At 37.9% G+C, this 72,089-nt stretch overlaps 1 protein-coding gene, 2 long non-coding RNA genes and 1 pseudogene across 3 annotated transcripts; all 4 read right to left on the bottom strand.

Annotated features, from left to right (window-relative positions):
• Window positions 1–28,728: 28,728 nt before the first annotated feature.
• LOC114274557 (KH domain-containing protein At5g56140-like) lies at window positions 28,729–31,794 on the bottom strand (annotated as a pseudogene).
• Window positions 31,795–35,412: 3,618 nt separating this feature from the next.
• On the bottom strand, window positions 35,413–40,856 carry LOC114274551 (GABA transporter 1). Its single transcript, XM_082883167.1, is given in 8 exon segments — window positions 35,413–35,883; window positions 36,875–37,108; window positions 37,197–37,222; window positions 37,225–37,323; window positions 37,421–37,607; window positions 38,079–38,175; window positions 38,818–39,052; window positions 40,626–40,856. Coding segments are annotated over 8 exon segments (1,371 nt in total). The 5' UTR covers window positions 40,738–40,856; the 3' UTR covers window positions 35,413–35,502.
• A 15,673-nt stretch (window positions 40,857–56,529) lies between these two features.
• On the bottom strand, window positions 56,530–64,368 carry LOC114274552 (uncharacterized). Its single transcript, XR_014338004.1, has 2 exons — window positions 64,212–64,368; window positions 56,530–56,843 (listed from the first exon to the last, which is right to left on the bottom strand). It is a non-coding gene; the product is annotated as an uncharacterized LOC114274552 (long non-coding RNA).
• Window positions 57,559–64,198, bottom strand: LOC145797045 (uncharacterized). Its single transcript, XR_014338005.1, has 2 exons — window positions 63,131–64,198; window positions 57,559–57,893 (listed from the first exon to the last, which is right to left on the bottom strand). It is a non-coding gene; the product is annotated as an uncharacterized LOC145797045 (long non-coding RNA).
• Window positions 64,369–72,089: the final 7,721 nt, after the last annotated feature.

Genomic DNA, 72,089 nt, shown 5'->3' with positions numbered 1-72,089 from the left:
CTCTTTGGTTCAGATTAAGAACCGTGACAACTTGAGAGTCCTGAACTGTAGTAGACCCACAAATGAACAGAACGGGACCCATCCTCCCGGGGCGTTCGGGGACGTCTACAATTACCCTAGCTAATTAATTATTACAAAACTCTTAACTAATTAAGCAAATTAAGTTACAAAAACAGTTAAATCTTCCTCGAGAAGGGGGACATATGCATACTCAGTCGGCTTCGCTCGGAAATCCGTTGCCATGCCTCATGTTGCCTCTGTTTACACTATTTTGCACCTCTGAAAACTGTGAAAATCTCTGTGATGCTTCTGGACCACTTCGTGAACACTGTGAGAGGCCATCGGCCAAAGTATAAGGGCCATCGACCACTTATGAGGCTATCGCCCAAGCAATGTTAGCCGATCGGCCATCTCTTCCTGCAGACTGCTCCTGTTGCTGCAGCAGAGGGCAAACAAGGGCATGACAATACATTTGCAAGAAAATGTTGTGCAACTACACCCCATATCATGTTTGGGACTCCAAGGAGAGTAGTGTTCGACTCTCGAGCCATCAATCACGCATTTCGATGCATGATGGCCAAAGAGGCCGAGTCGCACAATTCAATGTGAATGAAATGCACAAAACACATGAATGCCTCACACTTTATCATGTTGGATCAAGAGTGTCGGCGACCGAGGATTAAGGCACGTTTCGTCACTTCAAGTACGAAACGTCCCTCGGTCCTCGTGTTTGGTTTGACACCCCAAACCAAACACAATGCAATGCATGCAACATGGAAAAGCTATGCAATGCAACATAAGCATGCCAAATGCAATACGACTCAAACATGTACACAAGGCTAAGGTAACAAGCATGCTAAATGCAATGCAACCTAAACAAGCATGTGACAAAATGCAAACTAGCAAGCATGCAAAATGCATCCTAGACATACAAACATGCATGGCATGCAAAGATGGACAAGCATGCAACAACACGCAAGCTAGCAAGCATGCAACAACATGCAAAGATGGACTTAAACCAAAATGGGCAGACCTCAACCATGCCTAAATCAGTGGCCAAAATGCCAAAACCCAAGCACTAAAAGGCAAGACATGCATGCACACACATTGGTCCATAAGCTAGGCAAGAAGAATACAAATCTCAAACATGAGCAATGAGTGAATAATCATGAGAGCATGGCAGTAAAGTAAGCTCTGCAATCATGTGAGGAATGATGCCAAACCACCCAAACAAGACAAGCATAGCATATTAAGAGGCTCAAAGCTCAAGGTTAGCAAAGGGACTTAAACCATGACCATGCAAAGCAAGCCTCAAAGGGCCAAGGGCAACCAAAACAGTCTCAAGGCAGGTCAATACAAGACCAAAAGCAAGCTTGAACCTAGCCAACACAAGCTAGAACCAAGTACCAAAGGCATGAAGCATGCAAGGCTAACAAAGGGGTGTTACACTACACCTATTACAACCAAACATGGCATGACTTAATCAATAAAAATCAGAGTTATGGCATGTCAAAATAAGCCCAAAAACCCACTGAGATGGCATCCTAAAGACCTAAACATAGAGGCATGTACAATGATCCATTCAAGAGGCATAAAACATCAACTCTTCAAAACATCAAAAGGGTGAAAAATGCAAGTGTCTGACTACACTACATGGACTGAATCACATATGGAATGATGTCAAATCATGAAAATGGTCTAAGCAATGCATGCTAATGACTTGGACACTCAAAGCCAGCAAGCTAGATTGAACTAAGGCTACACAAAACAATGCATGCATGACTAAAACAACACCAAATAGAGCTTAGACATGGTAAAACATGACTAAAAGTTCTTTTGAGTTAAGCCAAAATATGCAAGCATGATGGTCCAAATGCATGATGCATGTTAAGGCAAATAAGAGGATTGCAAGACAAGTGCATGATGCATGTAAGAGGCTATCAAACCAACTTAAAATAGAGGTATAGCATGGCCAAATAACACCAAATACTTGCTGAAATGAAGTCCAACATGCTAAGCAAACATGCTACCAATATAAGTCATATATACAAGCAAATAAGACACAAGGAGAGAGGGGTGTCCCTCTCCTATACAAGACTCCAAAACCACTTCTCCACCACTGAAAATCCTCTGGATTTTAGTGGTGAGAAGGTCAAAACAAGATGGTTCCAAAGCTCAAAAGGGAAGGCACAAAACAAGGCCAAACAAGGCCTAAGAGGGGGTAGACTACCCCCAACCAAAAAGTTACCTTAAACAAACTTCACAAGCATGCAAAATCAGAACTTTTTACAGTTTAGAGTTAAGCTTAAAACAATATGCAAGTAGGTCTAAAAGCTTAAGAAAAAATGGGGGATTAAAAGGTAGTTTACTCACCCTTGAAGAACACCTTCAAGAACACAACTCCAGCAACTTTCTCTGACCAAAACCACTCCAAGAACTCTAAAACCAACTCCTAAGGACCTCAGCAACCAAAGGATGGTGTATTGCTAGGTGCTCTAGTGCAAAAGTGTGAAGAAAACACACTTTAAGGCACAAACACACACACAAAATATATATAGAGAGAGAGAGGGAGATATAGAGAGAGAGAGATATATATATATATAACTTGTGTATGAAATTTTCAGAACCTCCGGAAAGGGAGAGATGGGTCCCTTCTTATAGAATTTCAATTCTCAAGCCTGTTCAACAAGCTTGAGTCTTGAAACAAATCCCTTCATACACGTGTATGGAGGATCAGAATTGTGAATACCAGCTATCACAGCTGGCAGAAAATATCTATAAAAAGCAGATGGAAAGGTCTCGGCTCAAAAATATGGCCGATCGACCAAACAAAGTGTCGATCGACCAAAAAAAGTGCCGATCGGCCACCATTTTTGGCTGATGGAAAGAAAACATGGCCGTTGGCACAATACCTTAGCCGATGGGTTGAGGGGATGGCCAACAAGCCACCTTTTTTCCCTCAGAAGCAAAACCACAAGTCCTTGGTCCACAACCAAGCACAAAACAGACAAGTTGAGAAATCCTAAGGCAAGGCACGCAGTCGAGACCTTCAGAAACTCAAAACGAACACGAGCGTGGATGATCATCGAGTGTTCAAACGATGACGTCCAAGTCTTGAGGACGTTCAAAAAATGGGGTGTCTACAGTTGCCTCTCTTTAACAGAACTCGAAAGTTATAAGATGACGGGAGTGAATGTCAAAGCCCAGAGACAACCCCTTTTTGACAAGGCCGAAGACTCAGACAAACATACAAGATAACAAAGATATGCGCCCGCAGGCAGGGGCAAGATGCAAATGACATGCACGATGCCGAACATAACTTATGATCATGCAAAGAGAGCTATAATGAAGCATAACATGCAACAATTTAAGCAAGTGAATAAGAATCAAACTACATTATATGCAGAAAGGATGTAAGAGAATTATACAATTCTCGCTACGTCTCACACGGAGTACATACAATACCGTCTGGTTCGTCTGGTCACGCCAGCTTCAAATGAACCGTACATACAATATCGTGCCTATGAAAGAAAGGAACTTAACAGGTACAATATCGTTAGAAATATGCATAGCAATGCAAGTGAAAAGTGCGTGGCAACGCAAGTGAAGGGGTGCATGACAATGCAATAATTGTGCGCGACAACGCAAGCAAAGGGTGCATGACAATGAAACAATTATGCACAACAACGCAAGCAAGGGGTGCATAACAATGCAACCTAAGTGTACACATAACAATACAATTTTGAAACAAGTATAATAACGCAAGGAGGGCATGCCCAACAACGCAAAGAGGGCATGCGCGACAACGCAAGCCGAGTGGGATGCATAACAATGCAATTTGAAACAAGCATAACAATGCGAAGAGGGCATGCGCGACAACGTAAGCTGAGTGGGATGCATAACAATGCAATTTGGAACAAGCATAATAATGCGAGGAGGGCATGCACGATAACGCAAGCCGAGTGGGATGCATAACAATGCAATTTGAAGCAAGCATAACAATGCGAGGAGGGCATGCGCGACAACGCAAGCCGAGTGAGATGCATAACAATGCAATTAAAGGGTGCAAAAACATATGTAAGTAAAGCATACGTGACAACGCATACAATGTGTGTAACAATGCAAGAAGGGTGCATAAACACATGTAAGTAAAGCATACGTGACAACATATACAATGTGTGTAAGAATGCAAGAAGGGTGCATAAACACATGTAAGTAAAGCATACGCGACAATGCATACAATGTGTGTAACAATGCGAGGAAAAGCATAAACACATGTAAGTAAAGCATACGTGACAACGCATACAATGTGTGTAACAATACGAGGAAAAGCATAAACACATGTAAGTAAAGCATACGCAACAACGCATACAATGTGTGTAACAATGCGAGAATAGTGCATAAACACATGTAAGTAAAGCATACGCAACAACGCATACAATGTGTGTAATAATGCGGGAAAAGGTGCATAAACACATGTAAGTAAAGCATACGCGACAACGCATACAATGTGTGTAACAATGTGGGAAAAGGTGCATAAACACATGTAAGTAAAGCATGCGCGACGACGCATACAACATATGTAACAATACAACAACAAAGAGAGGCACATATTCAACGGAAGCATGGTAAAGGCATGTTATTCGTGATGTTGAGATGCAACTCGAAAGCAAGACGAAGCATGCTCGATGCAAGAGTGAAAAGACGCATAACAAGCACGCTTATGACAAAACATTGTAATGCAACATGCTCAAAAGCAGTCCTCGAGTTTTGCAATACAAAAGGATACGAAAAAGGATACACCTCGCGCATATCGAATGCCGCACACGGAAGACATGGTTCAAGGTCAACACGAAGACCGGTTAAGCTTCAAAAGTGTATTTTCTTGCACTTCCTTGAGAGATAAGGGTACCAATCAACAGAACTGACCCAAACAAGAACATTGGAGGTGCATCAACCACAAGGGGAGGCCATTAGCCATCCATCGGCCACAAAAAGATCTTATCAGCCAAATATTTAGCCGATCGGCTAATAATTTGGCCGATCGGCCAAAAATGGCAATTTTGGGGCAGTTTTGTCCATTCACCTCGAGTCTTTAAATATTGGGCCTAAAACCCTATTTCCTCACTTCCTCAAGCTTGAAAATCATTTCCCTTCCTCTCTAGGTCATTTTCCTCGCTTCGATCCTTGTTTTTCTCCTGTTTTCGAGCCTTTTACATCGTTTGATTCGCGAAACCCTCTTCGTTTTACACACTTTGAATCGAACAAAACTTGATTTTGGTGCCACATTCTTGATTTCCATTTCTTGGGATTTGTTTCCCTCGAGTTTACCTCGATCTTCATGCCTTTTCCCGCACCCCGACCTTTTCTCTCATTTTTCACCCCTCGGGGTTGACTTTTGGCATTCTTGCCCATTTTGCACACCCTCGACCGTTTTTGCACCTTTCTCGAGATGGCAGACGACATTCCATGGGTGGGACTCCCCTAGAGATGGACATGGACCCTGAGGATGAGCTCCTGCCACTCAGTGTTCGACCGTTCGATTCGGCGACCTACAGACCCGCGATACACATACTGCCTCCTGACAGCATTCGTCAGTTTAGGAGCTACGCGCGAGGCGCGCCATTGGAGCTCTTGCTACACGAGCCAGAGTCACACCTATCCTTCGGCGCCGTTGAGGTATATTCTTCTTCTCTTTCATTTTTCGCAATGTAGATCAGATATCTTCGATAGCCGATGCTGCTCCAGAACTGAATAACCCAAACACACTGATACATCATATGCGCAGTTCACCGTGAGCACACCTACACGCGATATCTGTTTAAACTTGAACACATGCACACACACTGCATATTCATCAATTCTGAATGCATTCAACATACTGTATTTCTGACACTGCTTCGCATCTGTCTGTTTTGAACACAGGAAGATTCCCATGCCTTCCGGGGATATGGGAACACCATCGCCTGAGATTGGTACATGGAGCTGCCCGATACGGTTTGCCACATCATTGATCAGGCTAGCTTCGGCGTTTTCTGCATGGGACTCTCGCGCTTCACCGCGAGTAGGCCCCTTCTCGGTGCCCTGGTGGAGAGGTGGTGGGACACCACCGATTCCTTCCACCTTTCTGCTGCATGGGAGATGACAATGACTCCCTTTGACTTCTCGATGCTCACCGGCATCGGAGTAGAGGGTGATCCGATTTCCTTTGACACTAATATAGATGAGTGGGACGCCGTCCAGATGTTTTTGCTCGACGCTCGGCCACCTCTCTCCCGGCCAGGGTTCGTGAGGCACTCTTGGTTCAAGGACCATTTTAGAGTGCAGGCGCCTACGACCCATGAAGAGGTGGAGTAGTACGCTCAAGGCTTCATCATGTTCTTGCTAGGGACCACCTCTTCGCCGATCGAGCGAACACTGTCGCCGTTTATCTACTGAGCGCCCTGGTGGACGTGACCAGGATTTGGCGCTACGACTGGGGTGATGCAGGCTTGGCCACACTCTACGGATATATGAGCTCATCCTCCCGCTGCAGCGGACACTTGCTCGGAGGCTATTGGCGAGCTGGGAGGTGCATTTTCCCTTTCTATTTTTGCAGTTTTACTTTACATTATCTGTACACCACACACACTGTGCACACGCAATCTGCTTTACACTGGCTGTACACTGCACACACTGCACAATACATTTCACATGCTACACAAAACACTACACACCATTCTCTGATTTATGCTTTATCTACATTCTGCTTTATCTGATAAGCATACTCATATTTGCCCTGTTACACTCTGTAGTTGTGGGTGTATGCCTACTTTCTGAGGCTTGCCCCAATGCCGGATGTGGAGAACCCCCTCGACATTCTATATTCTCATCGCTATGACATGAGATGCGAGTGGAGGCCACGGGAGTCCTTCTTGTTTTTCCGTAGATACTTTGACACCATCACCGCCGCAGAGGTATTTCAAACTTTACAGTTCATTTAAGCTTCGCTTTACATTGTACTTTCAACAGTAGATAACAAACTGTATATCCCATTATTTGCAGATCACTTGGCAACCCTAGGCTCCGTTGCCTGACGTAGTGAGGGAGCAGTATGTGGGTGCTCGGTAGACTGCCCGGTATAGGATTTTATTGGAGGGTCAGGTCTGCCGAGTTTGGTACCTGGGTGAGGGCTTCCTGCACCAGACCCTCGGCTTACCAGAGCAGATAGTTCCGAGTCCACCTCCTACCCATATCAGGCATACCGAGAGGTACACCTTGGAGGAGATGATGGATTTCACGATAGGCTGGGATTCTGACCCCTTCAGAGGCGAGGGCGACTACACTGAGTTCATTCAGGCTTATCTGATGCAGCCTCTGACCGGTGCTCGCCGAGTCGAGAAAGAGAGGCCTGCAGCGCCAGCAGCAGAAGCGGGAGCATTGAGGGCCGCTCAGGCCCGTAGCAGGAGTGGGTCCTGGAGGGGACAGGGAGTAGAGTGGCTAGCCCTGTCCACTACCATGACATGCCGAGGACAGGGTGGGGAGACTTATCAGATACCCATCACTCCTCCTCCAGTTGATCATGAGCTTGTCGGAGTTCGCAGCTCGACCCCGGTATGTGCTTTATTTTTCATTTTGTACAGTCATTTCATTTCATTTAACATCCCGCAGAATACTAATGATTTCAACACTTTTGCAGGCTTCCATCGAGTACACTAGTTAGTCTCTGGAGCTGATGGCCTCGGTGATAGGGATGCTGCAGAGGAGCATTGACCTGTTGACCATTTACAGCATCCCGGTGAGTTCTTTCAACCTTGGTCTCAAGACTCTGCACATTCTGTTCCATACTGATCTGATACATCAAATTATTGATACGGCACTTGACACACAGCACTCACATACCACTCACGGCACTGATACACTGTACTCACATACTGTTCACAACACTGATGCACTGTACTCATAGCATTCATATACTGCTCACAACATTGCCCACGACATTCATACACTTTACTCATACACTGTATTCGGTATTCATACTCGACTTTGCATAGCATAACTGATGCGTTTGCCAATTGTTCTTTTCAGGACCTTTCCAGATACCGGCCACAGGGGGTGCTCCAGCAGGACCTTCAGCGCCTGCCAGAGCAGCTGGAGAAGCCAAGCAGGAGATGACTATCCACAACCGAGGCAGGCACAGGCGAGCTCGTGCTGCGAGTAGTTCACGGGAGCCTTTCCCTGATGATGATGAGTCCGATGCGGAGGCAGAGTCGTCCCAGGGTGAGGCTGGAGATGACTCAGACAACGGAGGTGACGGCGGCGATCCTGGACCTTTATCCAGGAAGAGGACGAGGACAGACTCCCGTATTTGAGGCGACCAGCACCCATCCAGACATTTTGCTGCTTTTCTTCTTCTTTTTTGCTTTATTTTTCTTTTTACTGGTAGTATAAGCACATTGTACTGCCTCAGGCAAGTTTTGCTTTCTTCAAAACTATGTAATTTTGCAAAAGAAAATGATGGAATGAAACAGCTATTTTGTTGAAAAAGTGTTGTATTTGTACATTCTGAGCATCGCATCGCATTACATAACAATGTAAATGAGATTGAACTTTGTTTTGAAAACTAAACACTCGAATTGCAATTAATCAGGTAGTGAACCAACTAATGACAAAACAACTCGATAAGCAAAACAAAGAACTTGACAAGCTAACCCAATGTAAATACAACTCGATAAGCAAAACAAAGACTTAAAGAAAACACAATACAACTCGATAAACAAAAGTACAACAACTCGATAAACAAATTGCAGTAACATAGGCACGACTTGGCAAAATCATCACCGGAAGGCATTTGAAGTGGAACCAGTCACAAGTTCTCAACATATTCAACACATATACAGCTCAGAGAACAAGGGGAGAGGCCATCGGCCAAATTGAGAGGCCATCGGCCACAAGAAATGGCCATCGGCCAACATTACTAACCGATCGGCCAAAAATGATGGTTGGTCAGCACTCTTTTTAGCTGATCGGCCAAAAATGGTAAGCACCTCCAGAATGCTGACACCTGTCTTCCATTCAACACCTTATCCTCTACAAAAGCCTCAGCTTCGTAGTTTTCTCCATTTCAGCTCAGTTTTTGCACCAAATGGAAGCATTTCTTGTCTAGAATCTCACAAGTTGGATTGCCAATTTGGATGGCTAGTAAAAGCTGAATTTCCGGGGCTTCAGCATAAATACACTATTCACGTTGAGTCGCACCCCGCTACGTTTTCCGTTCCTCCATGTCGCGGCAAGGTTTTGGAATCCGGTGACACACGTCTTTAGCTTTGGCAAACAAGAGATGTGTCCCACTTTCGAGGATTTCCAAGCTTTAATGGAATCCGAGCGCGATGAAGAAATCTTGCCTCAGCTCCGATTCGACCACGTCCAAGCCTTAGGACGGATGTGCGGCCTTACTATGCATGACACTCGGTCATTGATTCACGACAGAGAGCTGGACATTCTAAGCTTGATTTGTCGATTTTCTGATGCTGGTGATCGCGGCGACCATCATTAGCAGGGTTACCGGCGACATGCGCTTTGCTTGTGCATGTTGTCTCATTTCTTGTTTGCCCCAAGCTCCGATGGGCTTAGTACTCGTTTGATTGAAGTCGCCGAGGGCTTAAAAGAGGGCAAGAGCTGCATCGTCATGACGCTAGACGTTGATGGGATTGGACGCTTTTCATCGCTGAGAGACGACTAGATTCGCGGGGAGTCCACTACTATTGTAGGTGATGTTTCCCACCCCATCTCACATATATTCCTCACATCATTCAGCCCTCAGGCTCGGTTTTTCTCTTAAAACCTTTTTCTTACTTTTCTCTCAACGTACACCTCTCTATTCTTTAATCTCTCATTTTTCATCCCTCCCCAGGTGTGGTTGATGGATAAATTAAGAGTGGTGGACTCATGCCTGGCATATTCAGCTCGCAGCTATTTCTTCCAACGACGTCTAGTCGATGCCTCTAATGAGGGATGGTGGTACAACTGGGTGTGCAGTTTGTCCGCGGACCACATTGCTTGGCGCTGACCTTGGCTCAATCTGCCGGCGATGAGCTATAACATGACCCGCTAGCCCGGGATTCAGTTGATTGGCCTAACACACCGTGTCTTTTACTTTTCGTTCCGGATCTGACGCTAGTTCGAACATGATCAGACTTGTCCGGAGAAGGGGATAGAGTACCCTACTACATTTCCGATCCGAGGTGCACAGCTAGCTCGGTATGCCGCAGTATGGAGGACGAGAGAGCTTCTGGCCCCCATTCCCACTTTCAGTTGCACCTTCTTCGATGAGTGCATAGATTGGCTCAATGAAGAGGCACAGGTAGGGCCCACTTTGGCATCAGAGGCTTCTACCAGCTCGGGGAGGGGACGCCAGAACACCTAACTATGCCCCGGATTTATTTGCTTTTAATCAAAACTTTCAAGTTTTCTTTATGAATGTAATGAAAAGCAACTTCAATTTGTATTCAAGAGTAGGAGAACTTTGTATTGAAATCAATATAATTGAAGGTTGTGGGTACTGAAAATTTTTCGTTTGGTCCAAAAAAATGGTCTAAGTTGTGAAAAGATTAATTTGAGCAAAATCAACTTTTATTAAAACTTTTCAAAGCCATTTTTTATATGGATCAGAACTGGACACGCCTGAGATCTATCATTGAGATGTACAACCCTAGATCCCAGCAACTGGAAAGTTGCCCCTAGTCTGAATAGCACTGTACCGGAGATCACAACCGAGCTCCTGAATGCAAAAGAGACAAAGATGACCGAACATGATCACATGGACAAAGTTGATTGGGGAGTGTTTATGGCTAGACTTCAGGATGAAGTTGCCTACGTATCCCAAATATGGGAATCAAGCCTTACGTAGTTCGGCTCTAGTTCACTCATGTATTAACACTCTCCTTTTGCGCTCTAACCTTTGTCAAGGCCGCCATTTCTGGGTTTTCAACCTTGCGAGCTCAGTTTTTATTATTTTAAATTTTTTATGCTCTAACTTTTGACTAGGTCGCCCTTTTGAGTTTTCGGCCTAGCGAGCCACTCAGGAAAAATATTTCTTCAACTTGTCCATGTTGATCGGTTGGGAGAACTCTAGGCCATCTAGGTCCATTAGAACGACAGCTCCACCCGACCAGATAGACTTGATGATGTAAGGACCAGTCCAATTGGGTCTGAACTTGCCCCTAGGGTCGTGGATGGGAGCATGGTTGTCTTTGAGCATCAAATCTCCTTCTTTCAAATTTCGGGACTTAACCTTCTTGTTGAAAGCCTTGGCAATTCATCGTTGATAACCCTGAACATGATACAGTGCTTTCAGCCTTCTTTCATCAAAGAGCATGAGTTCTTCGAACCTGCTTTGCTACCAATCTGCCTCGACTATCTGACACTCAACCAGTACTTGTAATGACGGAACCTTAATTTCGATAGGTAGAACGACCTCCATCCCATAGACCAAGGAATACGGAGTCGCCCCAGTAGAAGTTTGAATTGAAGTCCGGTAGCCCCACAGAGCAAATGGCAGCTTATCTGGCCAGTCTCGGTAGGTTTCAACCATCTTCTGCAAAATGTGCTTGATATTCTTGTTGGCGGCCTCAACTGCTCCGTTGGTTTGTGGCCGATATATAGATGACTTGTGAAAAGCCACATTGTATATCTCCAACAAGTTGATCACTTCCTTCTTAAAGTGGGCACCATTATCTGAAATAATCTCGTTTGGGACCCCGTAGTGACAAATGATGTTGTTCCTAATGAACTTTACAACGTGCGATGTCTTCAACACCGCATAAGTTTGGGCCTCAACCCACTTTGTAAAATAGTCTATCGCGACCAGAATGAACTCATGCCATTGGACCCCTTTGGAGTGACAGCCCTAATCACATTAATCCCCCAGACTGAAAACAGCCACGACAAGGTCATGTTGTACAGCTTCGACGGCGGACTGTTCATGCGGTTTGCATGGATCTGACATTTGTGGCATCGCCGGACAAAGCCAATACAATCCTCCTCCATGGTGGACCAATAGTAACCTTGTCTAAGGATCTTCCGGGCTAGTATCACCCCGTTCATGTACGCTCCGCACTCTTCTCCATGGATGGCCTCCATCAGGCGCTTCGATTCTTCGACATCAACACATAGCTTATGCATCTCGAGATGACCTCTCTTATACAGTTTTCCTCCGCAAACGATGAACTGAGCAGCCATTCTTCAAATTGCCCTTTTATCTTTGGCATTTGCCCCTGGTGGATACACCTCTTTTTCCAAGAAATTCCAGACATCGTAATACCAGGGGTTCTCATCTGGTACCTCATCTATGGCAGCAATCAGCTCGTAGGCCGGCGCAAATTTCTGTTCGATGATGATCGGATGCATCCGAACTCCGAAAGAGATGTCTATCATAGAAGATAGAGTTGCTAGTGAATCAGCAAACATGTTGTTCTCTCTTAACAGATGAGCGAAATTCAATTTCTCAAATCGAGGAATCAGCAAGTCCAAGGTCTGGTGGTAGATTCTCATCTTTTCTTCTTTGACTTTCCAATCTCCTTTAGCTTGAGATACAACAAGGTTCGAGTCCCCGATGACGTCCAACCGTTTTGCCCCTAGTTCCAGAGCTGCTTCTAGTCTAGCAATACACGCCTCATACTCTGCTTCATTGTTCGATACTTTGAACCAGAGTTTGACTGTTAGAGGTATACGAAAATTGTCGGGTGCTATCAGCAACACCCCTATCTCGTACCCGTATTGGTTTGATGCTCCGTCAAAGTACATCGTCTAAAATTCTTCTTCGATATACAGAATGGCCTCATCTGGGAACAAGTACTCAACTGCTTCATCCCCTTCCACTAGGTAATCGGCTAGGAACTCCGCTACTGCTCTCCCTTTTACTAACTTGCGCGTCACATACTTCAAATCAAATTTGGAAAGCAGAAGCAACCAACGAGCTAGCCTACCCGTAAGTGCCGGTTTCTCGAAGAGATATTTGATGGGATCTAATCTCGAAACCAGTATTATAGAGTGAGCTAACAGGTAGTGCCGCAGCTTCCCGGTAGCCCATACCAAGGCCAAGCAAGCCTTCTCCAGCGGAGTGCAGCGGGTCTCATAATCCAGTATCTTCTTGCTCATGTAGTAGATAGCTCTCTCCACCTTGTCCTCAGACTCCTGTGCAAGCATGCGGCCCATTGTAGTTTCAGTCACTAAAAGATACAGAATCAACGATTTTCCCAGCTCAGGCGGTGACAACACGGGTGGGTTCTGTAAATATTGCTTGATCTGTTCAAAAGCAGCTTGGCATCGGCCATCCCATTGGAACTTCTTTCCTTTCTTCAGAAAACCAAGCAGTGGTTCACAAGTGAAGGTTAATTTTGCAATAAATCGTCTTATGAATTACACTTTACCAGAAAGCCTCGCACCTCCTTTTCAGTCCTTGGTGGTAGCATTTCTAAGATGGCCTTGATTTTGGAAGGGTCGACTTCGATACCTCTCTGTGTAATCAAGAACCCCAGCATTTTCCCTGCTGTAACACCAAACGTACACTTCTAAGGATTCAGCCACAACCGAAATTCTCTGATCCTTTGGAAGAACTTTTGCAAGGCGGTGTAGTGGCCCTCTCTTTCCTTGGACTTAATAATCATGTCGTCCACGTACACCTCAACCTCTTTGTGGATCATGTCATGCAAAATTTTGGTCGCAGCCCATTGATATGTAGCCTCAGCATTCTTCAGCCCAAACGACATCACCCTATAATAATAGGTTCCCCACGGGGTGGTAAAAACAGTCTTCTCCCGGTCTTCGAGTGCCATCAATATCTAATTGTAGCCTGAAAAGCCATCCATGAATGAGAGCAATGTGTGCCCAGCAGTAAAATCCACTAATTCGTCGATATGCGGCAAAGGAAAGTCGTCCTTCGGACTGGCTTTGTTCAAATCCCTGAAGTCCACACATACCCGAATTTTGCCGTCCTTCTTCGGCACTGGAACTATGTTGGCTAATCAAGTTGGGTATTCAAATACCAGCAGGAACCCTACTTCAATTTGCTTGGTGACCTCTTCTTTGATCTTGATAGCCCAGTCCGGGAAAATCCTTCTGAGCTTCTGCTTAATAGGTCAGGCCTCTGGGTCAAGAGAGATCCAGTGCTGTACAATCTCAGGATCGATTCCAGGCATGTCTTTGTAGGACCACACGAAAACATCTTTGAAATCTTTTAATAAAGCAACTAAGCGCTCGTGCTCCTCCGAAGACAACGTGGACCCAATCTGGACCAGCCACGGGTCCTTCTCAGTACCAACATTAATTTGGATGATTTCATCAACTAGCGGTTTAACAAACCTCTCCTGCTCTTGATCTAGCAAATATTCAAAACCGAAGGAATTTCTTCCTCGTCGTTTTCATTGAAATTTTAAAAGTCTGAATTAATGCAATAAATCAAAGGCACAAAAAAATACTCAAAGGCCACAGCCATTCCATTCTCATTAATCACTTCCAAGTTGCCTGATTCCTCTGTTACAACAGACTCAAAGGAAAAAGAAAAAGACGACCTAGACAGGACTGTGGCATCCGGGTTGTCACCCCCAGTAATACCAGACTCAGACTTAGACTCAGACGAGCTGGAACCTGATTCCGACTCAACAGACTCGATGGAATCAGATTCCGGCTCACTACCTGACCCGGTGTTGCTCGATAAGAATCCCTCCTTGTACTGCCAGACGAGAGACGGTGCGATGGACGCATCCAGAATGTTTGAAAGTGGGCTCGCAGCCGTTTCATTCCCGATCATAGACACTGAGAGGTCATCACTCATGTACAATCGGAGGATCTGAAAGTAGACAAGCCAATGCTACCCCCATTTCAATCTCGGTGCTCTCAGAATCCACTTCCTTACACTACTCAACCTCAGCTGATGGGTCTGTCTGCTCTTCGGTAACAATATCCCCGGACAACTGCAAGTCAAAGAATATTTCAAATCCCGGCAGGCGCCTCTTCTCTGCATTTAGCCATGGCTCTAGGAAGCCGTAGAATAGAAAGTCTTCCCCCTCCCGGACAAAGCATCCGTTCAGGGTGCCCTGGATAGGCCGATGAATCAACTCAAAATGCCTCTCGGTCTGCTTGGCTCTGGCTCTCCCAGCCATTTCTTTGCCCTTTCTCACCCAGTCCTCTTTGGTGGGCAGATAACCCAAGCCAAAGGTATGCGAGTTGTGCGGCACTTCGGCCGATGTTGTAATGCCCTTTCGGCCACTTCTTCCTAGTCCCATCCCAGGGACGTGCTGGAGCTCGTTCATGAGGTACACTGACTGTGCGCTGACATACAATCCCTCATCAACAGCCAAGATATTCTGAACAACCCGGGCCTCAGCTAGGGTGAATCCTGACAAGAACACATCCCCCGTGCCATGCTCGATTTCCAAAATCGGTGTAGACACCTCTGGCGGCGGATGGATTGACGAATTTCCAAAAACAATAGCCACCTCCTTCCCATGGGGGTATTTCAATATCTGATGTAGGGTGGAAGAGACCGCCTTCACCTGGTGCAACCACGGCCGCCCTAAGAGTAGATTAAAGGTTGCAGAAACATCCAAGACATGAAAGTCAATCTCGTGTTGTCCTGGACCAACCTGTTTCGGGATCTGCACAGTCCCCATCATCTCTCTGCTAGTATTGTCGTAGGCCCTTATCACCTGGGCAGTTGGCACAAAGTCCGCAGGTTTCAACCTGATTGCATATGCCGTCCTCGACGGGCACACATTAATGGCAGATCCCGTATCGACAAGAACTACCGGTATCCATTTTTCTCTACACTCGACAGAGATGTAGAGAGGTTTGTTATGGTTTATGCCCTCAGGCGGTAGCTCCTTGTCAATGAAGGTCAACGTCGAGGAAGCTCCTTTCAAAAAAACCAGTCCTACTAGCTGCTCAGGCGTGGTATCTATTGAAAGTTTGGCCTTGTCCATTGCAGAAATGACGACTTGTCTATGTACTCTTGAGGCTATAAGCAATCCCCAGATGGAGATGTCTACTTGTATCTTCTTCAGCTGTCTCAGTATAGCCTCTTCTTCGAGCAGCTTTTCTTTCTGCATGTCTACCTCCTTGTCCTTTCCGGACGCCTCTGGTTGATCTAAGTGCGGGGGCTTGAAACAACGCCCGCTCTTAATCATGTGGTCTACTTCGCTAATGTACCAGGTATCATCCGGTTGGCTTCGTCCCCAGTCTTCATCTTTGTGGGAAAGACATAGGTCGTCATCTTCTCACCACATGCCATCGGCAGCCGATAGACACCTGTCTGGCTCCGTTACGACTATTCCTGTGCCCACAGCACCCTGTGTTCTTGTGCTCGCAGCATGCTCCGTTCCTGTGCACACAGCACGTTCTGTCCCCTCAGGGGCTTTGGCCTTTCTGACCCTCTCAGAATCTTCAATCCTTTCCCGTTCAAACTGCTTCAGCGCAACCTGCTTCTCAGTATCTTCCGTACCCAAACTGTTCGTGTTCTGAGCAAAATTCTCAACACCGGTGCTCTCCGGCGGTGCATCCTGATTCCCGACCCTTCCAGCCACTGTCGATGTCCCTGTCCCTGACAGACTCTACTCTAGCTGAGGTTGTTCAACAACATCCGGCTGGTCGTCAAGCCACCTTGTAGACTCTGCTAACCCATCCAAATCAAACCAGTTGACTGTCACATCTCCCAGGTCTTGTTCATTGAAAAACTGAAGGTTAGCAATGTCCTCTTCCAGATCCGCTAGGTCATCTAGCCCTTGATTAGGTCCATCCTCCCGTACTACACAAATCTCTGCCCCCACTGGCAATTCCACATTCGGCCTAGCCTGGCCTGCTGATGTAATGTAACCGCTTGGGTTATACATGAAGCTCATAGACCTCTCAGGCTCTGTATAATCATTCTCATCTGCCTCCACAGCCGACCCACTTCTATCTTCGATAGCAACCACCACCATTTCAGGTTGGGTTTGGGAGATGTCCAACATGCACAAGTCAGTGCTGTTAGGAATGAACACCTCCGGCTTAGGTAGGTGAGAATGGGTTATATATATGCTAGGGTCGTATGACACAACCTCAGTTTGGATCATATTGATGCGTTTGGGAGGTGGAGCTTGGTTATGTGGTGGGAGAGGATTGGTTATGACATTCGGTTTCTCCGGAGGCACGAACACTCTATTGTCAACGAGATCCTGAATCTCGTGACGCAATCTATAGCACTGGTCGGTGTCATGACTGTGCTGTTGGTGAAACGCGCAGTATTTAGCTGGGTTGTGGGAGGGGGGAAGTTTTTCTGGCAACGGCCGCGGCTCTAGGGGCTTCAAGTGCCCTTTCTTGATCAAAACCCCCCAAGCCTTGGACAAAAACATGTATAGTGGGGTGAAGGTTCTTTGGCCTCGGGGTGGAAACTTGGTTGTTTGTGAGCTACTTCCGGACGCACCGGTGAATGGTGTAGCTGAAAGGGTTCTTGGGGTAGTGGTGGTGGTGACCATACTCACATCTGAAGCTCTGGTAGCTGTAGCACTGCTTGTGCCTACATTCGTACTACGGTTAAATGCCCTCTTGGGCTGCTCTCTCTCATGATCAATGAGCCCCTGTTTCATAACGTCCTCGATCTGCACCCCTATCTCATGTAGATCTACAAAGGTGGGGAGGAGGAGAACGATCATTTTCTGCATAAGCTTGGGAAGGAGGTTGCGTACAACCATCCGAATCTGATCTTTGTCAACAGGCCTGATGGTCATCATCGAGGCCTTGGCCCTCCACCGGGTCACAAAATCGGAGAAGCTCTCATTCGGCTCTTGTCTAGTTGTCTCAAGATCACGAGTTGTGACCTCGATCTGTGTATTATAAAAGTATTGGGCTACAAAGGCCTCAGCCATCTCCTCCGAGTTCCTCTTAACAGAGTCCTCCAGTTTTGCATACCAAATAGCCGCTACACCCGACAGGGTCCGGCCAAACAAGGAAAGCTTCTGCAATCTGGAGAGGCCCATTGGCCTTAGTATGTCCGAAAACAGCCGCAAATGCACCATAGGATCTCCAGACCCGTCGAAACGGTCTATGTACGGCATTTTAAACTGATCTGGCAGAGTCACGGCCGAGTCGGTATACCCGCCCTCCATGTCTGGGATGGATTTCACGCCCTGAGACTTCTTGAACAGCTTTTCAAGCTTGCTCACTTTTAGTGCTGTGGGGTCCACCTCAAACTCAAAGGGAGAATTCGGTAGGTTGATAGGTGCTTTGGATAGCTGGGGTAGGATCGGGAGCAGAACTGGCCCCGTTGGATCGTCTGTATTGTCCTGGACGTTAGCGGTCTCCCCGAGTATTGGAACTCTTGGTGGGAGAGGAGCTGGGTGTGAAGTAGATGCTCCGGCTTGCTGTGGTGGTTGTTATTGCTGTAATCTAACAATCAACTTTGCCTGTTAGGCCATAACCTCGGCCTGGCGTGCAGAAAATTTTGCTTGACGGGCAGCATCCTGCTGCATGGTTTTCATACTCTCCTGGAGCTGACGCATCAGCTCCTCTATACCTGTCATGTTGTGCTGATCTAGCTAAATAACCGGTATATCTGTCCCTGCAGCAGAAACTGAGACCTCATCCTAACTGTTCACTGGTGGGGTAGACCACTGATCTGGCGACCGCTATATCAATACACTGCGCCTTTTTGACCTCCGTCTGGTAACCGGGGGTAAAGAAAGGAACACCGCTTGTCCGTCTATCAGATCCCTAGATCGATTAAGTCTACGACCTCTAACCCAGAATGCTCGGGGAATATTTGCCTAGTCAGATACAATGATGCTAAACTACCTTGCAAAAAGATAAATAAAGCATAATAAGGAAATAATGAACAGAAAAATGGACAGCATAACAACTTAAATAAAGACAACACACAGTTGGCAAACACAAGCTGAAAGAACTGTTCTCAACCACTGATCACTGTTCCCAAATCACTACCCCAAATCTAAATCTGATACCCGTAGGTAAAACAGATTCCCCAAATATTGATGCCCGCAGGCCTGATACCCAGACTTGCAAACTGATACGTGCATTCATGTAGACGCCAACTCTAAAGCACATAACAAGCAAGTGAGAGCCAAAACACTCCTATGTTGGGGTAGGGTTTCCCTGTCCTATTGTCAGGAGCTAGGGTTTCACTACGCACACAGCGGTTTCAAATAACTTACAATCGGGTAAGCAACCTGTCCTAGTTTGGAATGGCCACTACAGTTTCCGATATGCACTAGGTCAAATGGTCAAAAAGGGTGCCTCGGTAAAAACTGAAGTTTGTGTTCCCGTCGTGGCAGAGCCCGTAACCGGTCAGCCTTATGGCACATTTCTCGAAGCGAGTCTCCGGCAAACTATTCAGGAATAGCATACGGCAAACACGGTATCCTAGGTACACCCATGCAAATGCAATGCAAAGAGACACATAAGTGTAATCAAAACAAGATATCATGAGTTCGAGTCAAGTTCTCTAAATCCCCAGCAGAGTCACCAGAAACTGTAGACGTGCCCGAACGTCCCGGGCTCTGCGTACGAGATGGCGCGAAAATTCGCTTTCGTTCATTAGCTACTACAATTCAGACTCAATATCACGGTTCTGAATCTAATCTCGCAAAGTGCAATGTGAGACCGATAAATCACCAAAGAGTCCAAATCTGGCAAATCGTTTTGGAAAATTGATTTTTATAAAGAAGTGCCAAACATGGACTGCTTTGCCAGATACAGAGTTGCCACCTAAATATTTTGTTTTGAGGGAAAATTTAGGAAACCCTGACTCGTGCCAAAGGCCACGTGTCTGTCATCACCAAAGTTGCCTCGGCTCGGGAACTTGGGTACGAGAGGGGAAGGTCATGCAATGAGCACCCCCGCTCGCCCGATCAAAAAGATTAGCCTTTACTAAGCATGATATTTTGTTTTGAAAACATATGTGTTCTTATTCCGGTTATTAACTAATCTTTACTACGTGATGCGCACAACACACAAGTATAGACTAGATTGCCTAAATTGGAACAAAACATCTCATGTTTGTTTGAAAATGGTTTGAAGGTGCTACTCGCAAGTAGGCTAAGACGTGGATTTGCCACCCTTAAGTGGGATTAGAAAATATGATTTTGTCACTCTCAAGTGGGCTTAAAACTCGCATTTCGATGAATTATTCCAATTCAAGCAATCCAACCTTCACCCACAGGCATTCAGGCAGTTTAACACATAAGTAGTTAGCCTCATGGCAAGCATGCTGTCATGTTAACACTCACACTCATGCAAGATGCTAAAGCATAAAAGCTTACCTAGTATTCTGAGCCAAAACAATAGCTAGTTAGTAATCAATGCATGATCCTAGCTATGTTAAGATGCCTAATGCAACACATGCAAAAATGCAACTAAAATAGGCTCGGCTTATTCTAAAATGGCATATGAAATGCAACACTTGATAACATGTATTCAAGTAGGAATTGAAATACGACACAGTTAGTATGATACGCCGAGCCCGGTGCATGCAATACAGATGAATGATGCAAACATGCATAGCATAAGTATGCTAATTGAAACGTGACCTAGAACTAACCATCGTAAGCGGTTAAGTAAAAGGGAGAAAGACGTGGGGTTAGAAGACTTTCACACACTCATGCACACTTATTACACAATTGTGCCCTCTCGACGGAGGGTCCGAATAAATAATACAAATCAACTAATTAATTAATTACCCTAGCTAATTAATTATTACAAAACTCTTAACTAATTAAGCAAATTAATTAAGTTACAAAAACAGTTAAATCTGCCTCGAGAAGAGGGACATATATATATGCTCGGTCGGCTTCGCTCGGAAATCCGTTGCCATGCCTCATGTTGCCTCTGTTTACACTGTTTTGCACCTCTGAAAACTGTGAAAATCTCTGTGATGCTTCTGGACCACTTCATGAACACTATGAGAGGCCATCGGCCAAAGTATAAGGGCCATCGACCACTTATGAGGCTATCGCCCAAGCAATGTTAGCCGATCGGCACTAAAGATAGCCGATCGGCCATCTCTTCCCGCAGACTGCTCTTGTTGCTGCAGCAGAGGGCAAACAAGGGCATGGCAATAGGGATGGCAATTTGAAACCGGCCCGACGGGGACCCGACCCCCCGACCCCGATCAGAATGGTTTTTCCCCGAAAAATATCCCCGTGGGGACGGGGATGGTATTTGAAATTAAATCCCCGATTAGTTTCGGGCCGGGGCCGGGGATGGGGATAGCTTTCACAGCCCCGTCCCCGGCCCGTCCCCGTCCCCGTCCCCGTCCCCATCCCCGATTTTCTCCCCGAAATGAAATTACTATAATACCCCTATATATATATACACTGCCCCACTCACACTGTGTGTTAAAAAAACACACGGCCCCAGCGTTACTCACTCACATAGCCTCATCTCTCTCTCTCTAAAGGCCTCCCTCCTCACACAGACCCATTCACTCACACAGCCTCTCATCTCCCCCCCCCCCTCTCTCTCTCTCTCTAAAAGCCTCCCTTCTCCGACGCTGACACCGCCGGCGCCGTTCTCCGCCTCTGCTGTCCCATTCACTCACGGATCCATTCACTCACAGATCTGCAAACTCACACAGACCCATTCACTCCTCACAGATCTGCAAACTCACACAAGCTCAAAGGCCTCCCTTCTCACACAAACCCATTCACTCACAGATCTGCAAACCCAGATCTCGACCGTCAACGGCAGATCCTCTCATTCGGCGATCTCTCTCTCTCTCTCTCTCTATACTTAGATATGTCTCTCAGATCTCTCTCTCTCCCGTTGTAATGTTGATGTTGATGTTGTTCTATGATGATGTTGTTTGATGATGTTTGAATTTTTGGATTTTTTTTTTTCGATGATGTCTCTCAAATCTGCAAACTTGTTGCTGTTTCAAATTTTTTTTTTTTTTGGTCCGGTGAACTTTCGGGGTCGGGGAAACCCGATCCCCGTTGGAGGCGGGGACGGAGACTCTGATAAGTTCCCCATCGGGGATCGGGGCCGGGGACGGGGAAGTTTTTATCATCGGGGATCGGGGACGGGGAGTGTGGTCCCCGGCCCCGCCCTGGCCCGTTGCCATTTCTACATGGCAATACATTTGCAAGAAAATATTGTGCAACTACACCCCTTATCATGTTTGGGACTCCAAGGAGTGTAGTGTTCAACTCTCGAGCCATCAATCACGCATTTCGATGCATGATGGCCAAAGAGGCCGAGTCGCACAATTCAATGTGAATGAAATGCTCAAAACACATGAATGCCTCACACTCTATCATGTTGGATCAAGACTGTCGGCGACCGAGGATTGAGACACGTTTCATCACTTCAAGTACGAAATGTCCCTCGGTCCTCGTGTTTGGTTTGACACCCCAAACCAAACACAATGCAATGCATGCAACATGGAAAAGCAATGCAATGCAACATAAGCATGCCAAATGCAATACGACTCAAACATGTACACAAGGCTAAGGTAACAAGCATGCTAAATGCAATGCAACCTAAACAAGCATGTGACAAAATGCAAACTAGCAAGCATGCAAAATGCAACCTAGACATACAAACATGCATGGCATGCAAAAATGGACAAGCATGTAACAACACGCAAGCTAGCAAGCATGCAACAACATGCAACATATCAAGCATGCAACAACATGCAAAGATGGACTTAAACCAAAATGGACAGACCTCAGCCATGCCTAAATCAGTGGCCAAAATGCCAAAACCCAAGCACCAAAAGGCAAGACATGCATGCACATACATTGGTCCATAAGCTAGGCAAGACGAATACAAATCTCAAACATGAGCAATGAGTGAATAATCATGAGAGCATGGCAATAAAGTAAGCTTTGAAATCATGTGAGGAATGATGCCAAACCACCCAAACAAGACAAGCATAGCATATTAAGAGGCTCAAAGCTCAAGGTTAGCAAAGGGACTTAAACCATGACCAATCAAAGCAAGCCTCAAAAGGCCAAGGGCAACAAAAATAGTCCCAAGGCAGGTCAATACAAGACCAAAAGCAAGCTTGAACCTAGCCAACACAAGCCAGAACAAAGCGCCAAAGGCATGAAGCATGCAAGGCTAACAAAGGGGTGTTACACTAAACCTATTACAACCAAACATGGCATGACTTAATCAATAAAAATCAGAGTTATGGCATGCCAAAATAAGCCCAAAAACCCACTGAGATAGCATCCTAAAGACCTAAACATAGAGGCATGTACAATGATCCATTCAAGAGGCATAAAACATCGACTCTTCAAAGCATCAAAAGGGTGAAAAATGCAAGTGTATGACTACACTACATGGACTGAAATCACATATGCAATGATGCCAAATCATGAAAATGGTCGAAACAATGCATGCTAATGACTTGGACACTCAAAGCCAACATGCTAGATTGAACCAAGGCTACACAAAAAAATGCATGCATGACTAAAAGAACACCAAACAGAGCTTAAACATGGTAAAGCATGACTAAAAGTTCCTTTGAGTTGAGCCAAAATATGCAAGCATGATGGTCCAAATGCATGATGCATGTTAAGGCAAATGAGAGGATTGCAAGACAAGTGCATGATGCATGTAAGAGGCTATCAAACCAACTTAAAAAAGAGGTATAGCATGGCCAAATAACACCAAATACTTGTTGAAATGAAGCTAAAACATGCTAAGCAAATATGCTACCAATATAAGCCATATATACAAGCAAATGAGACACAAGGAGAGAGGGGTCTCCCTCTCCTATACAAGACTCCAAAACCACTTCTCCACCACTGAAAATCCTCTGGATTTCAGTGGTGAGAAGGTCAAAACAAGATGGTTCCAAAGCTCAAAAGGGAAGGCACAAAACAAGGCCAAACAAGGCCTAAGAGGGGGTAGACTACCCCCAACGAAAAAGTGACCTTAAACAAACTTCACAAGCATGCAAAACCAGAACTTTTTACAGTTTAGAGTTAAGCTTAAAACAATATGCAAGTAGGTCTAAAAGCTTAAGAAAAAATGGGAAATTAAAAGATAGTTTACTCACCCTTGAAGAACATCTTCAAGAACACAACTCCAGCAACTTTCTCTGACCAAAACCACTCCAAGAACTCTAAAACCAACTCCTAAGGACCTCAGCAACCAAAGGATGGTGTATTGCTAGGTGCTCTAGTGCAAAAGTGTGAAGAAAACAGACTTTAAGGCACAAACACACACACAAAATATAGAGAGAGGGGGAGATAAAGAGAGAGAGAGATATATATAACTTGTGTATGCAATTTTCAGAACCTCCGGAAAGGGAGAGGAGGCTCCCTTCTTATAGAATTTCAATTCTCAAGCCTGCTCAACAAGCTTGAGTCTTGAAACAAATCCCTCCATGGAGGATCAAAATTGTGCATACCAGCTGTCATAGCTGGCAGAAAATATCTGCAAAAAGCAGATGGAATGGTCTCGGCTCAAAAATATGGCCAATCGACCAAACAAAGTGTCGATCGACCAAAAAAAGTGCCGATTGGCCACCACTTTTGGCCGATGGAAAGAAAACATGGTCGTTGGCACAATGCCTTAGCCGATGGGTTAAGGGGATGGCCAACAAGCCACCCTCTTCCCTCAGAAGCAAAACCACAAGTCCTTGGTCCACAACCAAGCACAAAATAGACAAGTTGAGAGATCCTAAGGCAAGGCACGCAGCCAAGACCTTCGGAAACTCAAAACGAACACGAGCGTAGATGATCATCGAGTGTTCAAACGATGACGTCCAAGTCTTGAGGACGGTCAAAAATAGGGTGTCTATAGATATGTAGATTTGGCATAGATAACAACGACGATTGTATCAATGGTGGTGGCATTAGAGATTGCGACCCAAGTGACCTTCGGTAACCAGATCGCAACTTCTGATGACCAAATTGCAACCCTAACAACTTTCACAATCAGATTTTTTTTCTCTCTCTCTCTCTCTCTCTCTCTCTCTCTCTCTTTTATAGGGGAGTTCGATTTTAGGTTTTGATTTTGAGATAGGTTGCGACGGTACTTTATAATGAGTATTGGACTGTTGAAGCATTTGTACTTTATAATGGTTTAATCATAATATTATGGTCATTTTTTTATTTATTTATTTTTTTTTTGGATTTTCATTAAAATATGAAAATTTTTTTGTTAAATATTAACAATATATACTCTTAAATTATATTGAAGCTAAACTATAACCAATCTTATTCATTTATTTCATTCAAAACCCTGTAATATTTTTCAATTACGAAAGGTAACTAAACAAGTATAAATCAATTTAGTTATTTAAAATTGAGATGGAGATTTATGACCTGGTATGGGCCGAGCTAGTTTGGCCCCAATTAAAGTCTTTGCCCAGACAAAGCGAGCCCTATGATCGACCGAGGTCTGAGCCCGATTAAATTAGGGACAAGTCGCTAGCCCGGTCAAGAAATGTGTGTTTCACTAAGCTGGATGGAATTTGTCCTCAGAAGACAGCTCCGGCCGAGCAAAAGCTCGTGGTGGATTACGGAGCTCAATTGAGCCCACACTTGGGTTTGTTCAACGAGACCGAGCAGTTGGCGCGGTCCCGGGAGAAAGTTGTGGCGCCGTGCTAGGTGTAGCTCCGTGAGAAGAGCTATGTAGCATGATCGGATTGCATGAAGGAGATTCCGCCGTCCGTACACGTCAATACCGTTAGGTAGTTTCGCCATTTGGTGTTTGGTAGTATTTATGCTTACATGTGGAAGATGGTAAGAGGGGAACGTATCCACGCATCAGGAGGAGGATAGATAGAGGGGAGCGCATAGAAACTATATAAATGGTGTTGCGCCTCCATGCACAGGTCTAGAATATCTAGTTATCAGAGCTAATTACCCCTTTGTCTCTCTTTCTCTTTTTCTCTCTAAGTGTGCTAACTTGACCGTCAGAGGGATTTTCTGGCTGCACACCGCCGAGTAGCTCACCATCTGTGTGTTCTCAGATCACTTGAAAAGAAGCGAAGCTTAGACACAAGGAGTACGGAAAGTAACAAATATTTGCTCCCTGTACAAAAATACAAATGAAATTTAAATTATCTTGCACATACTTATGTATCAATTGTGATTTTTTTGAAACTCCTTGAAAAGAAGTAAGCATTAACTCATAGAACATGTACGGTATGATTCGATTGGAATGCCATTCAAACACAAGACTTTTCTTTTGGGGTCGTGTGAATGTTTAATTAAGGGTCAGGCTAATAATCTGTCCAAACTTGATATTTTTCTACAAAAAAATCCTAAACCCAGTCCAATCTGAGTTCAATTTATAGAGTTATAGAATTTTGAGTTGAGTTGAGTTGTTTTTAAACAAAGTTGGTTGGGTGCAACAAGTTGGGTCTTGAATGATGAATTTTTTTTGTCTCCAAAGAGCTAATTTCGTCACTATAAATATTTGTGAAAAAATATTTTCCTCACCAGTTTCGTTATTGAATGTTTGTCACTAAAAAGCACCATGAGAAAAAATAATTTCGTCACCAATGAAATTGCTTTAGCGATGAAATTTTTTGTCACCAACAAAATAACATTTTGTTGCCAAAAATCCTCATTTTCGTCACCAAATAGTTATTCAGTACCATATTTATAACTTTAATTGACGAATAAATTTGTTACACATGTTGATCATTAATGAGGAAATAATTTTGTCACAGTAAAATGCAAAGTTGACGAAATTTTTTGTCTCCAAAAGTCATACATGGGTAACGAAATATATTTCGTGACAAAATATGTATACGTGATGAAATTTTTAGTCACCAAACAACAAAATCAATGAAAGCATTCATAAATAAACTGCGATAAATTTTGTCACAAAACATATTCATTAGCAACAAATTATCAATTTGTCAAAATAACAAGTACAGATGACGAAAACATTTGCCACTAAACTTGTTGTTCCATATTTTATATTTCAATTAAAATTATTATTTTGCAAATATCTCTGCTCATATCCCAATAGTCTTTTAAATATACTATGAAATCCACAAGCTATTATACACCACTCCACAAGAACGAAAAAAAAATTCACTAAATAATTTATATTACAAGTCAAAATATATTCATCTAACAAATTTAATAATAATCCATTAAGTATAACAAAAAAACCATCATAGCAAATCTCAAAATAAACTAACGTAGAATCCACAAAAATCAACACTTGATCTTGATTTGCAATGATGCTTCCAAACGTCATCAAAAATCAATCTGCAAAGAAAATAAACAAGGAAAACATTAATATATTATCAATTATATCTAAACTCATATTTAAATAATTTTATTTTATAAACCAATTTAGTAAAAATGCATATAACAATCCAAAATTTCAAAGAGTTGAGGTGAGCCTTGATGATAAGCAACATGCATAACAGAAGATGACAAAAGATTGTAGGAATACCATATATCACTAACACTAATGCCAACAAGAACCAGAAAGAATCACAGGACGTGTTTGATACAAACTAATTAGCCCATGGTTTTTACAGGAGTTACCATTTTCATTTAAATCTAAATAATTTTTCTGTTTTATTTTTAACCTCAAAGAGGTAAAAAGGTCAAAACACATACATGCAAGCAAACATAAAAACAAAAACAAACACACATGAATAGATATTGAAATAAAAACACAATTAGACCTGCAAACAGTTTGGGTTAATTACATTTTATATGGTTTTGTCCAAATACACTTTACCTCCTTCATGTTTAAAAATATACACATAACCCTCTTGAAATTTGGAGTGAAGTGCAAAAGTTGCAAATTTTGGTTAAGTTAATTGTGCATGTACAATACACACTAAATTGAGCGTGTGTGAATCTAAGAAATATATATAATGACACTTTTTGCCCCTTTGTTAATTTGTCTTTTTCTATTCTTTTCCTCTTCATTCCCTCTCCCTCCTCATCCTTTCTACAGCCGCAAACCCACTCTCTCTTTCCCTTATTCTCACTTCCTACTATACCTCACATGTCACCACCGACCAATAGCCTCATGGGCTACCATGGCTATCAACCACCTCTAAAACAAAACACAACAACCCCTTCCCCAAACACCCAGGCTGTATTGGTGTTATATGAGAGGAAGGAGATGAATGATGTAAGACAGACCATAGGACAAGAAAGGGAAGAAGAAGTGAAAGAAAACAAAAGAAAAGAGTCACATCCAACACTCTATTGTTGACCTTGAACTATGTTTTCTGAAGAATTAAACAAAAATCAAGTTGGGTTTTCTTTAGTCAGAGTTTGCAAGTCAACAGTTAACATTCAAAAACTGATATTACACAGATTAGCTTGTTAGTGATATTGCAAAGTCTGCAAAACAGTTGACATTCAGACCATGGGAGAAGAAAGGGAAGAAGAAGTGGAATGATGTTATAGGCTCAAACATTAGCTTGTTACTGCTAATTCCAACTGAATCTACAGCATTTGACATGATTACAACTATAAGTGGATATGAAAGGTTGGTAACTTTCTTAAACTGTTATGCTTTAACTAGTGTATACTAACCAACATTAGAAAAACGAAAAGATAAAACAAGCGAGACTCACCAAAAAGGAGCAAGTTTGACCCACATATGCTTCGTCTTCAGTTGTTTTCTATTGTCAATGTTAGCTATTGATTGCTTCTACAAAGAGCAAGTTCCAATAGATATATATATATATATATGTATATGTATATATTAGGAAGACACAAGGTAATTGTCAACAATAAATAAACATAAGAAAAGTTTACCAGCCAATTGCTATCATTCCACTTCCTGTCAATCAAGTTTTTCCATTTCTCGAGGTCACATTCAGGCGGTGGGTGGCTTCTAGCATACTCCTCTCCCTTAGCACTCTTAAGGTTCAGGTGCGGAAGAATAAGTTACCATAGGCTTGAGTAGATCTTCAAGTATTTCACGTGCTTGCATTAAATGAGCATCAACTATCTCTGGTGGCAATTCTGCCTCAACAAGTCTGTAGAGAGGTTCATTCAGATGCTCATACCCAGGTTTCCCCTGCATCATCTCTTCCTTCAAGTCATAATTAACAAACAAAACTAATTACATTTTCATAACAAGGAAACATAAGTAAACACAAATGTACAAAATGATTCGAAACTTAATAATAAACTGGGTTCTTGATTGAGTTAAACAATGTACACAGAGTGAGGTATGTATCAGTAGAAAGTGGAATAGCAAGAATTCATTGTACATATTTGCCATCAATATTACTATACAATTTGATTTCAGCTGCTGAAATTGGCTACTATATAAAAAATCAAAATTCCTAAAAATACAACTGCTAGAGCATCTCACTGTTCTCTCGATTAAAGACCCATGGGGAAGAAATTATAAAAGTTAATTCAGAGTAAAATAGAACATTTAGAGAGAGGAAAAAAATACAACACCCATCAATATGAATAGACAAACCATGTTAACTTCATGACCAGACAAGGTATTAAGAACTATAATGTAATGGTTAATTGCAGTATATAATGAATGTTCACAGTTTCTACAAGTAAAATTGACAGCATGTATAGTTGTTGTGATCCCAGAAAAAAAAATCTTTACTTTTTGGTTGAGGTCAGAAGAAATTGGAAAATCTGATCAATATTGTAGACTATTATACAAACAAAACTCTTTGGAAATGATATCAGGAAATGAATACCCTAAGAAGCACGGACACTTCTAGGAAGGTGACGTATCCGTGTCGGGTACGTGTCGGACACCGACACTCTTTGGACACTCTCAGGACACGTGTCCGACACTCTTCAAAACGTGTCCTATTGTTTAAAGACTTGGACACTTGAAGGACACACATGTCAATCGTTTAAACACACGTGTCTAACGATTAGACATACGTAAAACTAATTTTATGTTTGAACAAAATAACTTAAGATACAATAATAAAATAAAAACCATATAAATTTATAAGAATTAGTGTCATATTGCATTTTTTATTATCTTTGAATGATATATTCATATATATATAACATATAATAAATATATAAAATTATATATTTCATGCGTGTCCTCCTCGTGTCGTGTCCTGCATTTTTTTAAAATTAACGTGTCGGCGTGTCCGTGTCGTACTCGTCTCGTGTCACGTGTCCGTGTCCATGCTTCTTAGTGAATACCACTAAAAAGAAATAAATAATTGAATTGAAAATGAGATGAAGCTGACATAAGTTAAGAACATGAGCATAGCCCATGTTACACCTATAGCTTTCGTTTAGAAAGAGAGATTAAAAGTGTGGCATTGCTCTATTCAGTATCCAAAATATTATGGTTTCAGCATTTCATGTATTAACACATCAAACCATAAAACACTTCAGAAAGTATCCAAGACATAAAACACTTCAGAAAGTATCCAAGAAACACAAGCGTTCTGGTTGAAAAGACAATCAAAATTACCTGAACAGGATCCTTGATGCTACCACGTCCTTTGATTAGAACATGACACTCAATACTTGCCTTTACTCTCTTGAGTGAGTTCCCTCTAGGACCAAAGAGGTGGCCAACAAAATTGAACCGCAACAGCAAGTGAGTAATAGGAAGTTAAACATGAAATGCAGTAAACTACACCATGAAAAAGATGCAATGGAATAAGAGAATAACTCATACATTAGGATATTGATCAACTGGGATATCCACACTCGTTGTTCTCTTCACTATAAAACCAAATGAGCTGCCTTGGGAACCAAGCCAGTATTATGTAGATGAGGGCTGCAACAAACGTGACATCTGTGTAATAAAAAACACAGCCAAAGTTAAAAGAACGCAAAAGATAGACAGCTGTAATACTGTTTTGTAAAGCAAGATCTACCAAACTTCCAAAAAACTATCACAAAGCAATTGAAACTAAGATAACCCACAGAAATAAATAGGTGCACCTCAACATATATATGAATGGAACACCAAAAACATATGCTCGTGTTTGAGCACAAATCATAGAAGAGCTCGAACTTATTCCTATAAATCTGAAAACAGACTCTAGAGTATTGAAACCAAGATGTATACATCATTTTGCAAATACTACCAGGTCTCATGAGTTTTGTTTTGTTTTGTTTTTTGTTTTTTTGTTTTGTTAATTCTTTCTTTGCATTCAGATGATAGCATATTTAACTACTGTATCAGTAACATAATAAATTAGTCGCTTCTTAGAACCCAAAACCAATGAATTAGTCTCTGCCAATAAGTCTCCCCTTGTAATGTACACCACTAAATACCATGTTAATTGAGAAGTCAGCAGTAAGAACAAAAGTCATCCAACTGTCTCAGCCCTTATAGGTAAATGTCCTTTCCAACGTCGTGTTAACTATCTAGTTATGCTGGATTAGGACGCTGGATTAGGACACTTGATTAAATCTATGTGTTATTCTTAATGATGTTAGCCTCAAACTAACTGTCATCACAGACACGGAATTTCAGTACAAGCACTCAAATAGACTAATTAGAATGAAATGTTTAAAAAATGAGTCAGGAATGCTTCTGAAAAACAGTAAAATTAGATGGAACAAAAGGTTATGTTAATAGTTAGTATCCGTACTTCTGATTGAAACAGTGATGCCCATCTGTTCACGTTGGCTCCTTCATTTGAAAATATTCCTCCTGAAGCCAGGGGCTAGCATGTTCAAGCTCACTTTGATCTAAAACTGACGCATTCTCCAACAGTGTGGTTACACGCAATATTTCTCCTCCACAAATGTCAATTTTCAAGAATAAAATGTACCAGTTAGCATTTGTTAACAAATTAGTCAGCAGACACCACAAAATCGACAGACTACACTGATTGTTTACTGGGTTAGTCATAATCAATGCTTCCCCCTATGTGACAAACTCAAATCTTTCAAAAAGAATGTACCCGGGTAGAAAATGAGAAAAAAGCATGTAGTTAAGCTCTATTCTATTATAACTGAATGGTCAATACTCATTCACAAAAGATTTGACAAACTTAACATAATTATTGATATGTGGAGAAGGGTGCATAAGAAAATACATCTCCAATAAATCAGCTGCTTATTTAAAAATTACACAATCTTAAACATCTTAGAACAAAGTTTGACGCCTTTAAATAAAATATTATTCATGACATATCACTATTCAAATATAAAATGAATGAGCAAAAGGTTTCAACAGCAAAAGATGAAGATTAGGAAAAAGAACCAAAAAAGAAAAAAAAAAGAACAAAGAAAAGAAAAAGAATTAACTATTTAACAATACAAAGTAATTCCAATCCAAATAATACTACTTCACTTGAAGTACCTCTTTTTGCTAAGATAAAAGCATCCAGACATACAAAACTCGAAACCCACAAAACTAAAGGCCAAAGATCCAGAAATGCAAACAATTTTCTCAACCAGAAAACAAGTTCTAAGAGACCACCAAAACCCCCTCAATTCTACTTTGTAACAAGAAAAATCCTATCATGTAAAGAGGTTAAATAGATAATCAAGTCGCGCCAGCTAATAAACCTTTGCTCGAAATCTATTGACAATCCTTTTTTTTTTCCCCTTTCTATCTACAATAAATAATTAGTTAACTTCCTTGAGGGTTAACCCCCCCCTTCCCTCCCCGAGTAATTATTTCGTCAATATGTTATTCAGAAACCTATTCAATAAGGGAAAACTGTGAAGGCAACGGAAGTCAATCAATGTTGTGAAAACAACCAAACAAATAAGTAATTGTCTACCTGCCTACCTGGGAGAAACATTAGCAATCAAATCAACCATGTCTCTACTATTCAATCCAAAGAAATCATAACATTTAAATGCAAAATGCAGTCCGAAAAAATCACATATGGGACACTGCATGTCTCATTAGTTTCGAAAATCAGGGAAAACATTCACTGTGAGTTTGGTTTGAGTTTTTTGGATTAAGTTTTTTAAAAATTGACTTTTTTGGTTTTTGTGTTTTTTTGTTTTTAGTGAATATTTTTTAAATTTTAAACATTTTTTTTATTTTTTTAGATGCACCTTACTTAGATGTATCTAAAAAGTAAAAAATTTATGAAAAAATATTTTAAAAAATTAATAAATACATAAAAATATAAAAAAAAATTACTGAATTTTTGTATTTTTTTATATTTTTGGTATTTAGTGAATTTTTAAAAGATTTTTTTTACAATTTTTTTACTTTTTAAGTGTATTTATGTTAGGTGTGTCTAAAAAATTTAAAAAAAAATTGCTTAAAATATTAAAAAAATTAAGTAAAAACAAAAAAATACGGAAAATAAGAAAGTAGAATTTTTTGAAAAGTGTTTTGAAAAACTGGAAACCAAGCAAGGTGATTAATTCTGAAAATTAGGGAAAACAAAGATAGAAAAATAGAGAAATTGAGAGAGAGAAAGAGAGGACCCATACCTGAAAATACAAAACAGAGAAATCGAATGATAAGAGGCGCTGATGGAAGAGAACACACGGCACTAAAGGAGACGGGTGGATGGGCTCGGAGATGCGACCTCTTGGCGCCACTGAAAGAGGAGAACGGGCAACGTTGGTGGCGGCGCTGAAGAAGAACATGCTGAAGGAGGGCAAGGGGTGCTAAAGGACGACAGCTAACCTTTTTTTTTTTTTTTTTGAGAGAGAGAGAGAGAGAGAGGGGGAGAGAGATGAGAGGAAAACTAACAAACACAAAAAGGGAGGAATAGTGGTCTATTTTTTTTCACTACGGCTCAATATGTCAAAATTCTACTTTCAAAATTAGTGACAAAATAATTTTCTCATCAAAAGGTCTCAAAATATTAAAAATTATTACCGACAAAATGGTCTTAAACTATTTAAAATTATTGGTGACGAAAATATATTCTTCACTAATAATTTTATAATTGGTGGCAAATTCTTTTCTGACCAAAAGTCTCAAAATTTTGGTGCCACCCAAAAAAATAAGAGGCAAAATATTTGGTGACGAAATTTAATTTTCCTCACCTAAAAAAAAGTATTTATTGATGAAAATAAATTTCGTCACTTATTATTTTTACTTTTTTATTATATATGACAAAATTTTATAATTTGTCACGGATTATTTTTATTTAGTGACAAAATTTATTTTCTTCACTACTTTTCATCACCATAAGTTACTTAGAGAGCTAATTAACTTGTGTTTTGTTTTGAGAGAGAGGGAGAGAGAGAGGGGAGAGAAAAACTGATAAACAAAAAAAAAAAAGAGGAGAAAAGAGGGGAGGGGGAAGTTAATAGTCTTTTTTTTTTTTTCATTACCGCCTAATATGTCAAAATTTTCCCTCCAAAATTAGTGACAATAATTTCCTCGCTAAAAAGTTTCAAAATATTAAAAATTATTAATAACAAAAGTATATTTCTCACCAAATGGTCTTAAAATATTTAAAATCAAGTTTCTCAATATATATATATATATATATATAAATTATCGGTAACGAAAATATATTCTTCACTAATAATTTTATAATTTGTGACAAATTTTTTTCTCTCAAAATTTTGGCGCTACCAAAAAAAAATTAGCCAGAAAACCTTTAGTGACAAAACTTAATTTTTCCTCACCTAAAAAGAAGTTGACGAAAATAAATTTTGTCACCTATTATTTTTATTTTTTTATTATATGTAACAAAATTTTATAATTCGTCACGGATTATTTTTATTTAGTGACGAAATTTATTTTCTTCACTACTTTTCGTCACCATAAATTACTTTTGTTGTAATTATTAATCGCTTAAGTAAATTTAACATTGGACATAAAGGGAGTGCTCTTTAACATCATTCATAATTTCACATATCCATTAGCAAAAATTTTGTTAAGGTCAATTGACAGACAAAACTTAGTTTTTACAAAATAATAATAGATTAAGCTTGTGGTTGAGTTTTATGTCTTAAACAGATTAATGACTTCTTTGGAGGAAAATAAATGAAGAAAAATATAGAAAAAGAGAACTAAATTGGTATTAAATTGATAAAATTATGACTTGTTATAAGTTACATAAACTTAAAAAAAAATAAAAAAAAAATAGTAAAATAACCAATCGACAGAGAGTTGTAGTAATAAGATATAGCTGGACTACTTCTAGATGCTAAGTGACTACCCCTAGATAGAAACTACTTCTAGAATTCACGTTTGTATGAGTTGGGTTGTGTGTCTTACTTGTATCTCCCTTGACATATTTATAAGCTCTGCCGCATGAGAGAGAGAGAGAAAGAGAGAGGTGATCTAAACCCATAATTGCAGATTTTGTACTTTGACCTGGTCTTGATTCTAGAACCTGACTTTCAAATGGCTATAGCCGCTAACTCTTTTAACTCTACATTTAACATGTTATCATGTCACGTCATTAACATACCTGTCATGCCGCGTCAGCATGTCTGTTGACATGGATAATAATAATAGCAAATGTAGCCAACGTTATTTTTAAAAAATAGTCTATGGTCTCATTCAACAGACTATAATTAAATTTGGCCATAATTAACAAACCACAATCGATGAAAAAGTAAATTATGATGTCAACAATATCATATTGTCCATTTCTTATGCTGCTCTCAACATTACATATATTTACATGTTAGCAAACAAACGATAGGTTTTTGCATCAAGAACAATTTGTCGCACTGATGCCACTGCTCCGACCAACGATAACACTATGGAGATCGTTGCGATGAATGTGTTTCCCCAAAATATTATGCTTTTCTTGGAGGGTTTGAATGTCACATTGTAAAAAATCATAGGGAGAATGAAATCCAAAGGAATGCATCCAAACGCCCCGAATAACGCCATGATGTCACCGAAGAAAGGTAACATGGCAGCCAAAAGTGTGGCAATGACAATGGACAATGACCTAAAAATCAACCGTGGCATGACATTGCGAATGGAGAATTGACCCTTCTTTGGATCTGCAAACTTGCGCTCGATCACTACGTTTGTTGGTTGCAAGTACGTCTGTATTTTTGTTTATTGGCAAAAAAAAAAAAAAAAATTATTAACTCAAAACTATGAAGTATATTGAGATAATAAAGATGAAGGGAAAAAAAAAATCAAAGGCAGAAGGAATATCCCAACTAATATAGTTTGTATTGACCATGCACTTTGGTGGAAACAACATGCATATATATATATATATGGGAAATTTTATTATGCATATTCTATGACAGGGATGTAACATATGCACCCCTAGCTATGTTATTTTATTTTTTAGCTATGATATTATTTAAGTTTTGACTCATAAAATTTTTTGTTATGCCTCATGTATTGTATAGTTATGACTTCTCTTTTTTTTTTAGTTATGATTTAGAAAATATGGAGTTATGTTATTTCACTGTTTAGTTATAATGTGTATATGATACACACATTTTGAGAAGTGTGTATCATAGTCTTTATCTATATATACATAGTGAGAGACTGTGCCGTAGCTTGTCAATTTTTGGATGAAATTTAGTGATTTATCTTTCTAAGTAGTGACAAATTATCTTGCTAGTTTTTATATTTTGATTTTTACTTTCAATTAACTTGATTTTGATTCTGAATTTTAAATTTCATATCAAATTAATTCAATTGATAACCTTTGTTAGGATTTTGGACAAAAAATAGGCATGTGGACAACATATATTGTGTTTTAAGAACAAGATGGTCAATTTACTAATATCTCATCTAACTTGGTGAGTTACTCATAGGTCACATGTGTCATCCATGTATGTTTCTTTTTTTTTCTTTTTTGTCAAAAATGCTGTCGACTGTTTTCGATTTGACCAAATTAACACAAAATTCAAAGTTAATTTTGATTGAGTCAATTAAACCCGCATAAACCTAAATGATACAAAAATAAATAAATAAATAAGGAGCAGAGACTATTAATGTATTTTGCCCAATACTTTAATTAAACTCACCATTAGATAGGTTTTATATATCAGTAATAATTAGAGTAGAGTATTACCAGAACAACAGCTATCACTTGCAAGAGAGTGAATACATTGGTCATCAAAAGAAACCCCCTAGGCACCAAAGGCTTCCCATCAACCATAAAATTTTGAAGAATTGATCCTTTAGACTGATTTCCAAATGCCCAATAACCGGATATGGCGACGCTAAAAAATGTAAAGACCACAACAGCGTAACATACCAAAAGTCCTTTGAACATTTTCCCGGTCACCGGGGCTGCTATCGTCGCCTGCAAAATTTCATATCCACATTTGAATGCAAAATGTAAAATTCATAGGTTATTTTTTATTTTATTTTTTAAAAAAAACTTGGAAAACCTGTATTTCGGGAATAATTCCATTGCTGTGGTCGCAATGATTGAAATAGCATTAAAAACACCAAAAATGCGATTAATGCCAACTCTAGTTATAGAATAGTCCTTTACAGGTGCTTTTTTGGAATATCCTGCAAAATAGTGACTCTATATAAAGTAAGAAAAACGGATTAATTGTGAAGAAAATTCTCATGCTTGATGGTAATTGTGATTTAATTAATTAATTACCAATGTATATAGCACCAGCTGTGGTACAAGCACAGTAAGCAAGACACAGTACTAAGGAGATGAGGTTGATGTGCCTTAAGGAGTGGAAAGATGGCATTTGTGCCAATACAAGCATCAGGGCTCCAAAAATTACCACAAAGTGGTAGAGTTGTAAATTCCCATTTGGCTTGGAGAGCAAGTAAATAAACTGCAAACAAGACCAAAATGAATTATAAACAACTGTTTCACATCAATGTTAAAAGAATCGATTTTACACCTAAAAACATAATACATGCTACTTATATTCATATTTTTCATTAAAAAATCTTAACAATTGCAATCAATTAGATTAAATTGAGATAAAATCATAAATTTAGAATCAAAATAGAGCCAATTAAATTATAAAGACTAAGATGGTTAAAAAAACCAAAATACAAACATAACTGACGTAATTTGCCCAAAAATTTTCTATTTTGTTTTTGTATTTCAGCAACAACGAGGTGATTATATTTTTTTAGTATAATTTTGGAATCCAATGAAGTGATTACCAATAATCTATCAATTTAAATTTTTGTAAGAAATAATCTTCCTGATGAGGTTTACAAGTTAGGTGATTTGAATTACCGAGATCAACCAAACTCAAAAAAAATTGAATGGTCCAAACTGGTAACTAACTAACCTTGAGGCTCTGGCCTCCAAGAAGTATACAAGCAATAACTGCACCATAGCATATTCCCAATTGAAGTGGTCCCACAAAATACTTGCCCATCCAGGTCCTGTCCAATTCAAACATTCAAAGTTTTGGAGAAACATACAGTACTAAAGTTAAATATATGATTGGTACAAAAAAATATAAATCTGATTTGGTTAAACCAATTTAAAGGTGGCACATCCCATACGTAAAAATATTTATAGATGCAACATAAAAATATTGGAGGAGGCTTCCCTCTATTGAATTAAAGGGTGTAGTTTAGTGTTTTGCGGGCTCATACGTATATATATATGATTCAAACATGTTACTAATATGTGATCAATTTGAGTTTTATATGGATAATTTATACAAGAAGTACTAAACACTAGTATGTTTGGCAACAGGTTAATTTAGTAATTTTTTAGCTATTTGGTTAAAATATGAGCTAAAAAAAACTAGAATGTTTAGGATGACTCTTTGGCTTTTTACGAAAAAATGTGCAAAAAGTAGAGAGAAAAAAGAATCTTTGACTTTTTTGTATGGGTTGTTGGTTTTTTGGCTAATTTAGTAACTTTTTGACTTTTTGACTAAAAATGAGGGTTCCCAAACGAGGCCTAAAATTTGAACGGTTTGAATTACTAAATTGAACCCTAAAAGTACAAATTGGATCTTCCAATTCAAATTAGAAAACTGAAAGGAAGTCTTCTTATGCAATGTCTCAAGCAACATACCTAAAATGTCATGGGCCATGTCCCGGAAACGTAACTGACGTTTCCCAAGCTGAGCGTGATGGTCCAGAACCAAAGAGAGAAGATTGTAAGAGTAGAAGGTGACAAGAGCTGCCATGGTCAAGCACACAACTCCACCAACCCAACCCAACAACCCAAATGCAAAAGGAAGGCTCAGCAGTGCCGGCGCAACTATCGCTGTCGTCAAGTGGTAACCACAGTGCAACCACGACCCTACAGATGGAACATGGAATATTGTTGCTAGGTAAATTTACTTAGGTACCCACATTAAAAATATTCACTTAAAAATATGCATATTTGTAAGTGCATCTTAATTAAGGCCATATATGTGCATATATTTTCCTCAATTCGTTTATAAATTAACTTAAATAATAGGAAAATTTGTGGATAAGTCCATTTGTAGGAGGGTGTATGGCATTAGGTCTATGAATTGTTTTATTTTGATTATAAGAAATATAAATTATTGTTTTGAAAGATAATTCTTTTCATTTTTACCCATTGTCGCCGGTCGTCGAAAAATTGATTAGAAAAGTAATGGGACGTGGGTTGTGGTAATATAGACAGATAAATAGTTAGATGGATAAATAGGTGACACTAGATAAATAAGTGAATAGATAAATGTATATAGACAAATAAGTGACATTGGACAAATAAGTGAAATATTAAGCAAATAGACAAATAAGTAAAAGTAATATCATCTTTCAAATTATTGTTGCATAAAAAAAAATTCAAAATTGAATTTATAGCTTGCGTATCCTAAATAGTATGGATACAAATATATATAGATATTCAAAATATCAAAATATCAAAATCCTTTTACATAAATCTCATCATTTGATGAATTTGATATTCTCCATCTTCACAATCTTTTGCTCAAAAATTGGGTTAGACTCCCATTCATAATTACCATTATTATTATTTTTTTTTTATCAGTAAAAAAAAGAGACTTATTAATGAAAACAACATATTTACATATGCAAAATACATCAATAAAAATGTATTAGAGCTTCCAATCCCAACTAGGTTAGCACAAAATAGCCTACATAATCATGTGTTAGCACTGGCCTCAAGTTGGTGAGAAACCAACAAGGATCAAAGAAAACACGAACTCCAAACCACTCCTACTACAGGACACACCACTCACCAGCCCAACCAGAACTCTATTGTGTTATGTTCCTTAGTCGCTGTGAATTGTCCACCAAATCTTGTATTGAGTACAAACACTCACTTGAATGAGCTTTAAACCATAAGGCAACCCTTATCTTTATCAGTTCACACAATTCCTCCATCATAGGTTGTTTTCCATTAAAAACACAGTCATTCCTCATCCTCCAAATGGACCAAAAAGTAGCCATTGGAATAGCATCCCAGACTTTGTTGTCAAATTTCCTCCATATGAAACATCTCCACCAGTCCAACAATAACATTATGAGGGGTTGCCATTGCAGTCTCCACCAACTCAGTAGATTTGTCCAAATTTTCCAAATAACATGGTTTAAGGTTTCCATCTCACCATTACAGAACACACGATTAGACCTAGCATCATGACTTAAAATCCCAATTCTTTGGCTCCCATTCATACTCTAATCTAATCCTCTATACTTCTTCATAGTAATACTATCACTTTCAAAAGTCACATGTATTAAAGTAGATTCAAAGACTCCACAATTATTCACCTCAACTAAAAAGCATTCAAAGGATACATAAAAAAATTAGAAAATAAAAAATGCAGAGTTTCACTCCAATCCTTCCTCATCTTATCTTATTCTATACAAGTCAAACATACCTCGGGATTTAAGGACAAACAGAACTCCAGCATCGAGTTCTTTGGGCAGGTTGATGCCATTTTCTCCATATGTTTCCGGTACATTCCCAGAGTTCGGTGCCACACTCACCATCTCTCTCTCTTTCACTCTATTTTCTCTCTCACACACACAAAGAGTGATGAGTGTAAGATACTGGTTTGGTTTGGTTTGGTTTAGTTTGGATGCAAAAGGAAAGGTTGAAATTAAGTAGGGTGGGGGATAGTATCCTCAGTAGCAAAGTCATCTACGGCATCCGTAGTCAAGTCAAACATACCTCGTTGTTCAACTGGGAGCTAAACATTTTCATATGCTGGGGTATATAACAAAGAAACCCATGTCAAGACAAAAAGCAAAAGCATTTTTTAATGTTTAGTTGAAAACTCTTTTGACTTCTATTGAGAAAATCAATGAAAAAATTTGAAAAATATTTATAAATTAGTGATAAATTTTATTAATATTAATAATTAAAGTCATAAATTTAAAATTATTTTTTTGAAAGTGCACCGAATTATAATTTTTTCAAAATAAATTATTCTGCTAACATTTTTTTATTTCTGTTTTTTAACATACTGATGTGAGAAATAATAATGTTTCAATTTTTAAAAAATTGAGTTTTTTGTTTTTCGTATTTTTTTTGTTTTTAATAAATTTTTTTAAATATTTTAAGTATTTTTTTTACTTTTTATTAAATGCACCTAATCTAGATGTACTTAAAAAGTAAAATATTATAAAAATTAATAAATATACAAGAATACAAAAATGTATTGAATTTTTTTTTTTTTGTATTTTTGATATTTATTAAAAATTGAAAGTTTTTTTTCACAGATATTATACTTTTTAAGTGTATTTAGAAGGTAAAAAATTTGCTTAAAATATTTTTTTTTAAAATCACTAAAAAGAAGGAAAACAAAAAATTCAATTTTCAGAAAATTGAATTCAAAAAATTGGAACTAAACAAGCTGTGATAAAATGTTGAAATGTGAAATGGTTTTTGATTTACTAATATAGGGGTGAGAAAAAATAGAAAATATCACAAATCAATTCGATTCATATTAAATCACGCAATTTGATTTGATTTTTTCAATGAATGATTGGATTCTTGATTTTATAGTTAGAGCTAATTATAAATAGTTTGGGCACTTACAAAATAATTGTACTATATATGAGAATTTTTTCTGGTGCAACATTGACACACATGAAGGACTTACATGAAGCACGTGAATAAACTCGCACCATGCACAGAGAAGACTTGCACCATCATAAAATGAATAAATAATTTGAAATCGAGCCAAACTATTTAAATATATATATACGTATATAATTTGTTACTTATTGTAAATACTCAAATATCTTATTAATATATGTATATATATATATAAGTTGTAATCCTCTATTTGGATAGTGGTCGAGCTAATTTTAGACAATCATATAAACAATTCTTAAATTGTGAATTATATTTTGTGATTATGTTGCTAATGATAACAAGATTTTTAAAAATCGGAATTCCAAACTAAATCCAACAGCGTGTTATTAATAAAATCTAGTTTGATTCCAAGATTTTTATGATTTGATTTGGTCTTATATTTTATGGAACCATAATTAATGATTCAGTCATTGGTTTAGTCCTATATTGAATCAATCCAGACCATGCTCACACCTAATATAATAGGTGCACATCAATTCAAAAAAAAAATTTTGTAAAATATATCTGTTTATATTACACTATTTATTGAGAAAATGCTTCGAGCAAAATACATGTAATAAATGTGTAAATCCCATTTGAATAATGATATTCATGAAAAAATTTATATAAAATCCTTTACCAAATAATGTGTGTTGGTGTTGTTGAAATTAAAAGGCTTTGGGTGTGAAACATGACACATATGTCAAATTAATAGGGTTAATTATAAAAAAAAAAAAAAAAAAAAAAAAACTTAAGGTTTTGTGCATTTTTTATTTTAAATTTTAGTATTTCAATTTTGACAAATTAAAGTTTAGAGTTTCATCTGTGTTTTTATTTGGTCCCTCCGTCCATCTTTGTCCGTGTAAGATAACAGAGGGGGTTTAAAATGAAAAATATTGGGATTTAAAGTGAAAAACATGTGAAATCTTGAAGATTATTTTGTAATTAACCATTTTTTGTTTTTAGTTATTTTAATTTTTAAAAAATGGTTAATTACACACACACAAAAAAAAACTCCAACATTTTCACGCAATTTTTACTTTAAACCCTATTATTTTTCACTTTAAACCCCTTTCGTTACTTTACATAGATTGAGATAAACGGAGGAGGAGATAAATTGAAACATGGATATGGAACTTCAAGGTTTATTTTATCGAAATTGAAACATTAGAGTTTAAAGTGAAAAAAGCGTAAAACTTTGGGATTTTTTTTTTTTTAATTTTGTAATTAACCAAATAATATTTATACAAAAATATTTTAGGGTAAATTACAAATACACCCACTGAGATTTGATTAAAATACGAATCGCCCCCTGTGATTTTGAAAATTACAATCCACCCCCTGAACTTTCTAATTTCATAACAAATCGCCCATTTTATTAATCAATTATCAAGTCAATTAATAGTTTTTAATGATATTAAAAATGTGTTTCAATTAATAATTTAGGTAATTTTATTATTGTATCGGAGAACAATTATGAATTTCATTTGTTTAGTTAATTCTGTTAAATAAAAAATTCTAATAAGAGGATATTTGTAATTTTTCAAATCACAGGAGACAATCTGTATTTTAAGCAAATCTCAAGGAGTGCATTTATAATTTATTCAAAATTTTGTATAGAAACTTTTTCGAAATGATACGATATCAAGCCATTGTTTGGAAATTTTGATTTTTAATTAAAAAATCACTACAAGTTATCAAATTATTTTTTATATTTTTTACATATTTCATAAAAAATAACAAAAAAATCAATTCTCAAACACCACCGCTAAAAGTCATGTTTTTGGGTTGTAAGATCATGAGAAGATAGTCGACATTTTTATTTCTTTAATTTAAATTTTTTTTAAAAGAAAATAAACTGATTTAATTAATGATGTTACATTATGGATTACAAATGTTCTCATATTTTCTTATCTAAATGGCGTAATCAGAAGGCTTCTAGTTGCTCTTTATTATTATTATTTTGCTCTGCTGAATTCGACTATGTTAGATGAATATCTGTACTCCTAGGAAAATTTGACAACATACCAGCTAAAAACAAAAATAGAATAAAACATACCACAGGAATCAAAATTATTATTGTTATTATTATTTGAAAAAGTCCATAAGACTATTATAAGCTCAATATATATAGATAGATAGATAGATAATATAAACTTAATAAAAGTCATTATAAAAGCATGACTACAGCTTATCACAATCAGATGTTAAGATTTCTTGCATGCTGTTAGATTTATTAAAGCCCAATTATAAAAGGTTCCGTTTGGGAAGAAAAAAGTCAGGTTTTTTTGGTTAAAATAGCCACAAAAAATAAAATAGGCTATTTTAGCCACAAAAAATAAAACATCAAATCCAACCAATAATCATTACAATCATCTCTCACAAAAAAAAACAAAAAAACCAAAAAATCAAAAAGTCCTTCCCAAACCAAGCTAAAATAGCCAAAAAGCCAACCCACTTCCCAACGGAGGCAAAGTGATATCATTAACACCTACCTTTTCACTTTGGCTCCCTCATTTCTTTGAATTCCCACCTAACAAAATGAGTCTCCTTCATTTTCTCTTTAAACCCCCGTCTTAATACTAACTATACTCCAAAACCCAAACCCAAACCCAAACCCAAACCCAAACCTAGCCCCCATTCCCAACCTCCACCTCTATTGTTGCCTTCGACAGCCAATTTGCAACCCACTCACCGGCGACTTCCTCCCCTCCACCTTCGACTGACGCAACACCCTTCTTCTTTTTCTTCTTCTTCTACCATCGAGCCCTCTCCTATATCTGCCCTTAACCACCACTGCAAACCATAGAGAGATATCTAGATCTGACATAGCTGGCAACGACGATTGTATCAATGGTGGTGGCATTACAGATCACTACCCAAGTGCCCTCCAACAAATAGATTGCAACTTTTGATGACCAAATTGCAACTCCAACAACTTTCGCAATCAGATCATTTCTCTCTCTCTCTCTCTCTCTCTCTCTCTCTCTCTCTCTCTCTCTCTCTTATGGGGGAGTTCGATTTTAGGTTTTGATTTTGAGATGGGTTGCAATAGTGAAGGAGAGGCTGGGACTGTTTATCGGTGGAGGTGGTGGAGGTAGGTTATGGTAGAAAAGATAGATTGTGGCAGTATAGGGTTGGGAGATGGGCTGCGTTGGTGGAGGAGAGGCCAAAGATGCTTGTCGGTGGAGTTAGTGGCTAGTCGGGACAGAAAAAGTGGGGGTTGAGGCAGTGAAGAGCTATGAAGGTGATGGTCAGAGATGGTGGTGACTGCTTGATAGGTGACAGACAATAACAGGGAGGGTGGGCTGTGGCGGCCGGAGGTGATGGAATGGCTAGGGTAAGCGTTTGGAAAATTAAGGTTAGAAGGTTATAGATGACGGTAAAAATGAAACTTCATGTTTGGACAAAATTGACATTAAAAAAAATAAAAGATTATCTCAATCAATTGATCCAATTCGTGTTTAAAGAGATAGGTTCTACAATTTAAACGGATTGAATTAGTTTCAATTTTTTAAAAACTGTAAATAATAAATTGATTTTAATTTTATCTCAATCCAAACTAATCTAGATTATGTTCACCAGTATTAAAATGGGCTGAAAATTTATAGCAATAATTGAGGAGACAAGTCATATGCTATAGCGATAATTTATAGCTTTAAAGATTTTTCATTCCACTTGATTTGATATCAAGAGGTTCCTTGACCACTAACTAATGAGTGGGTAATATAGACCGGTATTATTATTATAATAATTGACACATTCCTTTAAATTTTGAGTTCTAATTAGAGTTAGAAAATCAAATGATAAATAAATAAATAAATAAATAAGATGAAAACATCATGAGACTCACACACACATAGATCTCTTAATTTAAAATTCTTAATCATTTCTCTTATTATTATCACTTCGAAGGAGAATTACATGTCAGTGATTTGACAAAAGATATTTATTAAAGTTGATGGGTAAGTTTTCAATATATAGAAAGGGTATGGCTTCAGTCCGTGCTGTTGGACCCGTGGGAACCCACCACGAGTCCCGTTTTAATAATTTGAACCGTCAATGTGTAGAACTCGTCGAGTACTATATACCTGTAAAAAATCACGTTGATTGGATATCGATAGCTATATGATCAAATCAGTTTCGTATTAAAAAAATTGGACGGTAAACAAATTAACAGTTGACAAAAAACTGTTTTGATTACATAACTATCGATATCCGGTCAATGTGATTTTTTACAAGTATATAGTACTCGACGATTTCTACACATTGAACGGTTCAGATTACCAAAACGAGACCTGTGGTGGGCCCCCACAAATTCAACAACACGGTTCAGTTCGATCCCGAACTGGACAAAAGCCATATCCATATAGAAAAACACGTTAAAAATATGTACATAATACGATTCTTACAATTTTAAAATCTTGTATCCTGTTTTCGTTGATTTGTAATTATGTGTTAATAATTCCATCTTGCGTGGTCAAAGCTTAAGATGGTGTGATGGACCTCAGTATACTTTACAGGCTATTAGGGATAAGTAGCGGATATATCGATCCGTTAAAATTGATCGAACTGAATCAATTCGCTGCATTTTGGACGGATGCGTGATGATAAGCGGACGGTTGCGGATTAATTTTTCCTAATCTGCCAATTTGGCGGACGGATGGCGGATTTGAGGTTCCTTTGGCCGCAACCGAACTGTCAAACCTCGAGCATCCTTAGTAATTTATAAGACTTTGTGTTTTCAATTTGTTTAAATATTTTGTTGGTGTTTTCAATTGAAAAAGAGTTCAAATATTCTGTTGAAAAAAAGTTTTCAACATGAATATATTTTTTGAATTGAAAAAAATTAACGTATTATTTATCTATATTTTTTAGTTTTTAAATCTAACTCTAAAAGCAATAAATAAAAAATATGATATATACTGGTTGGTTTTTGTTTTCAAAAACATATATAAATGTAACAATACAGGCACATACAATCTCTACTATTGCTCTGTTCATGGTTTTAGTGGTTTGAATTGTTTTTATATTTTAAGAATCACAGATTGTAATACTTTATGTGGATAAGGCATGCTGTGATTGTAACATGTAGATGAGACATGCAGTGATTGTGATATTCTAAAGTTTCAAACTTTCTTTCTTTGAATGAGACATGTAGTAATTGTAATACTTTTTAAAGTCATTGACTATAATATTTTCTTCCTTTTTTTTTTTTTTTTTGGAAATGCACAAGTTGAACTATGTTTAAAATTTATAAAATTTCAAGCCACCAAACTGATTTGCATCCATCCGCCAAACCGCCAATCCGCTCAATCCACATCTGTCGGATTGGCGGACGAATGCGGATTGATTTTCTCTAATCCGCCAATCTGACGGACGGATTGCGAATTGGAGATTCTGTGGCCGCAACCGACCCGCGCCCACCCCTAGGCTATACCATTAGGCTTTTCATATTTGAATCTTGAATTTGTAAAAAATAATTATTAAAAAAGTATTAATTTTTATTTCATTAAATTTTCTCTATTCTTTCTATTTTTCTTGACAAAATTTATAATTTTTAACCACTAAATCATCTAAATGTTTAGATTGTTAAAAAGGGATAAATTTATTAATTGTAATCTCAACTCTCATTTATAAGAGAGGCAACTATCAAGTAAATAGTGAAATACAAACACAAAATTTATTATCAATTATAATATCATAGTAAATTGTTAACTTTTGTGTGCTGATAAAGATAGATTTCAATATTCTAGTAACAACAATACGGCTAGAAAAAAGAAATACTTTATTAATAAGTTTAGGAACACATGTATTTCACATAATAGACTAAATTCGGAATAAGAGTATGCTGTACATAATATAGAGTTCACATGTATAACTTACCATTTTATCATCAATCTGTATTTCATTATGTAAAACAGACAAACCGGCCCTGAGGGCAGACAAGAGAGGCCTACGTCTTGAGCCCCTAAATTTTGGCTAAAAATAAAGGTCTCAAAATATAATTTTGTATTTTAGATATAAAAAAAAAGGCCCAAATATAATAGGCTCAATTGAACACGAGGCCCAAAAAAAAGCAATAAAACTAGATTTTTATTTTTTTAAAGTATTTGTAATGATTATTTCTTATCTTAATATATGAAAATGAATTTTTATTTATAATTTTAATGATTATATATGCAAGTAAATTTTTTTATAGTTACAAACAAATAAAAAAATTATAACTTATTATTTTATTTATAAATTATTTTTTTTAATGCAAGAAAGCCCCATTTTTCAAAATGACGCCTTGAACACCTAAACGTTAAGGCCGGCCAGGAGAACAGATCAACATTCTCATTTAGGTGAAAACTGTTTTATGGTTAGTTGAAAACTGTCTTGGACTTTTGCCAGGAAGGTGTGTGCGCGCGACATAAAAGTTTTCTTTTTGTACATCTTCCCATTTGGAGGCTTGTGCATACACACCGCTTCAAATTTATAGCCTTATTTTTTTTTTTTTTTTTTTCTAATTGCTTTATGCTCTGATCAAACGGCAAGAATATACAAGAAGATACAAAAAGAAAGAAAAGGAAGGAAAAGAAAAGAATAAAATAAATTATTTACTTTCTCATTCAATATTCAAAAAAATTTATATAGAAATAATAATTTAAAATTTTTTCCATGCATAATTTTATATTTTGTTTTAAGAAAATAGATATGATGGGACCTATATTTTTTTAACAAGTAAATACATATATATATATATATAAATTAGTAAAACATCTCTTTCTAACTTTGAGTGGTAGAAGAAGTCCAATATATATTTTTTTTATTAGCTAAGGTCCCTCAATAAAATTTTTCTGTGATTATACTAGAGAAATTCTCTGTGTCGAGATAAAAATTCTCTATGATGGATTTTCTCTATAAAAATGTTAAGGGGCCTCAACTAGTATGAAAATATTATATGTGGTTTATCTTATAAAATCTTAATATCGAGAACTTTCTAATTTGAAGAATTCTATGTAGCCTCATTTATTCAGAATTTATCTCGAATGAGATTATGTGGTTGTGATTGAGTTTATGTGTGTAATGTGCAATTTATATATAGAATAAATTTAAATCACAAAATAATAATTTTAAATAATTTTTGAATAATTAAGTATTATTGTTCCAATTTTTCTTTGCCCTTGCTTTTCTGTCAATTGAAGGCAGATAGAGAGTGACAAAGGGTTTATTTAGTTAGGGTGTTTTAAGAAGATAGTTAAAAGTTGACTTTTTATTTTTTTTAATTTTTAAAAAAATATATATATAAAAAATATATAAAATAATATAATCTAAAATAAATTAAAAATTAATAAATAACTTTTAATCCACTTTTAAAAAGAGACTTTCATCACTGCACATCAAGTCACTGTTTTTCCCTACCTCCACGAGGTCTATGTATTTCTCTGACTTACGCACATAGGAATTGTCTAGTGTACTATTTGAATTATTAGTTCTCTGTTATATATATATATATATATATAAAATCAAAAAATATATTAAATAAACAAACTCCAAATAATCTCATAAAATCCTATAAAAATTAAACTTTTAATTATTATAATTAAATTCTAATTAATTTTAAATAATTATAATAAAACTCTAAATTCTTCAGTTTCTTCAGTTTAGATTTTCGTCCGCTATTTTTCTATACAATTGATCTTGCTTATTTGCGTATACTGATTTTTAAGCCAACTTGAGACCCGAGACCTTCCAACCTAGTAGATGATGCTTAAATAATAATAGAATGCACGCTAATGAATTTGAATTCCCTTACCTGTTTGAGAATTACAAAGCATCAATTGTCTTGATTTGTGTGTATTTAGGCCTAATTTATTTTTTTAACTATTAAATTATGTATTTTGTTAGCGTGCCTTGTCGCTATTTAAATTTGAGGAGAAAATTAGAAAAATTTAACTCTATTTTTATTTATACCATTGATCTGTCATAAGAAATTATCTTGATTAGAAAGCTCAGGTACAAAAGAAAAAATCACTGATTAAGCACATTTTTGCCCAATATTGAAGATTAACCTTTTATATTGGTAAGATTACTAATTCTTTTTAAACATTTATTTTTAGGGTTCTGTTTAAGTGTGCCTTGAAGGTTGCACACCATATGCAACCTAATTATTAACCCTTAGATTACAAAGAGTTGATCACGATCATTGAATTGTTTAATGGTGAAAGATTGAAAACCGGGGCAACTGGTTAACCCTCTTATTTCCATCCAAAAATATTTAGTAGCTCTAAAATAAGAGCTCTAAAGTAGTTCTAATTATTTGATAAAAAAAAATAAAGAAATAAAGGAGTTCTAATTATGTGGCACTAGACCATGTGTAATTATTGTTACTTTTTAGAGTAGTGATACATAACTCTAAAATATTAATTCTAATAGAAGCCCTAATGTGGTGGAAAAGAGAGAGAGAGAGGAGTGTGGCCCCCAAAATCACATGAGCACTCTTCACATTATTAGAATTCTATTAGAACTCTCAAATTAAAGCTCCCAAACATTATTGTACATTCTATTAGTGTTTTTTTATCTTCTTTTGACTTGCCAACTCATTAGAGCTATATTTAGAGCTCTTGAATTAGAGCTATGTATCATTGTTCATTTCCATCCCACTTCCCTCACTCTCTCCATTTCGTCTCTCCCTCCTCCTCTTCTTCTGTATAACCCTTGATTTCCATTAACAAAAAGAAGCCTTTGTTGGGTTTCATTGTTGAATCTCTATATAACCCTTGATTCCTAACAACAACGGAACTACAAGCCTCTGTTGGGTTCCATCGTTGAAGTGAATGTATTCTCTCAAACTAGATATCAGATATGGACCTCTCTCTCTCTCTCTCAATCGATTTTTGGCATGTGCCAACTGTCTCTTTCTTTTCATGATCGATCGATTTCTCCATCTCCTTCACACTTTTAAAATCAATTCTATTTATGCTTCTTGTAGCCATAGTTTTACTTTTTAAATTACTTGTAGAGTATGTGGTGTTTTAATAATTCACACACATGCACACTTGCATTGCAAGTTTCTTCTCTTTTTTTCTTTTTTTTTTTTTGCTTTCTATTAAATTTATGGTTTTAGGCATTTTTTGTTTCATTAGAAAATTGCATAATTTGGACTTGTGCAGTTGTCTTGGTGCTTGATTTGAAACTATTCTATAGATAATCTATGGTTCCGGGTGTTGTTTGAATTTACCATTTTGCCTATGAAATTATGCTCTCGTAGGTGCCATTTTTGTCAAATAGATATAACTAGCATTATTGATTGGACTAAACAGAGAAAAAACTCAACATTTATATATCAAATTGAAGATCAATTTCTGTGTAATTAGTTTTAAGTACTTTAGTGTTATGTTTTTGAGTTGATCACTTATGAATATGATTGTTAAAACCCTTATGATTGAAACAATTAAGAATTGTTAGTTTGAGAATCTCGGTTGTTCATTAGATGCTATTATTTTTGTGACTAGATCAAGTAGTTAGAGCAGTTCTAGCAGTGACTCTGGTTCTTCTTCAATAGGTAAATGATATTTGTTTTGTTTTCATCTCTATATTCAACTGTAATTCAACTTCCATTAAAGGGTTACTGGTTGATTGTGAAATACATTTATTAATCGAATTTGATACTCCATTCGCAGATTCCAATAGTGATAGTTTCTCTGCTAGGAATTGAGTGGATTCAATTAAGGACTTGATATCATGCTTATTTCTCTTGGCATTCATTTTAAGTTAGTGCATTTCCTTAATTTTCTAAACCCATTGCAATCACCCATTTACATTATTTTATATATAAAATATAATAAACTGAACTGAACAAACATGCGATGTTAAAATGTTAGGAATTATGTGTCCTTTTTGTTCTTTGAGTGATTATATTGAATTTTGTATTAGTTATTCGTGAAATTCAGCCTATGATGCTATGATGTTGAACTTGAGTGATTGCTTCCTCATAAATTTTTTGATACAATATTAGATGATGATTCTCATATGGCTGGGTTTTAGATGATGATGATGATATATATATATATTTGGATTTCCTTAATTCACTCTATTACTTTAGCAAATTTATTGCTTAATGAAAGCCCATCTTTTGCATGTAAGCTAATTGACATATCTCTAATTTTTGCAAATCAGAAAGAAAAAAAAAAGTGTGTTTGCCATGAATGGATAATGATGCTCGACCGAAGCATGAACTGTTAGATTTTTATAAGTACTCCAAAAACTCAATAGATTTATAGAATACTCAAAATGAACTTGAATTGAATGGGCATGTTTGGTTTGAATCTCAAAACATGATTTTGGAGAAAAAAATTCCAAAAACATGTTTGGTTGAATTTTTAAAAAAAAATTCTAAAATCACTTTTCTCTCTACGACACATCAATCATCACTTTTTTTTTTTCTTCAAAGTTTCTAAACTCTCCTGAAAATTATTTGAAATAACATCTCAAAACACAAACCAAACAAGGCCAATGTATGCCATAGCTCTTGATGGAAGTTACTCCTTGAGTTTAATGTAGTTCAGGCTTTTGTTTATTTTCAATAACATGCGTGCTATTTTGTTATTCTCCATGTGCTATAGTTATGAGCATTATCAATTCCTCTTTCTACATGAACATTTTGATGAATTTTAGCATTTTAGCATTGTTCATATTTTAAATACCTTTGATGTTTGCTCTAAGTTTATATTGCAAGACTTCCTATTCTTGACCAAATGTAGACAAATTTTCATAGCAATGCTCATTCTGTGATTTTTCAGATTTGCGAGATCAAGTACTAGTGTTGAAGAACTCAAACTTATCTAATCGGTATTTCTTCAACCATGAAGTCTAGTACTCGTTTCGACACTTCCATTTTTCAGGTCATGCCCACTCAAACCAGGTAATTTCTCTCAATTTAATCAATAAGCTTTTACCATTTTTCCCCCCAGTGTTCTTCATTGCTTCATGACTAAGTCACTTTTTTTTTTTTTTTTTGGCCAAGAGATCCAATTCATGGTAGGTTGATTTCTGGAATTTGAATCCATACGATACAATTTTGTTCCGAATGTATTGATTTAGTACAATTGGAGTCGATGCTTGTTCAGCCATTGACTTAGTTCTATAGAAACTTGGATTATATATAGTTCAGTTTGATATCACATTTCACCTACCTATTCACATTGTGTGGGATGTGGTTTTGCATTATCTATTTTGGTAAATTCCACTGATTTTTGGAGAATTGTATTGTTATAACTAATACAATGATTGCACATGAGGCTACAGTTGTGGTTACTATTAATTCATTTTTTTCTTTGGTTGACCTCTATATCTATCTTGATTTCTTAGTGTAGGAATTTGGCCTAATTTCGAAAGGATTTACACTCTAACCTGTATCCTAATTAATATGCTATATAGTTATTAGAGTTCTATAACCCCTTCTGTGTAATTGTAATTATTTCACATTTTGCCATCAGTTTGTAACATGGTGCCCTTTCTTATATACTATTTTGCCCACCACTTTCATTGGCTCTTTTGCAAATAAGAACTTGATAAAGTATTTTGGTAATGGTCAAAAAGAACCCGAAGCATTTTTTATAATTGCAAAAATATCCTATCTTTAACAAATTTTAACTCTATTTTCAAGTTCTCTTGAAGCATATCTCCATAATTGGGCCATTTTGAGAAGAAGAAGAAGAAAAGAAAAAAAAAAAAAGGAAAGTAAGGAGAAGTAAGTTCCCTTTTATTCTAAAGCAAGTTGCCAACTTGCCATGTTGCTTAAGATTTTATAGATTATTTGAAATGATTTCTTCTTTCCCCATGTCATTGTAGTTTTATGTATAATTTTGAACCATTTTCAGTCTTGTTTTTGGATTCCCAACCAAAATTGAATATATTTATATAATAAGTCCTAAGATTTATATAGAACAATGAAATTTTTAATTAAATATACTTTTTTAGGCAGCCTTCTCACAGTTTCTGGGTTGTGAGGGCTTCATTTTATTGCACAAATGACTTGCCAAACATTTCTTTGTTGCCCCTGTATCCATTACAGATAAGCTGCTATACTCTATTAGGATCCTTCTTGAATCATCAATTCATTAAATTTATTAAATTGGTTGCTGAAGCTGGTTAAGATGCTCATCTAAGTATTGGTCCTCATGTTTGTGCTAAATGGAACTATTGGTAAAGCTTATAAAATTTTGTTCCAATCTATTGCATAGTATACAAACCAACAATTTATCAGTGAAGTTTGCCTTATAGACTCTATTTTTGAACAATGGGTTTCCTCTTTGGTTGCATTTCATATCTAGAATTTAGATTCGAACTAATAATGAGCCATTCAAGGTATTCCCTCTCACTTTGTCCTGCTATTAAATTTTAAATTGATGCCCTAAATATGCTCATTGTACATCAGTTTTAGGCAGAAATGAAGTAATTTACAACCAAGATTGTGGACATGATGAAGCAAGAAAACTCTATGCATCCCAAGGCGGACCCATTATCTTATCCGTAATCTAGATCCATCACGAGCCTTTATTTATATATTTTTTTACCTTTCTCTTTATGTCTCTCTGTCTCTCTCTATTCTATCGATGGAAAACTTAAAATTTGTAGAGGCAATTGTCAAAAGGTTCAAAGCATACTTTTCTCTCATTCAACTCATGATTCTTCTGCAATTCTACGAAAATGTACCACACGCCTTGTATTATTTGGCCTCCCTAAAGCTATCATGAAATATCAATTTACTCCTCTAGAAAATGATACAATTAAACCCTTCAATAAATATACTAACACATAAACTATAAGTTGCGAGAATAATGGTGTTGACATGGTTGCTCTACGTCGCCATTAGATGGCAGGGCCAATTTGATGATATTCAAATCATTAATCATGCCACATATCTAATTAGATTAGATAGATAAACTACGTGTAAAGTGAAATGTCAAATTAGATGTGCTTATGATGTTAATTGTTAAATTTCACCTAAACATTTACTCATTTATCCGTCTTTGGCATTTAATTTTATAATTTTTACTCCTTTACTAGAAATTTCACTTTGCTAATAGTTAAATTTCACCTAAACATTAAGGCTAAATTTCACTATTTGAAGAGAATGAAATTTCACTAGTTGAAGACAATGAAATAATTATTGCTATCATGTTTTGATTAAAAAATATTAAAATTTTGGTAATTCAATATTTTAGAATTAATTAGAAAACAAATTAATTAAAAATTGCTACCGTTTGCATAAATTATCTAATAGATCAGGAATATCACGTGTTCATATGCCCAACTAATAAAATAACATACTTGTAGTTTGGATTTTTGAGAGCCCAAAATTAAAAAAAAAAAATCATTGGTAATGGTGGTAATGATTATGAAGGTGAATGATTGTAGTAGTAGAGGCGGTGGTGGAGAGGTGGCGAAAATGATAATAGAAACTGTGATGTTGGTAGTAAAATGATGGTATGTTTTATGGCGACGATAACAATGATAATGAAGATGGTGGTAATAGCAATGGTGGCTTGATAATGGTGGTGGTGGTGGTGGTGGTGGTGGCAATGACAGTGATGATGATGATGGTAGCAACAATATTGATGATAATTGTAGCGATTGTGAGGTTATAATGGTGTATATTGATCCTTGTGTATAAATATTTATAAATTAAATTAGCATTAAGTAATTACGTGATTTTATGTGAGAAATTCATCATAATTTAAATGACTTTTATCTTACAAACTTAAAATTTAATGAAACAAATGGATTGGATAAAGGGTACCCCACCTCTTACACCAACACCACCGATTTCACCACCACCGTCACCACTGTTACAACAGTTGTCATGCCCCATCACCATTTGAACTCTACTACTATCACATCACTACTCTACCACTACCACAGTCACTCCTCACACCACCACCGCCATTGCTACCACCCTACCACCACATCCACATTCATCCTATCGCCATGGCAACTAAAGTTCTTTGTCGCCCTGTTGATCGCCAAAGCCTTGTCAGCAATAGTCAGTGGCGACTAAATTGACGTTGGTCACTAATTATCTTATCTTTGGCTACTAAAACGAACTTAGTCACCAAAAATAACATTTTGGCAATGAAATATTTAATTGCCAAAAGTAATTAAATCAAAATGAAATTCTCTTTTAGCGACTAAAATATTTAGTCGCTAAAACATTTTAGTTTCTAATAATAATACATTTACCAACTAAAAATTTTAGTCACTAATAATAATACATTTTGCGACCAAATAGTTTAGCCGTTGTTAGTTTTCACGACTAAACATTTTAGTTGCCAAAAGATTAGATATTTTCATTTCATGGTATTTTACAACCAAGCATTTTAGTAACCGATGGATGCCATGTTCTTTCGTGGCTAAAATATTTAGTCGGCAATAGTTTCCTTCCTCATCTTAATTTATTTTAGCTACTAACTATTTAGTTTCCAAAATTCTTTTGTTTCTTTTTTACTACTAAATATTTAGTCATGAAAAATCTTTGCTTGAATTTTGGCTACCAAAATAGTTAGTTACCAAAAACTTTATAATTTTTTTTTATAATTAATTTCTCGACCAACTATATTTATTTCATTATTAATGGAACCTGTACCTTGTATATAAATAAAATAATCCATATACTGATGAAATTAGCAACCATTCCACAACATGCACACATTTCATTTTCAACCATCAAAAAAATTCATATTTAACATCAAATTAAAAATGCAATAGAAATTCCATATAAACCAAGTACAATCCAACCTCAAAAATACAATTCCATACATAACAAAGGATTAAACAAAATTAATATCCAAAAGTTAATATGTACCACCAAAAACTAATTTGTACCATACCAAAAGGTAATCTATACCATGCCAAAAAAGGTAATCTATACCATGTCAAAAGGTAATATGTATCGCATCAAAATTAATCTGTACCACATCAAAAGCTAACTTATACGTACGTTCAAATAATCGCTTGGATCCTCAGGTACCTATTCATAAGAAAAGTAAATTCCATAAGTATAATGCCATTACAAAATCTAATTAGCACAATGAAATCCAATAAATACGAGCTACCATGAATTCACTTTCTTTGTGATAACCAATGAGAATGAATTAAGAAAAAAAAAAAAGACATGATCAATAGTTCAATTATGGGGGGGGGGGAATCAACATTTTAATGTACACCTAGAAATTAAATAAAAAGAGATCAGAAAACAAATCATGAAACTACCGATTACTAGAAGCCATAACAAAGAAGATGAGATTATGATGAATGTCCCTCCAAAGACAAATGTTGATTTCAAGGAAACAACCGATGGAGCTGTTAGACTTTCTCTAAAACCAAGCCGAAGTGAAAAAAGATAATTTATTAAACAGTGAATTAAATAAAGAAAGCTAGTCAGGAAACAACAAACACAGGACAAAAATAGAGAAAGCACTTGTAACAACCATTACAAATGCAAATATTTTAAATCTCCATCAAGAATGAAATTTGAGAAAAAAGAAGAATACTTAGAATTATGGTTGATATCACAGTAGCAAGGAACTTTAAGAAAATTATAAATGTTACTAGTTTTGTCAAAAGAAAATATTTGAGAACTAAAAAGTTTGTGAAAAACATTATTCAAGTCCACAAGCATAGTGATTAGTGAGTGCACATAAGTTTGAAGCCCTTACTCATTTGTTCAAAGTGCCAATTTCAGATTAAACCAAAAGGAAAAATCACAATTTCCCCATGAATTACTGAAAATTGATTTCCAAAGTGCTCATCTTTGCCTTATCTAATACATCAAAACAACATCTAAGCATTAATGTTTACTACCTATAGGCATATACATAATTGTTACAGAACAACCAAGACCATTGGTCATATTTCATTGTATATTTGAATTGATCCATACATAGATACTATATGTAGACCAAATTATAGAAGATATTAAAATGAAGAAAACCCCCTGAAGGAAGTTGAAAAAGAGTGCTCTGCTTTGGTATTCTAGTGTGAGCCCTAGCTGATGCTACTGATATCTTCTTGCTCACACCTGCCACCATATTTCTTCATTTTAGCTAGAAACATCATAAGTTATTAGCCAGAAAAAAGGTTGTGTATCAAGAAACACCACAGTTTAAAAGGAGATGTTTCTTGTGACCTATTTAAGCTTGGAGTGCTAATTGATGCCTTTGTTTGTTTCATTTGACTATAAGTATTTGAAAATTATACTTTATAGTAAAGATGCATTGCAGATGGTTTCTTGATTAACAACATTTAGACTTTATAGAATTTGGCATCATTCTTTAATTTATTTAAGTTAATCCAATATAAGGCAACATTATTTGTAGAATATCAATATGTATTCAAGAGGAACATTAATTATTTCCCGCAGTGGGATTTGTTACACTTTTTCAGGAATATTATTATTTGGCACCTTGTTGCTCTCACGTCATCCTAACAGCCCCCAATCATGGATACACGATAAGGAAACAAATAAAAATACACCCAAGCAATGATCAATAGACATGTTCAGACCACACCCTCCAAACACAAGGGCAAAGCATATTAACACATGGTTTACTGATTCAAACTCTAACAGAGATACCAAAAGAGCATAAGCATATAACAATCACAACCATATAGTGGCACTTTTAAGTTCAATAACAAATATAGAGACCAAAGTTGTGTTCAACATTGAAAGAAAAAAAGGGGGAAACGGTTCATTTATCCTAAATTTCAAAGAATAGTTGCTCATTGCTCATCAAGTCATCCCGAAGTTCAATTTTAAAATAGCTATACTCATGCATCTTGATCTCAATTCATAATTGGACTAGCATAATTGTACCTTTAAAACAGAATCACTTCCAAGCTACACCTTCATGTAACATGAAGCTCAGTTCAGGTAGACAGATTGAAGAATTATCAAGTTCTTAATGCTCAACTGCACCGATGGCTAAGTCATTGAATTCTTAAATAACTGAAAGGCTACAAATCCAAAAACTCACTAGGACCAAATGGTTTGATGTACTAAAAAAAATATTAAAAAAAAAAAAAGAAAGTTGAATGACTTGTGGACTTTTGATTTATGGTTACATATCTACATTAGTTAGTGGTTTAATGGATGTAGTAATAAATATTCTGAAAGGGATCACAATCAAATATCTAGTGAGATGTAAAAGGGAAGATCACCACCTCTTGTTTCATGCATACATCTATCCATCTATGAATCAATAGCATACCAAAACCTGCAAAGGGGCTTTGGAATAACCAATCCAAGTCCAACCAAGTATCTGGATGTAAAAGAGAACCTATTTTTAATATACTGAAATTTGAACTCATATCCATCTATCAGTATTTGGCAAGATTTGCCATTAATTTGAATACATTTTCCTTGTTTCAGTTTGAAAATTTATATATTAGACCTACATTTTGACTGATTTCACAGATCATAATAAGTTCAATCAATTTTGATCCAACTTAAATCCTTTAGTTATTATCTCCTCTCAGATCTCAATGAAACACATGATTGAATTCATATTTTGTCTAACAATACATAAACAGCCCAAAAAAAAAAAAACAATAGTCCAAGTTTGAAAAATAAATGAATGGTTGTAGCAAAAATCTCCATCTTGTAGTCTCACTTCTGTTTCACAAACACACATAAATACACATCTATATGACGATTACTTACACAAAAAAAAAGGGCGAATTACACTAATAATCCCTATAGTTAGGGCATTGTGTCACTTTGGTCCCTAACTTTTCAATTGTGACACATTTTGTAACGATCCGAATTTTTTTTCCTCCGCTCGAGCAGGGGAGTTGAGGCTCGAACGGACTTGAGAGGTTCTCAGTATTTTTGCAGAAGGTTCGAAATTCTGAGATTTGTGAATTCCCACTCGAGCGTAGGAGTGGTCGCTTGAGCAGACGACTTTGTTGGTCTGCGCGCTCGAGCGTGGAAAGCGACGCTCGAGCGTGGAAAGTGAGATTGCCCTTGACATTTTTATTAGTGTATTTGGAACCTCCTTATTTTATTTTGGGGTATTGATTGAAGTGGCAACATAATGGTAAAGTAAGAGTGAACCAAGAATTTAATTCGGATAATTTTTCCTATGAACAGCCGTCACTTTTTCGCCCATTTATTTTTCTAGACTTTGAATTTGGATGTGAGGCTAGAACCATTGGAAATCTTACTTCTGGGGCTTCAATTTGGACACAAGAATGACCTAGAACGGAGTCCGAATGAGAGAGTTATGCCCGTTTGAAGTTTTGGAATTTGTGCTGGAAGTAGTTACGCTCGAGCGGAAAAAGAGACGCTCGAGCAGACTGCGCGAATTCAGTAAGTTTAAAGGCACATTTCTAGATCATTCTTTGCATTTTCCATTTCCTTCCTCCTTCCTCTCACCCTAGGTCCGAAAACCCTAGGTTTTTTACTCCAAATATCTTCCATTCCTCTAAGTTTTGGCCAAGATCTCTCACCAAGAAGTGAAGAAGGCTTGAAAATCTCACTTTTCAACCGATTGGATTTCGGATTGGCAAAGGATTCTTCTTGGAGCTTTGCTCTTTTGCTTGATTCTCGAGGTAGGGGTTCTAGTTCTCCTTCAATACTTGCATTAATAGATAGATTTGTGGTATTTTGATTATATAAATGCAAAATCTACAATTTTGAGCATACAGTGTTATGTCATGGAATTTGGGGGTTTAGGGTTTGAAGTGTTGGGGTTCAATTGTTGGGTTAAGATTATGGATTATGAACCTTAGGTGTGTAATCAATGGGAAAATTGGAATAAAAAGTAATGGTTTCAGAAGTTTGAGTTTTTTCTTGAAAATCTTAATTTTTCTTGAAAACCCTAAATTGATTCATGATGATAATTAATGATTTTGCCCAAATTGAAAGTAGAATCATGAAATTAAGGTATTGAATTGTATATATACAAGTTTAATAAATGTTTGAAAATTATGTTAAAAATTAGCGATTGAACCTTTATTATGGACATTGTAAATCATGCTATAATATGAAATGAAATTTGGGGGAAAAGATTTGTTAATGATATAGATGACATGAGCCTTGGGATGAAATGGAAATTTAAGAGTTCACCTTGAATTATGTTGAATTTCATTTAGTGGTGTTGAGTTGAATCATGTTGAATAGTGTTGATTATGTTGAATTGTGGTGATTATGTTGAAGTGTGTTGGCTATGTTGAATTGTGTTGAATCATGGTGAGTTGTGTTGAGTTGGGTTGTGTTGGGTTGTGTTAAGTTTGAGTTGTGTTGTGTTGGGTTGTGTTGAGTGTGAGTTGAGTTATGTTGGGTTGTGTTGAGTGAGTTGAGTTGTGTTGGGTGGTGTTGTGTTGGTACCCGCGCGGGGAGTTGAAAAATGGTTTTTCGGTGCCCACGACCGTCCGTATAATAGCCGGTAAATGTGGGGGATGGTTTTAAAAATTGAAGAAAAAGGCTTTTGGGGGCCCACGTCCCGCCGTATAGTAGCCGGAAAATGTGGGGGTGGTTTTGGATTAAAGGTGCCTAATTGCCCTGTCTAGGCTTATCACTGGACGAATGTGGTAAAATGTTTTTGCGTGTCGACACAGTCCTGCTGTATAGTAGCCGGTGAAAGTGGAAAAATGATTTTTGAGTGTCCACACAGTCCTGTCGCATTGTAGCCAGCAAAAGTGGAAAAACGGTTGGTTTTCGAAAATATTTTGGGTGCCCACATTCCACTGTATAGTAGCCGGCAAATGTGGGGAATGGTTTTAAAAAGTTGAAAAAAATGGTTTTTGGAAAAATATGATTTTTGGAAAAAAAAAAATGGCTTTTGAGAAAATGTTTTTTTGGGAGTTCATTTCCCGCCGTATAGTAGCCGGTGAAAGGTGAAAAGTGTTATGGATTGGGTGCCCGCTGTCCCGCCGCAGTAGGTTGGGAAAAGGTGGATTGTATTTAGCTATGTGTTGAGAAGTGTGTTGAGTTGATGATGTTATTTGTGACTTGTAATGAATTTGTGAAATTGCATATTGATGTGTAATTTGGTTTAAAGAGGAAATGTACATAGACATTATTTGTTAAGAATGGAAACCAAAAATGGGTAAGGGGGTTATGAATTGGTGATGATGAACTTAATGAATTAGTTGTGACCATAAAGATAAATTAGGAGTGTTGTTCTGTAAATAAATTAGGGAACTTGAACTTTAATTTATGGAGTTCTTGAGTCTCTTTGTATAACTTCATAGTAGATGTAAAGGAAATGGATTTTGTATTTGTATTTATTTATTTGTAACACAGTAGGAGATTGGCATGTATTGTTGTCATTGTAATATTCATTAAGAGAGAGAAAGAACATGTGTCCTTGTATTTCTATTACTCAAGGGTAATGGATATTTGTAAAAAAAAAAAATGGACCTAATTTAAAGGCTTTAGTAATGTTTCCGAGTAATTAAAAATTGGGGTGTGATACATTTGACCCTGAATTTTGAATCTTATTTCAAACAAGGACAATTAAAGATATCATTGCTCAATTTCAAGGGCAAAGCCGTCAACTTGATAAAATATAAACTAATTTGACAAAAATAAATGTCAAAAAAATATTTTTGAATTTTTAAAAATTATTTCTACCCACTAAAGATTATTTATATTTTATCAAATTGACGACTTTGCCCTTAATATTGAACAATGGTATATTCAATTGTCCTTATTTGAAACAAGATTTAAAATTCAGGGTCAAATGTATCACAATTAAAAAGTCAGGGACCAAAATGATACGAGTCCCAAACTATAAGGACTGCTAGTGTAACTTGCCCAAAAAAATATTGTTCTTTAATTGAGTTCGTATTGGAATCTCTTGTAGACAGACATAAAGTACATATTTACATATTAGTTAAAAACAAACAAAGTAATTTTGATAGTCTTAAGTCTGTCAAGTAAAAGGTTGTACCAGGGCAAAGTCTGCAATCTGTAGGTTCCTGATTGTGCACCTTGCTTCAATCCTTGTGCCTTGATCTTGGTTAAGGATAGGCATAGTAGGTGCAACTCACAGAACCTAACTGCCTCCTTTTTCTTATCTTTTCTTTTTTTATTTCCTTTCATTTTATTTTTCTGGACCTTTCCTACAATTCTATGTGCATGTTTCAGAATATGGCCAGGCTAATTTAGAAATTTCTTTCAATAAGTAAGTTGATTTGAGCAATATCGAAATGATGGCATAATCTAAGATATCGATACTCATAGATTATTTATTTTGAAAACTATTATTACTACAGGAAAATAACCCAAAAAATAAAGTTGAGTACAACTACCGCATGTAAATGTGGCAACGAAATGCCCCTGGTGGGAATGAGAAGTCATTGCTCAAAGAATGGTAAGATTTATCTGGGTTTCCTCCATTTGCAAGATATGGTCTAGGGCTAGAAGAGCCACTTGAACTAGCAACACTGCCATTTCCAACAGCTTTAAAAGGGTCAATGTTCATGTTAGAAATTTTCTTCACTTTCTTCTCGTACACCTGTTGAGCTCAAGAAATTAGCATATGAGCCATTGAGTGAGAGGCATAACCATCAAAGACACACAAAAATGTCTCATTCAGATATCTACTACATATTTGAGATATTAATCATAATGAAATGTGTCAAATAAGTGTAACAACCATTTGCTAAGTGTTGTACACATTCTCCAATATAGACTGTTATATAAAACTAGGGGGTGGTGGAGCCGACTTTAAAGTTTTTTCCCAAAACATAAATAAAGGCAACATCTTTTATTCAACAGATCAACTTTGGTCAATAGAAAATTGGCATTTCTCATCTTTTACTTTTCTGAAATTTTGTAATAGGCTTCAAAAAATATTCACTACTCAATTAAAACTATATGATAAATTTAAGAAGAAAATCTAAGATGAAAATTGATTTTCATCAATTGTATGAATCTGAAGCAATAAAAGAGAAAAAATAGAGCATGAGCATCAACAAACTTAGGTGATCAATTCTAGCAATCCTAATCAACATTCAACACACATAACCGAACAGAACAATTCAAATAACAAAATTGATGAAAGAGGAAGATAATTAACCGTTTCAAAATCATGACAGGTAACATCAAGCAAGAGTAGAGTTGGTAAATACGTCGATCCAAATCTTGAATGATTCTTGTTTGCTAAACTAAAATAAATCAGCTTGTTCATTGATTTTGATTTTTGACATCAAAATTTTTTCTCTATCACCATTTTGGACATCAAACCCATAATTTTATAGAAATCAAACCACTTCAACGAAACCCATTTAAAATATTAACACAAAATTAAACTAAAAAAATCATAAAAAACCCTAACAAGTGTCAGAAATGGGGAATTAGAGAGAAAGAGAGAGAGAGAGAGAGAGAGACTTGTGATTTGCGGCCGAGATCAACAGAGAGAAACCTGTGATTTGCGGCCGATATTGATAGAGAGACCGAGAGAGAGAGAGAGAAACCTATGATTTGCAGCCGAGATCAATAGAGAGAGACTGAGATCGACAGAGAGAGAGAGAAACCTGTGAAATTGAAAAACCCCAAACCTTAAGTTGGAAATTGAAAAGCCTCAAATTAGAACTCAAAACCCTAATATCTGAACATGTACCTGAAATTGGGCAGTGCGAGGGAGAGATACGAGAACTCTGGTCGGAGAGAGAGGTGAGACAGCTCAGTTTGCTTCGTTCGTGGGCCTTTATTGACCAGACAGAAAAGCGAATATAATCGAAGTTGCGAAGGAGGTAAATCCGAAGGACTGCTCGAGCGAAGCAATGGCTATCGCAAGCAAAGCAATGGTTATCGCTCCGAAGGACTACTCTTCCCTTTATCTTCTCTTTATGTTCTTTTCTTCATCTTTGCTCTCTCTCTCTCTCTAACGCATCGCTCTCTATCCTTCTCTATAGCTAGTTTTTGTTTCTTTTTTTTTAAGGAGAGGAAATCCTAAAATTTAGGCAAAATTTTACGAGGGAATTTTAATTTAGGTAAAATTTTGGGAGCCCAAACTATCTCCAGTCCAGATCTAGGACAGTCCTGTTTAGTTCGGCTCATTAGGTTCACTTTTGGGTCATTTTTTCGATAATTAGAACCTTTCACATTTTAGGGTTTGTTGAGTACAATATTTCTGTAAATAATCACGTTGATTGGATAACGGATACTATGTATTCATAACACTTTTGTGTGGAAAAAAAATGAACAATCAGAAAATTAACGATTTATAAAAAAGTGATCCAAATACATAGTATCCGTTATCCGATCGACATTTCTTCTTACAAGGATAATATATGCTTTTTTGCGAAATCACTTATCCTATTTGTGAAAACTTACGCCTTTTGTGTTGTTGTCAATTCTTGAAAAAAAAAACTCATGCTTTTTTGTGTTGACTTATGTTTTTTTTTTTTTAAATCACTTACTCTCTTTGTGAAAACTTATGCCTTTTGTGTTGTTGTCAGTTCTTGAAAAAATTTACGCATTTTTGTATTGACTTACGCTTTTTTCTAAAATCACTTACGCTTTTTGTGAAAACTTACACCTTTTGTGTTGTTGTTAGTTCTTGAAAAAACTTACACCTTTTTGTGTTGACTTATATTTTTTTGTGAAATCACTTACGCTCTTTGTGAAAACTTATGCCTTTTGTGTTGACTTACGCTTTTTGTGAAATCACTTTGTCAAGTTTTCAAAAAAACTTATGCTTTTGGTTGAGATGTGATCGTTTCAGAGGATTATTCTCGCTGACGACTAATTTTTCATGGTGATAGATCTTTTGAGTTCGAGGAGGGGTAGGAAGATGGCATTGGACGCAGGCGTGTTGAGATTATTGAACGGGGACAGGGACTTCGTTGGGCTATTGATTTGGTTGGTGCTGAGATTAAGTGGGTGGCAACACGATTGCTTCGAGTGTCTAGTAGGGTAGCCGAAAGGGTTTTCTTGGGTCGGGTTTCAGGGGGTTGACAAAGTGTGGCCTGTTGGCTTCATCATGGGGAGGAGAGCGAGGAGGTTCAGATTTTGGTCCAATTGGGGGATCGGCAACGTCATATTTTCATCCCTCAATCATCTTACGGCGACAGTTGGGAAGGGGTTGCCTTGGTTGTAGAAGGTTTTTTGGGGGGGAATGGTTGGGTGTCCAAGGAGAGTGCAAAGCACACCGGTAACGTAAGAGCTTGGCCAGACGACGCAAGGATAGCAGTGGCGAGGTCTGTTGGTAGAGAGGTGGAAGTCCAGCAGGGGTCCGAACTAGGGTGGGTCTCTTTTTTGGATTCTTGTTTGGTATGGCGAGTGGGTGCTCTGGGGGAGAAGGGGATGGAGGCTCACCGGTTGTCGGCATGGGAAAATCTAGCATAGAGGGTCACGGGAGAGGTACAAATGAAATAGATTGGACGCCAGTTTGTAATGTTCACCTTTTCGAACAGAGGTGATGCCACCCGTATACTGAATAATGCATGGGTGGTTGATGGTTGACCCCTACAGCTTGAACGGTGGTCGCCGAAGGTACTATGCACTAACGGGCGCGATTCTTTGCCCCAACAGAGTGTTTGGGTACAGGTGTTGGGCCTTCCAATTCATCTTCGAGGGAAGCAAGTGTTTTGAGCAATCGGGGATCTATGTGGGGGTTTTCTGGCCACCGACGATGCGATGACGACGATGGAGTCGCTGGGTTGTATTCGTTTGAAGGTTTAGGGTTCGGGACATGGAGTTTCGCCGCGGATTCATGTCATATGGGGCCAATGGCGGTATGTCCTTCCAGTCTGGTAAGAGGAGGAATCGGCCATGAAACGGTAGGGCTCACCAAAAATTCATGTCCTGCAACGACTAAATTTAGAAACGCGAGATTCAGGGAGCTTTGGTTGTCGTGATTTTGGGTGAGGATGGCAGATGACGTAATTGCAGAATAATACAGTTAGGGCCAGATCATCTCAGATTTGGTTACCAAAGAAGTGAGGTCAGGGGGCTGGGCCTAGTTTGGGCCGAAAGATTATGGAAATTACTCAGTTTGTTGGGCCATAATTACGTTCAACGATCTGTAAGCAAAAAGGGCAACGAGAGGGCCTGGGTCGGGGTTCATTTAATAGGCTTGGGCCTAAAAATAAATCTACAGAGGATGTTGGCTCTAAGAGGGCTTCTGGCAGTGGATTTGTGCCCAGTGTGGAGACAGTGGGCCATTTTCAAATGAAAGAGCTCTTGGGCCATAAAGGGAAGGCAGTCCTGGGCTTGCCTCGTGGTCCATATGGTCCAATCTAATGGACAGACGACTCCAGTGGCCAAGATTTTTGATACCCTTTATCAGGGTTTGGGTCTTTGTCAAGCGGGTCAGGTTTTAGCCTCTACGGGAGCTACGACTGAAACGACGGGCGACCTGTCGACATCGGATCAATATTTGGTTGATGGTGGTGAGGATTTTGAACCTCGGCAGGTGTCGAAGAAGGTGGCCGAGGTCAGCCGTCTCGAGGTAGGGGCTATTCTGCCCCGATCTCACGACAATGAGGGTCGATATAGGGAAGAGTCGCCGATAGTTGTGACTTCGTGGGTCGATCGAATGGAGACTGTGGATGATTACGTCGGGAAAGAACTATCCCTGGTGGTCTAGCCCTTGGCCATGTGGAGTGAGGAAGGGCTGTGGCGAGACGATTCAAACTCAGCTTTAGGCTATCATGCTGGGTTTGGTAAGAATGAGATTCCTTCTGACACTGTTGTGTCTGAATGGGTACTGGAAAGGATTAGTGAGGTTAGCCGCTTGTTAGGAGTGTCTTTTAAAGGACATGAGGCAGAGACAAATGCGACTGTTTTCAGCGGTAGAGGCATCACGGAGGCCAAAGAGTTCTAGTTTTGGAACGGGCGGAAAATTGTCGACAGCAGCAGGCCGGAAAGGTGCTCGTGAGCCTAGAAATCTACATTGTTCAATTAATTATGACCATGAAGAGAGGATGACAAGGCGAGAGGTCCATAAGCCACCGGGGGGTGGAGGGCCCTTTTGTTGAAATGAGATTAAAAATTTTGTCACGGAATGTGCAAGGGTTGAACTATAGGGATAAGAAGATGGTTGTCAGAGTAGTGGTGTGGAATGCTAGAGCAGACGTGGTATGTTTAACAGAAACAAAAATGAAGACAATGGAGGATGAGGTGGTGCGACAAATTTGGGGTGGTCGTTTTGTGGAATGGATTTATTTGCCTATAATGGGTTCAGCAGGAAGGATTGTGCTCTGTTGGGACAACAGGATCGTAGTAAGGGAGGGAGAGGAGTTAGGGGGTTTCTTGGTTTCTTGCTTGTTTGGGTGTGTGGCAGATAGTTTTCGGTGGGTGTTTACAGGAGTATATGGACCGGTTCGTCATGTCGAACAACGGGGCTGAGTTCTTAGCAGAGCTAGAAATGGTTGCGTTCCGGTGGTCGGAACCATGGTGTGTGGGGGGTGATTTTAATGTGGTCAGAAGGCCGATTGAGAAGGTGGGGAACAGTCGAATGCACGGTGCAATGCGGGCCTTTTGTACATTTATTGATGACTATCAACTGATGGATTTATCGCTTCATGGGGAGAGCTTTACTTGGTCTAATGGGCAGCAAATGTCTAGGATTGATAGATTTTTGGTCAGCAAAAATTGGGAGGAACATTTTGCGGGGGTTATGCAGCTTCGTTTACCTCATCCAGTTTCAGATCATTGGCCTCTTCTGTTGGATAGTGGAGGTTTTCATGGCGGTCTTACTCCATTCCGTTTTGAGAATATGTGGTTACAGTCTGCTAGTTTCATTGACTTGGTCTAGAAGTGGTGGCAGAGCTACGTGGTGTCTGGCAGGCCGAGTGATAGGTTGGCTCAAAAACTGAAGCTACTTAAAGGCGACTTGAAACAGTGGAACAAAGAGTCGTTTGGTCAGCTAAAGACGCAGAAAGCGGAAGTGTTGGGGATTTTGCAGTTGTTCGATGAGCTGGAGATGAATGGAGGGTTGAGAGAAGCAGATCTTGCTAAAAGGGAGGCGGGTAGGCAAGATTTTGTTTATTTGGCTCGTATGGAGGAGGTGTGTTTCTGACAGAAATCTAGATGCTTGTGGTTGAATGAGGGGAACCGAAACACAAAATTCTTTCATCGGGTGGCGAATTGCCATCGCCGGGTGAACCAGATTGTTAGAATGCGGATAGCTGGGACTGACTTGACCACAAATACAGAGATTAGAGAGGGTATAGTGGGCTTCTATCAGACTATGTTTAGTTGGCAAGAATGAGAGTGGAGGCCAGGTTTGGATAGGGTGCTTTTTGACGCTATTGATGGAGGGGATAGGGAGGCTCTAGAGATGGATTTCTCTGAAGAGGAGGTTATGGGGGCTTTGAAGGCTATGAGTTGGGGACAAGGCTCCAGGTCTAGATGGGTTCACGATGGCTTTCTTTCAGCACTATTGGCTAGTAATTAGACAGGATATGATGGCCGTCTTTCAGGCTTTCTCTAGTTCGGGGCAGTTCAAGAAGAGTCTCAATGAAACTTTTTTGGCTTTGATTCCAAAAAAAGGGGGGGTGAGGATATTCAAGATTTTAGGCCTATTAGTTTACTTGGGAGCATGTATAAGCTGTTAGCTAAAGTTTTGGCAAATAGGCTGTGTGGTGTTCTGCCAACAGTGGTGTCTGAATCTCAAAATGCATTCATCGGGGGTCATCAGATTCTGGATGCCGTATTAGTAGCTAATGAATGTGTTGACTCGAGGCTTCGACAGGGGCATCCTGGGGTGATCTGTAAGTTGGATATTGAGAAGGCCTATGATAGTGTTAACTGGGAGTTTCTCTTCTACGTTAGGAGGCGGATGGGTTTTGGGGAAAAATGGTGTCTGTGGATGAAGTTCTGTATTTCTACGGTGCGACTATCTGTTTTGGGGAATGGTACACCGGCGGGATTCTTTTCTACTTCTTGTGGGCTTAGACAGGGAGATCCCATGTTGCCATTGTTGTTCCTCTTGGTAATGGAGGCTTTTTCTAGATTGTTGGGGTGGGCGGTAGCTGAAGGCTTGTTGGAGGGTTTTTCGGTCAGATCATTGGGCGGAGGTGTAGTGGGTGTTTCGCATCTTTTGTATGCAAATGATACTTTGGTCTTTTGTGAGGCGTGTGTTGAGCAGTTAGGCTATTTGCGATGTGTTTTGTTGTGTTTTAAGACGATCTTGGGCCTGAGAGTGAATTTGAGTAAGTCTGAGTTAATCCTAGTAGGGGAGGTTGACAAAGTCCCCATGTTAGCAACTATTTTGGGGTGCAAGGTGTCAGCTCTGCCGGTTTCTTATTTAAGCTTGCCGTTGGGTGCTACTTTCAAGATGCTAGGGGTATGGAATGGCGTGGTGGATAGAGTGCAGCGGCAGCTAGCAAGGTGGAAGAAGCAATATTTGTCAAAATGGGGGCGTTTAACTTTGATTAAGAGTGTGCTGAGTAGTATTTTGACTTACTTTATGTTAGTACAAGTAATCCTGGTTTCGGTGGCTCAACGTTTGGAGAAGCTACAGAGAGATTTTCTGTGGGGCAATGGAGATGAGGTTTTCCGTTATCATTTGGTGGGATGGGATCGGATTTGTTGTCCAAAGGAGACGGGTGGTTTGGGGGTCCGGAGTTTGGTCACTTTTAATCAAGCCTTATTGGGTAAATGGTTCTGGCGATTTGCTGGGAGCGAGACCGGCTTTGGCGGAGGGTGATTGCTGCAAAGTTTGGGGTGGATAGCGGGGATTGGAGAACGGATAAATTTACAGGAATTCATGGGGGGATTGTGGAAAGGGATTTGGTTTGGGAGGGATGAGTTTTGGGATCGGGTGCATTTTCAAGTGGGAAATGGGGAGAGGGTTCGGTTTTGGAGGAATAAATGGTATAGGGAGATGTTGTTGGAGGATCGATTCCCTTTGATTTTTGGCATTGCGGCAGAGCCAGAGGTGATTGTGGCGAACTATTTGGGGAATGGAAAGGTGGTAGTCTGGGATGTCCACCTGCGACGGCTAGTTCAGGATTAAGAGGCTACTCAATTGGAGGAGATATTGGGGTTTTTATATGGTTTGGGGCCCATTGGGCGAGGAGAGGATGGGTTGGTGTGGGCAGTGTTAGGTACAAAAAGCCTCTTTATTGTGTCATCCTTTTATCGGAGTTTGGTGAGGGAGGCGACTACGTTTTTCCCTTGGCGAAGCATTTGGGTTCTGGGTGTTCCATCTAAGGTAGTGTTCTTTTTGTGGATAGCTGCTTTGGGCCGGAATCTTACTATTGACAATTTGGTTCGTCGAGGTCATGTCTCAGTGAATTGCTGTTGTATGTGTTGTACGGATGCAGAGTCGATGGATCATTTATTTCTTCATTGTGATGTTGCATCTCAACTATGGGGGTTGGTATGCTCTTTGTTTGGAGTTGTTTGGGTGCAGCCCAAGAGGATGTTGGAGATGTTATGGGGTTGGCGAAGTGCTTGTGTTGGTCGTCGACATCGGCGAATTTGGTCCATTGTGCCTTTTTGTTTGATGTGGCTGGTTTGGTTGGAGAGGAATCGACGGATGTTTCTCAAGATTACTCATTCGGTGTCTTGGCTTGAGAATCGATTGTTGCTTACTTTATGCACTTGGTTGGAATCACAGGCCAACCCAAATATATTTGTTTTCATAGATTTTTTGGATAGAATTATTGGTTAGGAGTTCTAGGTTTATTGTATTCTTTGCATCTTCTTGATGCTTTTCTAATAAAATTAGTTACTTACCAAAAAAAAAAAAACTTACGCTTTTTTGTGAAACTACTTATGCCTTTTGTGTTGACTTAGGCTTTTTTGTAAAATCCTTTACGCTCTTTGTGAAGACTTACACCTTTTATGTTGACTTACGCTTTTTGTGAAATCACTTACCCTATTTGTGAAAACTTATGCCTTTTGGGTTGTCGTCAGTTCTTGAAAAAAAACTTACGCATTTTTGTGTTGAGTTACGCTTTTCTATGAAATCACTTATCTTATTTGTGAAAACTTATGCCTTTTGTGTTGTTCCAAATATTTTTTTGAAAAGGCTTACATGTTTTTGTGAAAATTTACACATTCTTCTCAAAATACTTACACGTATGTAATATAATATATTATTTTATTAATTTTACCTGTAAGAGCATCTCTAATGGTGTTTGTTAAAATAGCATTGCTATTTATAGCGATCTCGGTTTTGACCCTACTCTTATGATGTTCCGAACTTGGGTTTACTACTTTCGTATTGTTGTTTATCCCCTTCTTCCCTTGTATACCTTTGAAGTTGGTCTTTGGGTTGTTTTGGTTGTGTTTAGGACAGGTTAGTTT

This window comes from Camellia sinensis, chromosome 8 (assembly GCF_055761805.1).
Source record: "Camellia sinensis isolate YWXY chromosome 8, ASM5576180v1, whole genome shotgun sequence".
NCBI lineage: Eukaryota > Viridiplantae > Streptophyta > Magnoliopsida > Ericales > Theaceae > Camellia > Camellia sinensis.
Note: the sequence above shows the minus strand (reverse complement) of the source record. Positions and strands in the feature narration are given on the sequence as shown.